Below are 72,089 nucleotides of genomic sequence, written 5' to 3'. Positions count from 1 at the left end.
TTGTTTGTCTCGGTGTGTTATGGTGTCTGCCACATGTTCTATATCAGTTTTCCATTGAGCTTTCTTTGGGATGATTAAGGTTAGTTCCTCACTTCACAACCCAAGGGGTTACCTGTCATCACCTAATAACTTAGGTAAGAGATCCTCATGGTTATGGTCAAAGGACATCATACAATTAACCAAACTAACTGTGGCAGAGGACAGAGTGGACATAAATTTCCTTCCTCCTAATCCAATTGGACAGTGAACCCCCCTGATTACAGCAGGGGTAATAATATCTCTTCCTTAATCCCTCCCCAAGGAATAGATATTTCAGTCTTGTTAATGATAAGGATAATGATACTCTGTGTATTTATCTTAGATTATGTGGTCGTTATAAGATTAATAACCTGAGGCTGGGAGTCTGCGGTTGACTTTCAAAAGAGGCAAGTCCCAACAGGGTCTGTGCAGGCAGAGGTGTCAGAAGTAAGTCTGCTCTTCAAACATACCGTGGCGCATTCCAGCCTCAGAGAGCCGGGTCTGCAGTGTAAAGAGCTGCTGTTGGAATCTGATGAAAGTGCTTGGGCGTGTGTGTTCGTTTAGTCTGATAATGAGAGAGAGGCTCAGGGGCACAGTCATTTGGCAGTCGCTTCACTTCCTGTAAAAAGAAGTCTTGTTTTTTTTCAAAAGTTCACTTTTTTGTCTCTGTCTCTCCCTTCCTCTCTCCCTTTTTTCTTGCCGACTCGTAGCGCCAAAGGGTCTCCAGTAGACAAACTCTTTCAGCAGGACCGGTTGTGGTCGCTCTCCACAAGGATTCGCACAATTAAAGCTCATTTCAGTTCAGAAGCCAGGTTTCTGCGCGGGGAGCCGGGCTGCAATTAACAGGATCAAACCTGAGGCGGACGTGCATGGGGGACATGACCCGTCTCTGTCGGAAATCAGCCCACATACAACGCCTCAATGATTTTCACATCAATTACACTGAGAAGTGATAGGGATAAAAAAAATAACGATCCCGCATACATTTTGTTTTGTTTCCCTGTAAGTTTACTGACTGATTTGAGCCTCCAACCCATAATTTATATAGTTTTGGTCAAAGCAGCCAGATAAATATCTGTTCTTTGTTCATTCTTTGGAACCATTGCTGAGGATGAAGTGATAACATACAATGGGCTTTTTATCTTGCTTACTGAATTCTACTTACTGCACAGGCTTTCTTCCGAAGAGCAAAACAGTGCTTATGCGGGTGTGCCAGCCTCTATTATCCAAAGAGGGTTAAGGTATCTGTGGGACCCGTATGAAATTGAAACAGACATGTTCACTTTTTATGGATCGCTAAACAAAAAATATTCTAATAAATGGAGGTGTTTCATGCTTTAGCAAAGTACCTGCATTCACATCAACTCACAAAGTACTTTAAGCTTTGAATGGGAGTAAATGAGAACCTTTTGAATATATGGTTGAAGCCATACTGAGCCAGTAACTCCGGTGAGCCTGTTGTTTCTTGCATCTGTGGCAATTATCTGTCAAAGAGACTCCATGAGAAATTTACTCAGAAACAATAATTACAGTGGCTCACTGTCTTATAGAGATTCACAGCAACAGTGCAGTTGTTTATCATAGTTACAGTAGAAATCGCATGCACACGTTCGCGCACAGCATTGCACATTTGCACAAGACAAGACTTTGGTCCACAACATAAATTTGATTTAAAAAGCAAAAAGAAATGGCAGAAACATATGCTGCCTATAGTTTCATTTTATTTCCCTTTAACATGGCAAAATATACATACTTGTACATACATTTTGTACAGATATCACATGCCAAGGCTACATAGTATTTTGATTGTATATCTTTAACATGGATTTACATGGACATCAGGACCACACATAGATTATGCGATTCTGCTACATCTAAATAAACAAAAATGTTATCACTCACTCAGACACACATTGTGTATTCATTTGCTTACTTATCCTAGTCACTTAACAAATGCAATACTTAGGAACTCATGTTACATATTCATTTCTTTATGTACATATGTTTGTACTATAACAAAAGGTGTCTGTCTCGGCTCTTCTGTGCACAGTGAGTTAATGAGCCCACCTCAGAGTAATTTCCATTGTGTTGGAGGGTGAGTCACCCCATCATTAGGAGCTATTGTGTGGATCAGTCACCTGCCTGCCTTTAAGCAGCCCATCTTCAGCTCAGATCAGTTTAACCTCCTGTCGCTTTGAAGTTGCACCCTGTGACTATGAGAAGAAAGCTGGAAACACTGCAGTCATTTTTTGCAGCTGCCGGTCAAGAAGCAAAAAAGTCTTTGCTGGCTATGATTGATGCGTGGCCATGAATAGCTCATGGTGTGATGCACATGATGGCCATGGAAAGGAAGGATGCACGCCCAGAAGAAATAAGTGTCAAACTGCTTATAATGCCAGAACGACTCAAGTGTCAACTGTGTGTTTGAACTTGAGAAGGTTCAGCAGGTTGACACAGCAGATTATCAGATGGGTGCCACCCATGGTGTAGTGTCCCACCTTTGTTCAGAGACCTCTCCCATTCCCCACATACAGAGCATTTCCTTCAGGGCTCAGCTTTTCCACTTTACAGAAAGTACAGCCACATCCTCAGATTTAATCTTCAGTGAAACACTAATACCTTTCATATATCATTTCATATTCAGTTGTGTTGAACCTGCTAAATATAACAGCCTCACAAACTCATTGTGATAAGGGCAACAACATAGTCAACAGCATAGTAAACTCAGAACTGTTGAGTGCAGCCTCAATGTGGTCTGTAGGATCTGCCGCCTCTGTGCTATAGGCTGGCACAGACCTACAGGACATGATGCCAGGCGTTTAGAATCTTCTAGACAGGTGGAGTTCCAAAAAGCTAGTACATGACTCTTGGATGCACACTCTTCACCTGGGGGATGCTAAGCCTCAACCAAAGCCATGACCTCATAATGATGACCAATTAATTTGCTGTTTCTATGCCCACTGCCTTCACCTTGTATCACCTGCCTGCAGACACGCTATTTACAGACACTTGTTTATGCCCAGACCAGGGATATTTTATTTGTGTGTTTTTGGCAAAATTACAGACATTCTTTTGTTAGACAAACCACTGCTACACTGCTATTCTATAATGCGTTCCACATTGCCTCTGTCTCCTGGCTGATGTGGTGGATTGCATTAGATTGTGCACCCTCCTTAGTTTTGGAAAGCATAGCTTTTTAACAGGCAATATTGCACTACATTTGCCTACATTTGTCCCTAATGATTACAGATTACAGACAACCTTAAAGGAATTATCCGGAGTAAAATGCACTTTAGATCAATTTACGGATGATTGGGAGTACATACGTTGAGTTGACATCCAAATCATGTCATTCGGATGTGTTTTGAGAAAGTTCGATGTTACCGTTTTTAGTCAAAAACTCTTTAGCGTGGAAGTGAGAAGGGCATATTATTTCACCGCTACAAAACGCCATTTTTATACCTCTTCTACAGTTCCAAACATTACACTTACGTGGTAGTGAGTAGAGGGTCCCTAAAGCCAAACCGAAGTATCCCGAGGTCTTTATGTGGTCGGATAGAGAGTTCAGAATGAATTTCATCAAGCCAGTACCTTTCCGGAAATGTTGCCATCTTTGCTGCCATCTTTAGGGGAAAGTCCGTAGGAGTCGATTGCCAAGTGTGCTCTGGAAATTCACAATTTCGTCGCCGTTTAAAAAAAAAAAAAAAAAACATAGTCCAGTCCATACAACTTCATTTTAATTTCAAAAGAAATACTGGACTATGTTTTTTTTTTTAAGATTTGGATGTCAACTCAACGTATGTACTCCTAATCATCCGTAAATTGATCTAAAGTGCATTTTACTCGGGATAATTCCTTTAAATGCCAACCAAAAACCAGCAAATGGGAAAAAAGGCATTGTTAACGCTCTGGCACCATGAATCCTTGTGCATCCTCCTCAGGCCAGAGATCCTGGCTGTGTGGCCCAACACTTTCAGTGTAGCTGCAGGTTTCACCTATCAGCTGTCAACCACGTAAACACAGCAGCAAAACAAGGCATCTAGGGTCCCGCCGTGACTGCGGGGAGATCCAGCGTAATTTATTGCTTTAGTTACAGCCCGTGCTCGTTGTGTGCCAGTGCCTGCCAACACTACCCAACTCCCAGCCCCCACTATTTATGTGGATTTGTACATAGGGTGGGGGTGCCTCAGCTTGCCCCATGGTCTCCCCATCTCCCAGCACCCCTCTGGGGAAATGTGGGTAATTATGCTCTTGTAAAACTTTGGGCTTACCTACGTCAAACGAATCAGTTACCACCAGCAACAAGTTCCTTCTGAGAACACTTCAATTAGGAGGGTCAGACACATTAGATGGTAGGGGTGTAACGGTTCATGTATTCGTATTGAACCGAAACGGTACGGGCGTCACGGTTCGGTGCATGAATTTACACGGAGAATACACGGTATAAAAATACATAAAACTCGTGTGCGGATTAATTAATGTCATGCGCAATTACTGTTAAGTAGCGAGAGTTACGGGAGTTCTTTAGCGACACCTAACGCTAATCTGTAGCCTCGCCTTAGCTCTGAAGCTCTGATTGGCGCCTATGTTTTTTTTTGTCAGGTCGTCGGTCGAGTCCGTCAGTCATTAGCAGCACTAAGGTTAGACCTACAAGAGTTAGAGGATCCGCTGGTCTCTTTAAGATCGCAAGTTTGAGAACTTCAGTTACAGTAACGTTAGTACAGGCGAAAGAGTGGTGGATAAGATGAAATTGTGTGTCGGCGTTGTTCAGCATTGGGTATGTGAGTGGAAAAAATGCTACACATATTCGAAGCCATCACCCAGATGATGTAGGCTACCAATCACTGAAACGAGGGGAAAGAAACTTCCCGTGCGCTTCAGCAGCCTTTGGATACACATACAAATAGGGCCAAAACCTATGGCTTAAATTAAATGATTTCGTAATGACAGAAAGCTATGTAAATCGCGTGGTAATTACCTTTAAGTTGGGGTAACTTGTAACTTCTCACACGAGGAGCTGGTAGTGTTAAGTGCATAGACAGTAAAATAAAGTGACAACGCTAACCAGGCTAATAAACAAACCATGCTACGGTGAGTTAACGTCAAAGGGCAAAGTCACGTGACTTCTAGTTGTAGTCTGTTTATGAAATGAAAGGAGCAATTTCGTTTTTAAAAAAAAGGCAAAATAGTGTGATATTTTCACAGTTAGTAGGCTAGATTATTACTTTACACACAATGAAAAATATTGAGGCAAATTGTAGACCCTTCCATATACAACTAAACACAGATGTTGAAGGTCTTGCTTAAGTGGATTTTTACAAATCATTTTCTATGTAATTTGCACTTTCAGAAATAAGAGATGCTGTAGGCCTATTTTCAGTTTTATAGCTGATTGTCTTATTTTGTTTACAAGTTACAGATTGAGTCTGGGCACTTATTGTACTGTTTAGCCTACATCTTACACACTTCAGGCTGTTGCAGATAGCTCAGGGAAGAGACTGTATGACACTAGGTGGTACAGCCTGGGACATGTACAAAAAAAAATGCTTTCTGCATTTTTGTTTTGCTTTTCCCTCCATTGTACCGAACTCGTACCGAACCGTGATGTCCGAACCGAGGTATGAACCGAACCGTGACTTCTGTGTACCGTTACACCCCTATTAGATGGCTCAGCTATATTGTGGGTGCACAAACACAAAGGGTAAAACATTCAACTCATCATCATTTGGATTCAGTTTAATGTTTTGTAATGCATTTGGAAATCATACCACCTGTTATCCAGCAGTTTATTTTGCACGTAGGATTGTAGGTTGTTTACGTTTGATGACTAAATCCAGGACGTTTTGAAAAATGGATCTCTGATCATGCTTGACTTGAGAATGAAGAAGTAGTTTTTGCATAAAAAGTGGCGGCCCATTTTCATCCAGCCATCTCTTTTCAATTAAGGTGACGACATTATTTATACTGTAATGAAAGAAATATGAGCAGTGTGTTATTACAGCACTGGGAGCGGGCCAATAAAAGCTAGTCTCATGTAGGTAAGGAGTGCTGAGGGGTGGAGTCAGGAGTTGGACCTGCAGCACACTCCCTCACTGCTGTCATACTGTGTTGCCATCAACATCATTAAATCTATTAACTCCTCCACATTTATTGCATTTCCATAAATATGACAATAGTGCATAAGGGTGTGATAAATCAAATTCCAGAGGGTTAGGATGAAGGAAAGGGTAATGATCAGGTGATTGGATATTTGTTTTTGTCAGTACTGTCTGTTAAAAAAACTTGCAATAAATTCCATCGTTCAGAAAAGCTGTGAAGAAAAGCAAGAAACAAATAACCTTACTGTGTTTTCTTTGCAAGCAAGAAAAAAATAACATTACTGTGTTTTCTTTGCCATATAAATGGCAAACATGCAGAAGCAACAAGATTAATTAACAATGAATAACTATTATGTGATATCTAAAATCACAGTTTTAGATGATCACAACCCTATACCATCATGCACAATGGATTGTCTGCATATATGCTTGCATATGATGTAGTTCTGACTGAGTTAGTCAGTGCAATTTTGCTCTGAACACTGCCACATTGGAAGATGAGGCTTTTTCCTCTTGGCTAAGAAAGCACTTGTAACTGCTGAGAGATGGAATGATATATAGCTCTTCCAAGTGAGAAAAAAACATGGAGACATGTCTACCTTTTGATGCTAAATTGAGCAGGCTGTATGTTGTAGTCCTGGCTGAGGGTCAGAATATTTCTCTGACACTGTGTGTGTGTGTGTGTGAGCCACTGCTACTCTTGGGCATGAGGTGGAGACAGAACGTGTAGACACATGAGCAACTGCCAGTCACAGCAAGGCTAAGCAATCAGCCTTAATCATGCTCTCTCTCTTTCTCTCTCTCTGTCTCTCTTTCACTCACTCATTCTTTCTGTCTTTCTTTCTTTCAAGGAGCAAGACAAGATGGTCCAGAAAGGTGGACAAACAGAGTGGTGTTTGCTGTCCCTGCTCTTGGTGAGTTTTTGAGTAAATCTCTGCTTTCCAGCCTCCATCAGCACTATCAGCCATCTACCTGGGGCAAGAACACTGGCGCGGCTAAATACTACGGACTTTAGGGGGGTTGCCAAAGCCCCCAACAACAAAGACTTTCTTAATGCCGCAATAAGTGAGCTGTTTAATCTGTCTCCTGCGTTCCCCTCACCTTTTATTAAACATGTGAACTTGCACAATCGTTCTTGGCGGCACTCCCAGGTGTTAATTTAGCTTGCACTGTTTTAATTATACCCTTCTAATTCCTTCCCCAAAAGCACAAGGATTACTGGAGGTTAGGTGTATATCAGGCTGCTGTTCATCAGCCAAATTGAATTGGGGTATTATTCAGTCAATCACAAGTCCAGTCCATAGTCCAGTAACTGCCATGCCAGTAAACCTGAAGTCATGCCACACAGGCATTTGGTGATGGTCTATGAGAGTGCCTCATGCATTCAGTTTAACACCTTATTGATGCTGGCAATACACTTCTTTTTTCTCTTTCTTTGATCCACGGTATTTGTTTTGTACAGCTGTTTTGGTGTCCTCGGTTGCTTTTTGTTTATCTTTTACAGAAACGCAAACTCAATTTATTGTCCTTTGTTCTAACAGATATTCTGTGATTTATCTATCTGGATGTAGATTACTGTGTTTATGGAGCAAGCTAACCAAGCGTGAGTTGAGGCGAATTGAGTTTGTTATTTGTGGATTTGGCTATTTCACCATTTCCCTTCAAACACACACACTAGTTGATTCTGTTAGCCATGCTTGGGAGTTGTAAATTACCATGAGACAAAATCTAACTGCTTTTGATCTTGAGATGGCTGCCAAGATATAGGTGAGTCATATGTCCTCCTCTGAAGACTGCACTGCTAACTAGTGTGAACTGACAAACCCTTGAGGGAGTTTAATTGTTTTCCCCTGGCTGCTGGCATGGACATCCCTTACCATCCGGAATATGTCATGCATTTGTGTCTGACTCTGTATGTCTGAGTGTGTGTGTGTGTGTGTGTGTGTGTGTGTTAGGGTGGGGGGTAAAGGCAAGTGAGTGTTTTTTGAAGCTGTGGTGTGTGGCTTCCTGGCGCCCTGTGTGACTTTGTTGTCTGTGCGGCCTCCCCTCTCTGAAGGCCGTGGCCTCCGAGCCCTGTTCCCCTCTGCCGGCTCCAGTGGGCTGGCCAGCTGCTCTGGGTTAGCTCCAGCCTCGCCAGCCTAGGCTCCACACAGACCAACAGGCTCGCCGTAAATCACTAGCAAACTCTTTAAGGCGTTTAATCCACTGTCTGCCTGCATGTACTGGGGATGGCCTTGTTGTGTTTATTAGGACAATTCCATTGCAGCAGTGCTCACAAGAGCGTTATTTTTTTGTAGTCTATGCTCCTGCTGTCTGATGATTGATGGGCCCCCTCATTCTTAATTTGTAATATGTCTGTCAGTTACATGTCTTCTGTTGAGTGTGTGTGTGACTGTGTGTGTGTTTATGTATGTATAGGTGTGTGTGTGTATGTGTGTGTTTGAGAGGGTGAAAAAGCAAATAGCAGAACGTTTCTTTCCTAACTAGTGACAGGGGATGTCTACTTTGCTATGTTAATGGTGATATGTCCCTCTCCAGGTCTCCACATTCCCTGTGCTCAGTGCTGAGTATGCCAACTGTGGGGAGAATGAGTTCTTCAATCAGACTAGCTGCCAGCCCTGCCCTCCATGCCAACCTGGACAGGAGCCCTACATGGTGAGTATGACCACCACCTACTACGTGCTAACTGCATATGCCTTTTCCATTAGTCATAACGACGTGAATAAATGTCAAAAACAGGTCGTTTATACACCTCACTCAAGACCTGCAGTCAAGCGTGACTTAGAAGTGCTAAACGGCATGAAGCGTGCTTGTGTGAATGAGTTTGCATGTGACGAAGTGATGGAAATGATACAGTGAGATTGAGTGAGCTGACCGACACCCACAGCATGCTTTCTCCAGTGGACCACCCAGGCTCAGTTTACCTGCTGTAGCAATGCATTGCAACATGATGGTAAAACCAGTGCAAGTTTACATGTTACAACAGTACATTCCAAGTGGCCGAGCAAATGCAGTGAAAACTATCATCATTATCCCAGTTTTATCTCTGTAATTGCTCAGTCCAGAATAGCTCTGAGCAGCCTCCATTAACTGTGTCTGGTGGTCTTAACAGCATGGTACACCTCGTACTGTGAGGTTCACCACAAATCTTACTATGTGGCCAAAGAAAATACACAAAATCCTCAGCTAACTCGCTATTCCACCCATTATTCCAAACCATTTAGCACCAGTCTGCTGACGTCTATTCATCATAAAATGATTTTAATAAGGAGACACAGGACTGACTGTGTGGCTCTGTGGAAGAGACACATGAAACATAAATCTAAAGAGAAGAATCTATGTGATTCATTTGGAAGACAATTGTCCATAAAAACAGATTCCTCCAGAGAAATTGCAAGTACCGGTATCTTTCTCACTACTTTAAATGCAATATATCCAACCTGTAATTGAAATAATCTGTGATCTCCTCATCTCCTTTTCATTAAAGAGTGGTTTAATTCTAACCTGTCTAAGTGCTCCCTGGTGTAGCATGTACACCACACATCAAATGGCACACTTGATCTGAAAAGTCAACCAACCCCTGCCCATATCGCCAAGTCAAAAGCTGTCTGCCTCAGTTTTGAAGGGAGCAAAAAAATCAAACACAGTAGTAACATCAAAGACTCCCTTGAGATGAAAGATGTTTGATAGTCAGAGTGCATCCACCTAGCGGTGAAGCTTATGGCAGGATGATTGATATCCCATGTGAGGAGCGCTGGAAGGCGCGGAGCTGCACGTCCGTGTGGGACGAGGCCAGTGCCCTCCCCCTGCTGGAGAGGGCAGCACGTATCAGCAGCGACCCTGGCAGCCACACAGGCTCTCTCAGAAAGGAAAGAGAACAGCGAATGATGTAGCTTTATCCTCACCAGTGGAGAAATGACAAAAAGCTTTCATAATAATGTAATTCAGATGGACTCTTATCTGGCAATGTTTTTTTTTATTTATTTTTTTTAGAAAAGACACACATTCAAATGTGACTGAGTATTATCAACAAGTCCACATCCCCCAGTCCTTCAAGACTGTAACTGAATTATACTTTTAAGTTCATGCAGGTTATTTTGTATCGGAAAATCAGAATATTACAAAGAGAGGCAGGGAAAATAAAAGGCAAAAGCAGGCTGAAATCCCTGGCATATTGCATTTTTGTACAATTCAATAATGCTTGTGAGGCAGTGAATCAGAGAGGATAGTCTTGTTTTAATAAAGCCAGATAAAAGCTCTGTCTCCTTCTGAATATGTTTTGTTGTCCTAACTCCCAGCTTGTTGTACATCGCGGGGCTCCCTGCATCCACCGAGTTGGAGGAAATTGATGTTGGGGGTTGGAGTCAAAGGGCTTTCAGACAAAATGAAGAGGAGTTATCTTAAACAGAGCCATATGGAAACTCATACAAGACCCTCCAATGCCTATGCTCAAAAAATGACTGCTGTGACCAATTCATTTCAAAATCCTCAAAAGGAGTACATCAGGTTGATTGCACTCCTGCTTGTTTCAAGGGGGAAACAACAAAATGGGACAACTAAATACTTAAAATACAACAACAAGCACATGATTTTTATTAATGGCAAAAAGAACAAAAAAATCTGTCAGTTGTTTAAAAATACATTGCATTATTATATAATTATTTAGCTCTTAACTCATTTAGAATATACTTCATAGAATGGAGTAGTAGTTTTAGTATGCTTCAGAGGGTTAGGTCATAGAAGTTCTGTGTTAAGTTGCTAAGGTTGTCCTTTAGGAATTGAGAAAAAGGAAAACTGTGTTTCTCTTGCTGGGGACTAATTTATTAAGGGCACAACGAGCCTTGGGAGTAATTATGTTGTGAGTCAGCTGTCTGGATTCAATCGGCAGAGCTGCAGTGCTTGTGTGAGCTGTCAATAAGGAATGGAGGCACCAGTCTGGGGGGCCGGGGGTGCGATGCTTCACTCTGTGGCCATGCCCTGGCTTTTTCTATTCATTATCATCTGGTGAACAGGGAGCTTTCAATTAGTGACGCTACCAGTGACATGGAGTAAAAAAACAGGATTTAGCCGCACTGGTAGTTTATTCCTTGTACTTGCTTTGGCTCATTTAGATATATTATTTACAAAGTTGAATGAAGATGTATTCATTGGATAATGCTTCCATGACGTTTTGTAAGGTACAAGTCGAGCTCATATTTATTTGTTTCTCCTTTTAGAACTGTGGTTATGGCATCAAGGATGAGGACTATGACTGTGTTCCGTGTCCGACGGGGAAGTTCTCAAAGGGCAAATACGAGATCTGCCGGAGACACAAAGACTGTGACGCTCTGTATAGAGCCACGGTGATGATCCCAGGGACGCCCGAAAGCGATGCGGAGTGTGGGCCCTGCCTACCAGGGTGAGCAGCCAAGCCACGTTATGCCCACACCACTACACCACACCACCAGCCAAGCAACACCATATCACACACACCACTACACCACACAACACACTACACCAAGTACATACTGTACACCACCCACTATTGCAGGCTGTGCCCATAATTACTTTTTACTGTTTTTTCAAATGTCAGAATTGATTACTGTACGCATACCGGTGCTATGAAAAATAAGTCACATTTGAAAATTGTTGCCAGATTTGCCAATGGTGGAAATGCCAGGGATCAACAAGTTCTAGAAAATAATAGGATTTTGAACAAAGGCACAGATCCGTACAGAGATGTGCATGGAGAGCTCTGTCACAAAAGCACAAACAGATTGAGAGTTGCTCTGCTGTGAGCACCACTTCACCAGGGTCCAACTCACCAGCCAAGTGACAGAGGTGGCTGTGGAGTGACTGGCCACAACACCATCCAAACTACCCATCTGCCATTTTGTTGTAGGGCTGAATAAAGCCTCTGATCCCCCCCACCCCCACCACCACCACCGCTAGCCTCCATGAGTCTCCTCACCCAGTGGATATGGACCAAGCATGTGAAAGGCCTCTGTAGCTGTACCCACTTAAAATGGGGGTCTGCTTTCAATTCCCTCTCATGTAAATATACAAAACACTGCTTTTTAAAAAGGGACGTTATTGGGTGCATTTAATATACCATTCCAAGGCCTTGTCCAAGTTCTGCACTGATTGAGCCAATATTTGTTTTTGAGTGACAAAATGTTTGTCTTTAGATCAATCTAGTCAGTGCAATTTGGTTGACTACATTCTTGTCAAGTTACTCTGACCCATAATATACAAACACAGATTTTGGATTTCACAGGATATTGAATTAATCTCTTTTCTTTTCAATTTAAAGCCCTAACATGACCTGACTTCAAAAGAATGCTCATGACATGTGTACCCATTCATTTTAGCCCTCTATATAAGCAAACAAATATTTTTTCCTTTTCTCCCCTCATCTAAACACACAATATGTGCCATCTTCAGACATGTTTGTGAAGCGGTACGCCTGTGAGACCTCAGGACAGTAGCCCGGAACTTGAGGCTCTGTTAGTGGTCACACACAGCTCTTTTGGGAATTGAGTTGAGTGGCTGTTGGTCAGTGCGGGTATTTGACTTTTGGCTGTGGTATTACATTCATTCTAGTAAACCTGCACATCAGTGAAAGTAAACATTGTGTGTGTGTATGTGTGTGTGTGTGTGTGTGTGTGTGCACATGTGTATCTGAGCATGTGTATGAAGTAGTGGAAAAATGAATTCCTTCATTCCATACTACTGTACGTGCAATGTTCATTTGAACCCTGTGAGCAATAGCACATTTTCTCATGAGTACCAGTAGATTCTGGCAACTCCAGCTTGTGTTTTCAATAAGACTTTTTCGTGGCGCTTTTGAGCTGTGTCTTCTTAGTGGTGCTTTTGAGCTGTGTCTTTGGATTCTGAACATTTTTCAAATGTCATTGTTTTACGTTTAATCAGTCTGATCTCACTGTGACTGGGAAGGAAAGCATGGCTGGAGAGGAAATCCGAACAGGCCTAGCATATTGGAAGCAGGACAGGAACAAGTTGCTGGCGTGTGATTAATTGCCCGAGCTTTACTTACAGTATGCCTCTGATGGCAGATGGATTTGATGCTATAAATTATTCCTTCCCATTTTTTGAGACCAGGATTAAAGGCATTAACTTTTTGACCCTAACTGTTGGAGAGCCATTTTTTTTCTTCTCTGAAATAAAGAATAGTATATCCTGATTCACATTCTGCTGAAGTACTTCCTCAAAACAAAAAAAAAGAAGACGCTTGGGTAGCATTTAAGGAACACCAGAGATCAACAAGCAAAAAAAACTGATCCTGTTTGATGGAGTTCCTAGGCTCTGACAGTTCAGTCTGGGTGGGTGTGTAGGCCCTGTTACTGCTTCAAAGCTCTCTCCCATACTATCCTCTTGCCAGTGGGAATGGTACTGGTTCGGGCCCACACCACCATCATTATGTCAAGGTCAACAGATAAGTCTTCTTTGAAGATCCCAAAACTATTGCGAAGAGTATATCATTCCACCAACGAGGAATCAAAGAAGAAAAAGTCTTGACTGTTACCTCTTATTGATGGAAGGCCAACATAGCAGATGCTCATCAGAGGACTGCAGCAAGTAACTAACAAAGAATTTTGTGTGGGGACACAGGTAGTATGAACTTGCAGCAGATCAGGAATACTGAGATTACAGAGGTGAACATAGGGAGTGTGAACATAGGGTGTATGAACTTGTGGAAGATCAGGAATACAGGGATTACACCAATAAGCAGAGGTGAAATATAGAAAATTGCATTCAGGTGGGTCTCTGGAAAAGTTAGTCCCCCCCCCCCCCCTCCCCCATTTAGTTCAAAAAGTGGAATCTTTCATATATTCTAGATTCAATAGATATAAAATGAAATATTTCAAGCCATTTTTTATTGTAATCTTGATGATTACGACTTACAGATCACAGAAACCAAAAATGAGTATCTCAAAATATTATAATAAGGAGGTTATAATACAGAAATGTCTACCTTTTGAAAAGAAATGAACTAATCTGACTAATTTGACTAATCTAAAATAGTTCATTTATACACATAATACTTTTAGTCAGATTAACTTTTCCACGATATTCTAATTGTTTGAGACCGACCTGTATATGGGCTATGATAATAGCCATATACGGGCATATGATAATAGAAAATATTTCAAACGTATTCTCATTTCAGTGACACATAAGACAAATACATATATTTTCTGTCAAAAGATCGCTTTTAATGAAGCATTTTTTTTTCTTGCAGGTACTACATTTTGGAGAGCAGACCACGGAATATCTATGGGATGGTGTGTCATTCCTGTCAGAATGCCCCGAAGAACACTAAAGAGTGTAAGAATGAGCCCACACCAAACTCTTGCTAGTCATCAAATGAAGTCACATACTTTTTTAATGACACAGCGTTCCTGTGGTATGTCTCACATTTAGCTTTCAGAAGAGCTTCACCACTCCACATCCATAGCTACATCTATTTTCATGCAAATCTAGTTCAGAAATGATCATATTTCTATCTTCCGCTATTTCTATAACCCCTCAACATATATACCAGTATGCTGGACTGTTCCTCTGAGAAATGTTCTAGATTTGGATGTTTTGTCTTTTTTTCACTTTTCTCTCCACCCTGATAGTTCACTCCCCGTTACCCCTTTATCAGGAACATACACACATACTCTATGCCTCTCTTCTTTTCTGCTGGTGCAGAAATACTCAATTATGGTAAACGGTTCCATTTGCCTGGATGTATGTGCCGAGCTCTCCTTCTCATCCCAGAGAAAGAGAGAGATGGGCTTGGCCACACACAGCCTGCTAGAGCCAGGCTCGTGCCAGAAATCCCTCAGAGCCAGAAGCACTCAACCAACGTCTGAAATCATCACCAGAATAAAAAAAAAGTCTTCTAAGACACCGATAGTAGCTCATCAGTAAAATGTGCAGAAAGGGACTTGGGCCTGCCTGGAGTCCATCAGCAGTGATGTTAGAGGTTGATGAATATTCAGAGATTTATTTTCTTTTTTTTGGCACCGGTTTGGCGTTTGGCACATTATTCATAGCATCGTTGACTTGCTGATTACATTGCATACCTGACGAGCTGAGTCCATGGAACAAACCCGCAGACTGCAGTGCCACAGAGCAGAGGTCTGTTTCCTAGGGGAAGCACTCTTTAAGAGCAGCAAAAGCCCCAGTGGTTCAGAGTCGGCAACGCCAGTAGGAGCAACTTGATCCCAGCAACGTGTGCTACCTTCACAAGATCACAAGAGTTGATGTATTCATATCTCTCTGTGATTTATATTATTCTTACACTCCTCCCTCTGCTGTTTAAGAATACTGTATGTGTCAATGGGGGATGCTGTCTGTTACTTGAAGAACAATCAGTGAAGGAGGTAACGGAAATGGAACTGTGCTCAGCTAGAGAATCATGGGTGTCTCCATCATGTCTCATTTGCGTGCAATTGGAAGTCAGGCAAATAGCAGGCAGGGTCTGTGTGAACGTGTAGGATTAGTAAAGGATGTCAGATGGAGATGAAGAGCTTACAGATGCAGAAAGTTTTACATTGTCGTGGCCTCATCAACCTCCGCAAGAATCTTTTTTTCTTTCTTGGTCTCAAATGACATACTTAAGATCGTTCAGGAAAACTCCATCAATCAAACCCAACCATTTATTGACAAGTTGTTTTGTACAAGGATGTGATTGATACTTGCGGTGTTCTCCCACAAAACCATAGAATACCATTTTTCTTACGAGACAAGGTGATGAGTTCATCTGTGAATATGGAAAAGGAGGATTTTTCAACACATCATTAATTGTTTTTCGGCTTTGAGATGATTGAGTCGATGACGGCAAGTGGAGTTAGATTTTAATTACAGACATTGAGCGGGGGCCTCAAAAATACCAAGGTCAAAACTATGTAGAGCAAAACATGGAGTTACTTGTTATGTGTGAAGACAGGCTAGCACTTGCCAGGCAATCTGCAAATTATACTAGTTCACAGCATAGTTGTTGTCTAATAATTAAAAGTATGGAGGGCATAAAAAGATTATTAACATGCTGCAGCTTGCAATATTACTTTTCTAGTGAGTCGCAGAGTTTCTGTCCAGCACGCTTCTAAATATATTCCAGACCTCCCAGCCTGTGACATGGCCACAGGTGATTTCAATAAGACTGTGCTGCATTGCGGCCATGCCACATTTGTAGTGTTCTCTGTTTTCAGGGCAGTCACTTAGTATCACATTGAAGTGAAATCAAAGGACCGTTTGACTTGCTTTGAACAGTAAAGAAAATGGCAAGGCATTCTTTGTCACAGGACAAATTGAATTAGCTGTAGTGGGATTTGTTAAAACCATAGCTTAATTTACTACCCCGGCCTAGACGGCATCACCAAACATTACATTGTGTAGAGGATCTTTAATCAACCCAAATGCAAAATAGAAACCCAAATGTGCTAGTTAAGTATATTGTTCAATTTTCTAATGCTCTTGAAAACCAAATGTCTTTCAGCGCTTAGTTTAAGTATGGATGTGTACCATTGCAAAATGCTGCATGAATGGCCATATAGGCAAATGCAAAAGCTTGTGACATGATCCAACTGCTTCTTAAAACAAAATGAACACAACTATTAACTAATATTTTTTGTTACCAACAAAACTTTTAACTATTTTTTTTTACCACTGTATCCCTTATCCAAACATCTTTATAGCAGTCTTGGCTAGGTTTGTTGACAGACAGAATTCATAAGGCAGTTTGATGTTGGATGAGTTAATAATTGCTAATAGTGAATGGCCTGTGGATAGAGGAAGCCACAATGACTTCTTCAGATTTGGAATAGCTCAACATCACTCATGTGCCAAATTATCCTTCAGGATGTGCAAAACACGGACTGGTCTCAGAATGTTTTGAATGTGCAACATCGCCATGTTTCTTTTATGAAGTGTTTTCATAACCGTAGATATGCCTTAGCTGACATTGTGCTGTTGTCTAGATCAGCTTTACCTGCCTGCTCAAAGTAGCCACTGCTGTGTCATTCCCTTTCATTTGTCTCACTAACTCACAGCTTTCAGCCTACAATGCCAGCTAGTACAACTAAGAGTTGATGTCCAGGAGATAATTTTAGTGACACACACACACACACACACATAAGTATATATGCACACAAACACATGCATGCACAAATATTCATGTCCAAACAAACTATCTCATACATTTTGTAGTATATACACACAGTGACTAACAATTGTTTTTGGTGGAAAGGCTGCAGAATGTTCTTTTATGCGCAACATTCTTAGCAATGTTAAACAAAAGCTGTCTTTGGTGAATGAATAATTATAACCACTCAGTCTGTCTTTCACCTCAGCATGCATTTCTTCTCCCGTTCCCTTAAATCTGTTATGAAGTGCTAAGTGACGTTTTACAGACTGAAGGTCTGTAAGCAGTCCCTGTTTGTCCTTTTGTTGAGAACCCTATGCATGTACGTTTCTGAAGTCTAAGTGGGACATTGTGTGCTGCATTTCAAGTGTCAACACCTGAACTCAAATTAAAGTTTGCTCAAATAAATGTACCAAGCACCAACAATTTTAAATGGTCAGCACAGATGGCTGGCATGATCCCGGCTGTTACACAAGCTGTTTACTCTAGTGACGTGCTGTGCAATAATGAAGACATAAAATTACTTGGAGCAAAACACAATTTATCAAACAGTACCTATCACATCCCATTGAGCTAAATGAAACAAACACTAAAAGACAGTCATGTTTATTGCAGCAGTGGAGCATGAGGAAGCCAGCAGTCCCACAGGAGATGACTTAATTTATAGTAAAACTAAATGAAATTTAAAATTTATGATCCATAAATGTCCAAATATAAAAATGACAAAAGGCCAGGCAAATTCACTGACATTTCAATATTGTTCCCCGCTAACCATTGAATCAGATTTTATGGACGTGTGTAATATGCTTGGCATTTTGGAGGTCTTTGTGAGCTGGGGGCCTGTAAAGTGCCCCCTTCTCTCTGGCCACAGTGGAGGGAGAGTTCCTAATGATGGGGACAGTTGGTTCATGTGGAGGCCTTCATGGTTTTATGACACTGTGTGTTTTGTGTTGCAGGCATTCGCACAACCAAACAAGCAGGACAAGGTCCCAGCGTGTCTTCAAGTAGTACTACCATTTTTCCACACCCAGAGAAAGGTAACCCTGTGCTGTATAGACTAAGTCATACCAACTAACTGTTCCTTTAAAAAATACCTACATTAATTCAGCATGTATTACAGAAGCCATTGTTTAAAAAAGCCATGTGAATGTCAATCAGCTGCATGAATGTGTGTGTATTTTGTGTCCTCTTGCGATAGGTCCAACTGGGCAGGATCACCTAGCAACAGCCCTCATCATTGCCATGTCAACCATCTTTATCATGGCCATCGCCATAGTGCTGATCATCATGTTCTATATCCTCAAAGCCAAGCCCAGTGGACAAGGTAAGACAGCGATCACAGCATGTCCTGTATATGTACTTCCATATGATACCCCTCCCAAAGTCTTTCCCAGTGTAAACAGAGTGTCTTGAGAAACAGCATAACTACATGGGATCTGTGTTTGTCCGCCTGCAGCCTGCTGCTCTGGCCAGATGGTGAAAACCGTAGAAGCACAGACAAACAAACAGGAGGAAAAGAAGGAAGTCCAAGGTATGAGGCTTTTCTGAAAAAAGGCAAAAGGCTCCAGATGAAATATAGTTCAGACTTAAAAATGTGATAGCCAGTGTGTTGTCGGTTGACTGAGGAAACATTGCAAATGTTCTGCACTTCCATTCTTTGGTGTTTTCTGACAGTTTTGTGGTCTACATACCTCTTGTGAAGTGAGCAAGACCTCTTGGAATGTTTAGTTAAGGTTTTACCTGTAGCTGTAGGCTATAGATGTTCAGACTCAGTGTAATAGACTCAGATTTAGAGTGCCTGGAACCTGACACTGACAGTTGCTGCTAAAGTGCAATTGATCATTAAGTTTGGGTATTTTACGTACAACATCTACCTTTTTGATTATGAAAATGCTGCTGCACAGCAGAGCACACATACTGTATGTGCCACTGTCTAATAGAGCACAGCATAAACTGATAACTACTTTTTTTGATGAGACCTGCTTGGAGTAAAACTTAGGTGATAACTCATTGGCAGGACCATGTTTGCCATCCCTGAGGTCTGAATGGCCGCTTTAGAACCATGTAATAGTTATCAGCTGCCTCCAATGCACTATTCACACATGGCTGGAGGTAGGCAAGTTGGCAAGTGTATTAACATGTACTGCTGCAGAGGAATTCACTTTTCATCAGGACGGAGCACAACATCAATCATTTCTCCCACGCTTGTCAAACTGTATTAGTTATACAGAGTCCCTGTTGTCAGCTTGCAGGTTTAGGTCCAATTATAGACCCTGATGCAAACTTCATGTTGTCAGATCTTCTCTTCCACCTGGCTTGGTTCTTAAGAGAGGTGATTCAGAGGTGTTTGGATAATTCCATCCTGGCTCAGCAGGGAGGAGAATAGACCACAGGGATCCTCCAGCTGCACTATGATACTGAAATGTTTTTGATGTTTCGTTTTCATAAAAGCCCACCCTCAAGTGTGTAATGTCAGTGGCAGCATTAACTGTGAGTTTCAGAGTTTTTTTGCCACTAAAATGCATTGAGAAAGGCTAATAGTTTACTGCCAAAATCTGTGCTTGGAGTCTGTGCATGCACGACCAGCTGTCTTGTTTTTGAAAGCACCTGATTAAGTTCCTACGTCAAGACTCAGTTTGATGGACAGTAGCTCCATAGCTGAGAGCACATTGAACTGATTTCTCCAGTGAATGCACATCACTTCAAACCATTCTACCAGTGTGGGCCAGGCTCCTGTGAGCCAGTCCAACAAAACATCTCATTACTATCTTCATAGGTGGTGGACTTGTTTCTCATCACAGCCTAAGAGGAGGATTAGACCTATGACATTCATTCAGAGAGACATCATAGTTACCATTTCCTGAACTCATTTATTTACCATAACAGAGCAGGGCTAGTGACTGGTGTTGTTTGGTTGGGAGCTCTTCTGTGAGGAGATGGAGAAAGAGTGCACATGAGAACATTTACTGTAAACATTTGCAGTTTACAATTGTTAATGTTAAGCTGGCCTGTTTTGAATTACAATACATTTCATTTTGTTATTTTCTTTGTTCTTTTTTCCCCAGAAAATGTTGTCATATTTTCAGAAAAGGATGAATTTGACAAGCTCAAACCGACTCCTCCTAAGGCAGTGAAAAGGTAAGAACTGCACTGTGATGCATGCATACTGCACTACATGTCTCATTTGAAAAGCCTCTAAATAGATAGTTAATTAAACAACTATTAATGGTTTACTATATATTTACATTTTTCTCCTTACTTCAGGAGTAAGTCTAAATGTGACAACAAAAACAGAACATGCAGACTCTGTTGAAACTTGAACGAAGGCCTCAAAGACATGATTTTTATCTGATTTTCTGCTCAGGATCTGCCGGTAATTAAGTCACCACAGGGCAAGTTCTAGCAGTTGAGTGTAGCTGCTGGCTCTTTTCATGGCGTAGGCAGTTCTGGAATGGTTTTGTATGTGTGTACCCCCTTGAATGAGCATGGCATGGAAAACCAAGTTCACTTCGAGTCTTTTTTTTTACTGGAAACATTATGTGGCTTTGGGAGGGATGAGGTAGTTGAGCACAAACGCGCCCTGAAGCCTGGGTTTCAGGGGGAGATGTTCATTTACACAAACATAATCGAGGGAGTTATAATTATGAGCCGTCTCAGCCAAACCACCAGGTGAATACAGCACTGCTTTGGAGGATGACAGCTCTTTGCCCTAAACCCTTTCTTTCTTTTTTTCACCTGTCTCAGGAGAAGTTGAAACCAGCTTCTCTGCTTGACCCATCTTCAACCAGACAATGAGGGTTTATTCTCTGTTACAGGCTAGGCATGAGAACAGATGAATGCTCATGGGGGCTAGACACACACATCAGTATAGTCTTACATGCTGAGTGCAGGTGTATGCTACGTGTTTTAATCATATTTATAAACTAGTTAAGCCTACTGCACTAACTAGATAAATGCGGGTCTGTTGCCATACTCCTGCTGGGAAACTGTAGCGGGGTAAGAGGAACTCCACTATGATGGTGAATCCCCATCCCCCAGCAGTTAGGGTAAATAGTGTGGCTAAGCAGCGCATGCCAGAGGATGTGCTAATTCAGTGTGGTGGTTGCCAAGTCAGAGCAGGTATTATATGTCTTAGAAACAATGACATTCTGTGAGCATCTCTGTGCACCCTTTGTCAACAAGGTGCTTTTACCTGAAATAGTCAGAGGGGGCAATTGTTCTGCACGCTGTGTAATATGCCTAAGTGAGGTTACTTAAGGTGGTGATGTTAAAAATCAGGAACCATTGGTAAATATCTACCAAACATCACATGATAACATATTACAAATGATCATATTGGTTGTGCTTTTACAGATAAACAAGACGTTGTTCCTAAACAGTAAACATACTGTAGGCCTACCTGTCTAACTCCATGTTCTAAGTCCTGTGCTCTGTGGTCCTCAGTGAGAACGACGCCTCGTCTGAGAATGAGCAGCTGTTGAGCCGCAGCATTGACAGCGACGAGGAGGCGGCTCAGGAGAAGCAGGGCGCCTCTGACCTGTGCCTGCTCTCGCTGGTCCACCTCACCCGAGACAAGACCTGCTCAGCCAGCACCATCTGCAACAACAACAACAACAACAAGGCCACTGGGGTGAGCCTCTCAGGCCATATGCCATTCACATCCAGGTCATAGGTCATGTGGGCGGAATACATGCCCTTTGGTATATCCATGAGTGTTAGAAAGGGGCTGAGTTCAGATGGATTGAGTAATACATTTGACGGCTTAAATTTCCTTTTCTCTGTTCTCAGCTTCTACGTCATTCTTTAAGGTGTAAGCTATCATGTTTTAATATTCATAAGTCAGTGGAGACAGAGAGGTCATATTTCCTGACTCAGGCTGACTTCTTGTTTGTCACTGTACCTGCAGATTCAGAGTCGAAGGAAAAAAATCTTGGATCTCTACACAAAGGCCTGCAGTGTTGCTGAGGGTAAGTGATTTTTCTCACTAACTGCAGCCTAAACAGACAAGTGCTTTGTGCCCCTACAGTCCCCACTGAATGGCGTGCTTGAACAATATCATGCGTACATCGCTAACCTGGTAGCTTAACGTAGAAAATGTTTGCATGAAACTGAGCTCATGTGCAATAAGTCTGTGCTTTCCTGGGTCACTGAGTGAGCATGCCTAGCTGCATCTGGAGCTGTGGAAGAGGCACTTCCACCAAAACTGATCTCAGTACATCTGTCAGACATCTTGTATCTTTCTTGAATACATTAACACTGACCAAATGAGGCAAGCTGTTTGGATATGAGCTTTTCCACTGCCATGGCTTATGTTTGTGTTCCTTTCTACTCTCTGTTATAACAACAAAATTAATTCCTTCTGCACTGGCATAGATCAGAAGTAGCTCTACCCTTTTAAAATCGGAGAAGAAATGAAAACAAATCTTTTACAAATTTTGAAAGGGTCGTATTTATTATGTTAGTATCACACAGCGTGTATTCATATCTCTTACATTTCTATACAATTCCAAACAAGTAAAAGTCACTGTGTTATAATAGACCTAATAATATAATGTGAATGTTGTAATCTTATAATCTTACAATATGTTCATGTTCGATTGTCCTACCTGGGGTCCGGCAATAAAAAGTCGCATAACGAATCTAACACTGAGCTTAACTTATGGCCCCAGTCACCATATGTGAAAGCCTGTTCGAACTCCGACCAGTAGGCACGGCTGAAGTGCCCTTGAGCAAGGCACCTAACCCCTCACTGTTCCCCGAGTGCCGCTGTTGTAGCAGGCAGCTCACTGCGCCGGGATTAGTGTGTGCTTTACCTCACTGTGTGTTCACTGTGCGCTGAGTGTGTTTCACTAATTCACGGATTGGGATAAATGTAGAGACCAAATTTCCCTCACGGGATCAAAAGAGTATATTATACTTATACACACCGTGACCAGAGCCTCTCCCTCCTGCCCTGCCAGGTCAGAGTCCCACGGAGCTGCCCTTTGACTGCCTGGAGAAGACCAGCCGCATGCTTAGCTCCACCTACAACACAGACAAGGCGGTGGTGAAGACGTGGCGTCACCTGGCCGAGAGCTTCGGCCTGAAGCGCGACGAGATCGGGGGCATGACGGACGGCATGCAGCTGTTTGACCGCATCAGCACAGCTGGCTACAGCATCCCCGACCTGCTCACCAAGCTGGTGCAGATCGAGCGCTTGGACGCGGTGGAGTCGCTGTGCATAGACCTGCTTGGCGGTCTGGAGGGGGTGCCCCACATTCCCGTGGGCCCCGCTCTGACGTCCCGCTGTGCCAGTGTTTAAGCACCTCCTCTCCCCCCACCAAACCCCCCCCCCCCCACCTCTTTAACAGCTCCGCTTCACATGAAGAATAGCAGCAGGCCCCCCTGGCAGAGACACTGAGGGACAGGCGTGCATACGGAGCCTCGTCCCTCACACGTTGCCTGCCTGTTGTTTTCCCTCTCTGACTCACACTGCACAGCAGGCTGGAACCAACAGTTACTGAACTCATTAGGGACTACGAACAGCCTGGGCCTGAGATAAATCATGAAGTCCGGTTCGGATTTTTAATTTTTTTTTATTTCGTATTTTTCTTTTTACTTTTTAAAGTTGTCAGTTGTTTCTTTTTCTCTTGTTTTGGTTGTTTTATGTCTCCCACAAGCCACAAGTTGGTTTCTATTATCCTCATGATTGGGTGAAAGAACAGGCAAACAACAGAATGCCCTGCAAACTCTGCAAACGCAGGATGCTCCAGTGAAGTGGTTGAGTTTCAAACAGGCAGTGTTGCATGTCTTTTTGATCATTTCACAGGGTTCAGAGGAAAGAAGGCTCTAAAAACAGCTTCTATATATAATGGAAGTGCCACACGTTACGTGTTACACTCACATAGTGCCAAGACCACCACAGCCTTTCTCATAAGCTTTACCGTTAGAGGTCTGTTAGCTTTACATGAAGGTGTATCAGCTTCACATGAAGTCTTGGTCTCACTCACACTCTCTCTCTCCCAAAGCTAGACAGTTATAAGTCTACCAGATGTCTATGCACATAGAACTCTTATATTACATTTATGTGGCCAAGCATGCCGTTGTCTCACTATCCTGTTATTCATGGGTTTAGGGCCTCGTCATAAAGAGCTTGACTGATGGAGGGGAGGCGAGATGGAGAAGCCGTATCCCTCGTAAGCCTGAGCCTTCACCTCCTGCGGTTTGTTGCCGCTGCTGGTTATAATTGGCCGAAATTGGTGGTTTACAAAGTGCCTGTGATTTCCAGCACCCAATTAACTAATAAGACCAAATGGAAAAGCCATAAAAGTGGCCAATATAACAGAGAGGCAGCCGCTGAAGCACTTAACTCTGCCTGAGGTGGGAGTGAAACGGGCAAGACCGCAACGTGCCTGTTGACCAGTGTACAGTAGGCCCTACTAGCTCACTTTTATACATTCGAGGCAGTGAATTCTAAATAAGCTGTAAATGACAAGTGCTCTTAACTTAATGCAATGTTGGAACATGGTTGTGCCCTGTTTGAGAACTGTTTTCATTTTTGTGCTTATTGGTTTATTGTTTGCTCCAAGCATCATAGAGAAGTCCCATTGTAATGCATATTCTTCATAATCAGACAATCCATTGAATTTTACAAATTCAGTTGAATTTGTTGTAATTCTTACTTTGTATCTATTATGAAAATGTTAATTATATGAATATAATTCCGATACACAATTTAGTAACTGGTCTGATAAGTACAGTTATACATAACTGTTAGCTAGTGTGTGTTACAAACAGAAACGGTTTGTCTTTTGTCTTTCGTCTAGAACAAATATGTGAAAGTGTGGCCATAGTCTTTGCAGTACTGTGTTTACACTAAGACCCAGTTTTCAGGTGTTACCAAAACGTTCATTTCAAGAGGAGCAGGACTCCGGTGGTGTTAAGGAACTGATCTGCATGTACAATCTTTAGCTTTTAATATGTATTCACTGCCAAACATTTCTTGTTTCACCATGTAAAAGAGGAGTGGACAGCTATCAGTGAATGACAGAAATTTTGTTGTGCTTGGTTAATGTGTACATAACAGGTTCACTTACCTCAACATATTTTTCCTACAGAGTAGATTTTAAGACATACAGAAGCAAAACAATACCAGATGTACAATACAAGATGTAAGTGTATATATAACTTATTACTGTACATATGCATCGCAATAAAGAAGTATTAGAAATGAAAACTTTTTTCAGTTATTTAACTTAACTTCTTATCGCAATTGTGATATTTGTTTTCCATGTTCTAAAAAGCTGAATTAATCCCCCCCATTTGTTTGTTTGAAACGTCATGACTGCAGCCGAACTGATCTGCCCAACCAAGTTCTCTCCCTCTATTGCCTAGTTACCCCAACCGGCTCGGCTGAGGGGTTTGATGACAACATGGCGTAGGTACTGCAGGGTGACCACAGGGCATGATTAATATGGCCCATATTGAGTTCAATCTGTTTGCATGTGTGTGGTGCAGAGTGAACTGAACACTCTCATTCCCTTCACACACAGCAGAGGCACAGGAGAAGGAATCCCACCGGGCCGTGCGCAGCCCTGATACTGTTTGAACCCCGTCATCTCACATGCCCATTAGGCATCAGGCAGCTTCTTCAGCATCTGCCCGTCAGCGCTCAGGCATTTGAGCTTTGTTTTACTGTTTTACTTGATCAGTTTCAGATGACAGGATCTTCGAGAGTGAAGGAATGGAGTCCTAAAACAAAGCGGGCTCTGTGGTTGGGTGGCTCTCATTGAAAATCACGGGAGGTCTTGAGCCCTTTTGACTGAAAGCACTGTGTACTGCAGGGAAAGTTATTTATTGATTTCTGATGACAGGTTGGGTACTAGGCAGCATGGGACATGCAATCTCCCACCACAGCGCGCATTCACTCAAAATCCACGCACACACACAGAGTAAATCGAACATTTATTATATTTGTCATTAATGTATTCAAGAGAGGAGAAATATTCTGACAGGACTTTTTGAAGAAAAAAGTGATTTGAGAGGTTCCAATGTTAAAATGCGCTTCAAAGAGCCACAAGCTGCACTCAAGCAGCTCTGAGCACGGAGGGCCAGTCCTCACGAGGAGAGGCTCATTAAAAACAGACCCGCAGCAGAGAACAAGCAGCGCAGGACGGCCAGTCAACTCCACAGACAACCCTGGGCTCATGGGCTACTGTGCCTAGAAGCCTCCACAATCCGAGTCCCAATTTGAGCTTCATGATGGGTCTCTCTCACTGCATATCATTTACAGACGTCACATGCGGCACTGCATCAGATCTCAGCCTTTGTACTCTCCCTCCACACCCCTGAAGGTCACGCATGTCAAGAGGAGGGTTGTAAATAAAGAATGAAACACATCACTAAAGCCCAGCCTGTGATCTTCCCCGGCATTCAAGAAAAGAGAGTCAAATCTGATAGCACTGGGCACTGTTGGCTTTCTTCAAATTTCAAACGCTGCAGGATTTTTGTCTCTTTTTTTTGAAGATAATCCCGAGCTTTAAAGGCACCGAGAGTTGACAGGTACCTGAGGCCTCATTGTGGGAGCTTGTCATTAGGGCTTGGCATTTGCACTGAGCACACAGTTGGACACCCCAGGGCTGGGAGCTCCTATCTCACTCTGTCAGTGTGTGTGTGTGTGTATATGTGTGTGGTGTGTGTGTGTGTGTGTGAAAAGATGGCAGCAGTGCAGTTTCTCCCATGCCCTTATGCCAGGCACCTTCACCATGTCCAGCTCCAGACGCAGAGTCTATCACACAGCAGTGGAGCTGACCCTCAGGTGTGTTGGGTACTAGATGATGGCGCCAGGAAAACTCATCTTTCTGTATTGTTGGAAAGTCGAACTTGCATCTGAAGCGAAGCTTGTCCAGTCATATGCTGCCATTGCGCCAATGCTGCATTGAGAAACCTAATGTCTAAGATACTGTTTTGACAGATTCTGCTCTGCATAATGCACACTTACTGTAATTCTTCACAAAGCAAAACAATTATTTTTGGCGTTGAGTGTCTAATATGCAGAAACAGTTTAAGGTGCAACTGCAACCTCATGTGCTGCTGAGGAGTGGATCAAAGTAATAGAAATGTAATAGAAAAGTAATAGAAATATAAAAAATACTAACAGATAAAACATGAAAACATGCTCAAACAAGTTTCCTACCGTGGAGCTCATCAATCATTTTCAAATATGGGAAACAGTTTACATATCCTCAGCCAAGGTATGTAGTATCATTTAAGCAATAAATAAAAACAATGGCTGAAGGAGCTTGTTAGTGATAGAATTAAATATGCCATGAAGTCACGGGTACCTACTTCCCCATTACACCCGCGTAGTGCAGGCATCGTGGTGTGAGATCAGCCAGATGAGTCAGTCTGCTTTACTATCTTAACAGAGATCCACAGGAGGCAGAGATGAAAGGCTGGGTTGGAGTGGGTCACCTCCTTCAATAGACAACGTCCTCTACGACATGCAACAAAATCTAAGTAAAGCATCGTAGTCAAGGGAAAGGGATTCCCATTCTGAACACGACATTCAGAAAACAAACTATTTCCTTTCAGTCCTGATTTCACCTGAACTAAAACAGCCCACAAATAAAAAAAAAATTGTGCAGTTTTTTGCTTTAAACACCATAAAAGACTTATGAATACAAACATTCATACATATATACATTTAGTGGTTTCCAACATTTGACATGATTGCTTCATTTTATATCTGTTAAAGCATAACCGAAATGTAAACAAAATGTTAATGACCACTAGCCAAAAAAACAGAACCAGGGGGGATGATAAATTGTTTCCACTGCGATTAAGGTCAACTGAAATATAAATTATCAAAACCACAGCCCATTTCTGATGTCTTACAGTATATAAATGTGCAAGAAACAGACCAGATATAAATTTCCAAACCTTTAAGTATGTCAAGTAATGAAAATAAATAAATCAACCGCTGGCAGTTTACTGGAAAATTCACGGGCACTTGGAACCTTGGGGTGGGCAATGGGCATAGTCAAATAAATGCCTGTGCCACGATGAGTGAGACAGATGAACTACAGAGTGTAGGTGAGGAGGGGGAGGCCTGCAGCTCCACAGCCACCACACACACCCGGCTCACACACACACCCAGCTCACACACACACCCAGCTCACACACACAACCACCACACACACCCGGCTCACACACACACCCAGCTCACACACACACACCCGGCTCACACACACAACCACCACACACACCCGGCTCACACACACACCCAGCTCACACACACACCCAGCTCACACACACAACCACCACACACACCCGGCTCACACACACACCCAGCTCACACACACACACCCGGCTCACACACACAACCACCACACACACCCGGCTCACACACACACCCAGCTCACACACACACACCCGGCTCACACACACAACCACCACACACACCCAGCTCACACACACACCCAGCTCACACACACAACCACCACACACACCCGGCTCACACACACACCCAGCTCACACACACACACCCGGCTCACACACACAACCACCACACACACCCGGCTCACACACACACCCAGCTCACACACACACACCCGGCTCACACACACAACCACCACACACACCCGGCTCACACACACAACCACCACACACACCCGGCTCACACACACACCCAGCTCACACACACACACCCGGCTCACACACACAACCACCACACACACCCGGCTCACACACACACCCAGCTCACACACACACCCAGCTCACACACACAACCACCACACACACCCGGCTCACACACACACCCAGCTCACACACACACACCCGGCTCACACACACACCCAGCTCACACACCCAGCTCACACACACACCCAGCTCACACACACACCCAGCTCACACACACAACCACCACACACACCCAGCTCACACACACACCCAGCTCACACACACAACCACCACACACACCCGGCTCACACACACACCCAGCTCACACACACACACCCGGCTCACACACACAACCACCACACACACCCGGCTCACACACACACCCAGCTCACACACACACACCCGGCTCACACACACAACCACCACACACACCCGGCTCACACACACAACCACCACACACACCCGGCTCACACACACACCCAGCTCACACACACACACCCGGCTCACACACACCCCCAGAGGAGGTGGACGCTGCAGGAGCTCCAGTAGTTTCTCTCCACGCTGAGGGAAGGACTGGCTGCACTAAAACAACAAAAACAGCAAAAAGATGATCCTCAGGCAAGACTTATCAAAACAACCTTCTACAAACCTAGTGTGTGGAAAATGAGTTTTTCACTGAAATATTTTCATTCACTTTAGTAAATGCTTAAGGGAACAGGTATTGTGTTTGGCCAATATAGCTGTCAATACTTCATTTCTAGGCACCAGTCTCTCTTGGAGAAGAACATTTTTTTTACGTTGTTAAATCCTTCACATCACGTCCTGACTGACACCCAATTACAATCTCTTCAATCATGGCAGGTTCAAAAATTAAAATGAAGGCTCACTGAATATACTGTAGGACTTCATTACCCTAGTCATTACACTACTGAAACCTTTCTATTTCTAAAACATGGCCTGTCAAACAGCTTCAGTCAAACAAGGCACCATGGTACATCAGGAATAATTAACATGCTTTAAGACATTTCCACTTCTTTCGTCAGCACAATGCTTTTGTAATGAATGTAGATGTGCAGATAAACCTGCATGTTCTTACTCCACAGTCCTTACATAGTATGTTGATTTCCCCCTGGTTTCTGTAGGAGATGGTCTACTACAACATAAAGGGATACAATGGGACTTAAAGCAGGTGCACACATGCTGAGGTCTAAGTATGGAACTCCACTCCATCTGCCAGCTCCACATCTGTGTGTATGTGTGTGTGTGTGTGTGTGTGTGTGTGTACCGTCCGCGCGTGTGAGTATCTCACAGTGAGATATGCTATAATGAGAATTATTCAACAAAAGTGAAGGGCTCAACACCTGTAATCTATTCAACCTCCCCTGGCATTCATCATTTTGTTAAATGAGGGGAAGGCTGAATTGACAAAGCTGTGAAGGCAGTGAAAGATGAACACGAGCAGTAATCCATCTTCTGTGCTGACTTCAGTATGCCTATGGTCAGTGTGCCTGTGCACTCTCACCAAAGATTTCCTTAGATGGTTACACACAAACTGAAAGCAAAGGACGTATTGCTGACAGACGTTGCTTTCCAGTAAATAGGAGATTCCAGGAGAGATAGGGGCAATTGTCTGCATCTCATTTAAAGTCAAAAATAAATTAAAACCAAAGTAGTTTGAACTGGATTACGGTTTAACATTCGAAGCTGAAAATAAATCTGTTGCCTGTGATGTTTGGCACTCTTTCGGTCTGTGTCCAAACACTCAAGATTTATGGAAATATAAACTTGACGTGGAAAGAGAGGCAAGTTTCTCTTGAAGGCTTTAATTAGCACAGGGCCTATGAAAAATAAATACAAAACACACACACGTAAACACATGATTGGGATAAGACAAGGCCACAGGACCTACAGCAAATTGTAGCGACAGCAGTTGTGGAAAATTGTCAATGCCTCAAAGAAATTTCAGTTAATATTGTTACAACAAAGTTTTAAAAAACATTTACAAACATAACTTAATGTCATACGTCTTCATAATGTTAAGATGCAAAGACTGGGCCATGTGACTGAAAGGAAAATAAATCTCCCAAGATCAGTGCCAGAACAAGCTGGGGAAAAGGCTGCAAGTCTACGGCCGTGTCAACATGCCCAGATTGAAGAGGATGGAGCTGAGATTGATGCGCAGAAAGGTGTGCAATGGGTCAACAGTTCTGTACTTCTCCTGCAGCACGAGGTGGAGTGAGAATGCCTCAAACAGCCGCTTGTTTTTCCTGCAAAATGACACAGAGGAGTTTTACTCTCTTGTGCTGTGTTGCTGCGCAAGTGCACGATTACATACCACTTAAAAAAGAAAATAAATAAACAAGAGAAACAATTGGTCACATTCCTCAGAGCTGATCGCATGCATTATGGTCCACTGGCGCATGACTTTTAGTTTATCCCTCGGATGAAACACAAGACAGCGCTGGAGCAGAACAACCCACCAGATGGACTGAGAGGAAGCAAACTGGAGTTTTTTTTTTCTTTTTCTCTCTCACTTTAGTCATTGCAGATCCAAAAACTCTGCTGTGATCTTTGCTAATGATGGCTAACAAAGGGTCTGAGAACAACACAGCTAATAGATCAGCGCATTTCCTTTTTTACCAAACCTACTATGACTACAGTAAATCAATTGGCATTGGTCTAATTGGCAGTTTAAGGAAAACATTAGGCACATAATGAATGCAGTGTGCCATTTGCTGGTGGTATTGCGAGGCCTGCGTGCAGCGCGGCCCAGGAGGCCGCTGTGTGAGGGGAGCAGCGCTCACCTGTTGGCCGAGAGTCTCTGCAGCAGCATGGTGACCTTCTCCAGCAGTGGCAGCTCCAGCCGAGGGTTGCGCAGCAGCAGCGATGCTGTGCGGAAGAAATCCTCAGTGCTGCAGGCCTCCAGGAACCGAGTCTGCATCCCTGACCGGAGCAAGAGGGAGGTGGTGAGGGCCCTGCAGAACTATTCCAGCAGGATTACAGCTACGAGAGATTTACCATAGGCACTTTCAGGTGCCAATATGGTTATCTCCACATACGAGGTTTAAGATAATGGATGTTTTTTTTTGTTGCTTAGAAATATAAATTGATTTAGGCCTACAGTAAAGGAACTGTTAAGGCAATGTCAGAATTCAGTCATGCCTCCTCTGCGTTCCATACAGTGTGTTCTTTATGTCAGGCATTTCTGAGTGCATTTGCTTAGTTTCAGTGAGCAGAAAATGAAAGCAAAACTATAAAGGTGACCATGCCTTCAGTGTCCATGCACCACGCCTCTGGAATAGTTTACCACATGACTTCAAATCAGCATCATCTGACAGCATCGTGACTGTTTTTAAATCCTTAAGTAAAAAACCCATCTCTACCGACTTGCATTTTTGTTTAGTTTTTTTTTTCCCTGGAGGTAGCAGTCATGAGCAATTTTGCAACAGTTGGAAACAATAGTGTTAGCCTAAATAGTATTAGTGAGGGAATGTCATCCACCTCTTGTTTATACTTCCATATTTTCATATTCTCAATAGTCAATTTTCTATATACTCAGTCTCTCTCTATATAAAATTAAATATGATTTAATGTGTCATCGTACATTACGTAAAGTAAAAAACAAAAACAAAACAAGAAACATCCACAAGCTTTTCAGACATGAACAACGTAACCGATAGCAACCAGAAAATGTATCTCAGCTAGGAAAAAAACATTGATTGATTCATCATTGAACAAAGGCGTATTAGAAATGAGGTTTAAGATACTTTCCTTCTCGTTGTCAGAGAAAATGTTAGATTAATTTTCAATAGCTGTAAGGAATGACAAAACAAATACCTTTTCATCCGTTAGTGCCTTTTTATACAAACTAATTTGTATCCACGAAAAAATTAATTAATTACAACCACCAAGAAGTGCCACAAAAAAAGACTTTGTACTGCAACGTTGTACTTAGTCATTCATTTAATCTGTAATCAATGCTGATAATAAATAATACAATATAAAACAATAAATGAATCTCCTGAAGGCTTGTGAATATGAGCATCCAGTAAATGCCTGGTTTCCATATTCACCAAACGATACCAAACCCTGCTTTTAATTTGGATAGATAGGCAGCTTTAATCTCAGGGTAGCTGACTGAAACATGAAAACAGATGTTGATCAGATCCTTTCAGAGGACAAAAATAACTATACAATGACAGAATTCAAACAAGATTTCATCCTGACACAGTTAGGCTTGGCCTCCTCTCAGCGGGGCTCCATTTTGTCTGACTCTACCAATTCAATGAAAGGCCAAGAGGTCGAGGCAGTTCAGTACTGTGATGTTAAAGGTAGCCTCAGCGATTCAAAGCGATTTCTAACCCGTAACACTTTTTGTCACATCTCATCACAATCCAGTAGTTCTCCATTCTGTGAGTACACTGTAAAAAAACACTCATTGGCTCCATGAACGGGAAAGAAACAAAGTGGAGCAAGCCTGTCCCCCGAACAGAACAGCTGCAAGCAAGTTCCAGCCAATCACCGAAAGGAGGGGACGGGAGTGTAGGGAAATGGAAGGGGAGTTTGGGGATGGGTGAATTGGTGAGTTCACTCTCTGGTGTTTTGTTGATGTTTGGTTCAAATTTCAACAAATGCAGTGTTTCCCATACATTGACTTATTTGTGGCGGCCCACCACAATATCAGCACTGACCACCACACAATGATGCACAGCCCCTCCTTGTCTCTCTGTCTCTCAACAAACCTACCTGCATGTTTAAAGAAAACATTAACAATTGTTAATGCACTGATCAGATAGTTATTCTACCTTGTCTTTTATTGCTTTTTTACTACTTTACTACTATTTCTTTTTTTGCTCATTAATTATTATGTAAGGGATAATGTATAGAACGCCGGTCATTATGAGGAAAATAAGTCCCGACAGGGCGAACCGGACTTGTTTCGCCCTGAAGGGACTTATTTACCCATAATGACCGGCGTTCTATACATTATCCCGCTTATTATACGGCTACTTGCCAAAACGAAAAAAATAAACTCCACGATATGTCTCTTTACACTTATTTGTTACCGTTTCGTCGTGGCTTTTGCTGAGAAACAAATAGTTCGCAACACACGCTGAACTTGAATCAAACATTCTTTAGAACACAGCTGATCAACCGTCTGCTTTCACTTTTGAATGACGTTCCAATGCAAGAAGTGACCGGAATACTTGCGGAGTGATATGATCAGAAACAAAACCCGTTGCCACTGACAGCGGTAATTATATGTTTGCAGCGGTAATTACATGAATTTATTTTACCGTAGAACGTTGGGAAATCCCATTCAAGTCAATGGAGCATTCTACTAGCATTGTGAAGAGCCGTATAATAATTATTTTTAAATGATTTTACCTTGTGTGTTTTATTTTTTATATTTATATTTATATTATATTTATTTTTATTATGATCTTTACCTTTTGAACTATTCTTTGACTATGCCCTTCTATGCTTTTATTTGTTATTATTTTATGGTTTTGTTTATGTAAAGCACATTGAATGACCTCGAATGAAATGCGCTATATAAATAAACTTGACTTAACTTGACTTGAGGAGAGAGGACACATGCAAATAGCGTAATGACCTGAACACTGTGGAGTCCCTGTGCTCAATATCTGTGTGCACACTGATTTCCCCCACCTGCCAACCTCAATGACTGGATGTGCCAACCAACTATGGAAGCACAAACCAATTCAATAAATTAGAACTTAATCGAGCATGCTAGTGAAACTCCACAAGAAACTCCACCAGGACAACTCCAAAAATGCTTCAACGGTGGGGCTCTTGGAGGCTCCCTGTCTCCCTGGCCCACAGCCCACTGCTGTACAGATGCCAGTGACACACCACAGCCACCGCAGCCTGCAATCTCCGGTGTTGTGGTCTGGAGGCTGAAGTGTAAGCGTGTTCTCTGAACATGTGCTCCCCTCAGACACGCATGTGGTCCTCACACATGTGGCTCCCTCACATCTTCACAGGTGAGTCTCAGAGGAGGGGGTGGGGGGGGTCTGAGAACTTCAAACGCTGTCCATCCGTTGCTGAATGCACTTTGTCCGTGTTGATTTAAGGGCCTCGTTCTTTTTGAGTGGCTCCTCTCAGTGGGCCCCTGTGCCGAGGCAAGACACATGGAGTGGATTAAGTGCAGCGTGAGAGTCACTGAGGGCGCCCCAGTGCCGCAGACACGAGACGCTGTGCAGGGCCCACGTCGGACAGCCCCGCCGAGATGACCTTCAGGTGTGAACTCCCCCCCCCACCGCCAGAAGTCACCGCCGCTCTGCTTCAGCTGCCTTTTCCCCCAGAGAGCCCTAATCACTCCATCCACAAAGCGCTTTAATTGCCCAGCCTCGTCTCCTGCATTCTCCCCCCCTCATCCATAAATCACTAGTAGGTGCCTGAGCCTCCTGCTCCCCTGAGCAGTCAGGGTCTCTGCGTCTCCGGGCTCTGCACACCGTCAGCGCCCAGCAGCGGTTCTGCCCGCTGTGCTAATTAGCAGCTTTTAATGACTATTAAGTGCGCTACTGCCAGTGTTTAAAAGCCAATCGTTACAAGCTGCACCTCAGGAAAGGAACACGTTTCCTCCATCTCCCCCTCACTCCCACTGACACCAACCGGACATGTCTTAGACATCTGATAGAGTGCAGTGAGCAAAGAGCTTTTATCTTAACTTACAGAAGGGAACAGAGCAGGGCAAATAATCAAGAATCAAAAAGGCCCTGAAAAATTAAATTACCAAGGCCAGACTGGTACTGGTACTGTGGCCAGTTTGAGCCTGAGTGCGGTTTCCCCTCCAAATCTTTGGTGAATTTACGCTCTGTTGGGAGGCAGCAAGCATGTGTGGATGGAGACGCTTGGCCGAGACACACTTCTGTGCACAGCATTCCAGCAGACCCCGTGGCTCTCCCCTGCCATCATCATCCGCACACTACAACTCTTTAATCATAGATTCATACGAGGGTGCCCTGCAGATCTGAGTGTGTGTGGGCACAGAGTCCATTACTGATGTGCATCTCTTGAGGGTTGGAAGCTTTGAAAAAACACTCTCTGGCTAGAGAAATGTGATCCTCTGACAGTGTTCAATGTAAGCAGGGAGCAGCAGATGACTTCCTGCAATGGAAGAAGAGTGGCAGCCCCATGGCTTTACCTTTCAGTCAGATGCATCTAATGCTGCCAACCACAAATGACAGCTAAACCAAACAACACGCCATCCAAACTGAACTTGGCCCATTAATGTCAAATCTACAATATAAATACTTGTGCCTTTTACTGTAGAGGCCATTACTGGGTGTACACAAATCTACTGACACTCCTAAACAAGACGGTAATGGAAAGAGAAGAGAGATGACCGGACATTTACCATGACACGGAATTAGGGTATAAGGAGATATGAGGCATGGCCAAGGAGTTTGTGGGAGGTTTAATGTTCATTATCTCCAATTGTTTAGTCTCTTTTCAGTCTTCTCTGTTCACAGGGCGTGTTTCAGTATGAAGTAAAAGGATAAACAAGGACATAAAATTGAAAGGAGATGTGTCTGCATGTGGAAAAGTAACTACCAGTGAATTAATCTGAATGGAAATGCCACAGCACTCAGTGGTTACACTACCACAAACCAAAGCAGAGACACAAATGTAAACATACACAACCGAGACCGGCGCTGCAGAGCCCTGGGTGAATGCCTATTCATTATTGCCCATTTCCACTTAACATCTAATCAAAACAAGATAAGACAAATGTGTTAGTCCTTCTACTGTATTTTCTTGAATGGCAGTAAGCACTCACCGCCTATAACTAGACAGCTATTATCATATTGAAATGAACAACAAAATGTTTCATGTTCAGTAGAAGGAGTTGAAAGACTTTTATAAGAATTCATGGTTATTTAACTGTTCATCACATCTTTCGTGTCACATCAAATTTGTGTGTGGATATGTGCACATTTGTGTTGGTGCAACTGCAAGACACTTACAGGACTCTCCACACATGAGCATGAGAACGTCCAGCGCAGAGGCCAGCAGGCCGGGGCTGCCCCCCCTGAGGAGCGCCGAGACCACGGGCAGGGCCTGGTAGTGCAGGAACAGAGCCTGGCCCTCCTCAGTCCTCAGCTCCACCAGCAGAGCCTCCAGAGCCTGCGCCAGCGTGTCCACTGACACACCAAACGCAAAGCCAAGGGGTCATGTGGGAGAGAAAGAGAGAGAGAGAGAGAGAGAGAGATTAAGTGAGAGGTCTGGCAATAAGCCATGGGTCCAGGTCAAGCACGGACTGAACTTTGTGTATGTGTGAATGATAGAGAGAGAGAGAGAGAGAGAGAGAGAGAGAGAGTGTGTGTGTGTGTGAGTGATTGAGTGAGTGACAGAGAAAGAAAGAAAGAAAGAAAGAAAGAAAGAGAGAGAGAGAAAGATAGAGAGAGCACAGCATGTTTCATATGACAAGATGTTTCCTGCTTTCTAGCACTAGAATGTGTGCACACTGGCAGCACCCCACAAACCACATCTTCAGGTATGGCTTACCAGAGCATTTAAAGTCACGCTGGTTTTCTTTTGTGCCACAAAACAAAAGTGTTTACAATTGCTTGACACTCAATAAGTGCAAAACTGAGTGAGTTAAAAATATATTCTGTTCTACCATGCCTCTAGCACCCTACAGACAAAAAAAGACTATGAATTCTGAGGGTCCTGATGCTTCCCACATGGGACCCAAATGTCTGTGAGCTCAATGATTTATCTAATGTTTAAATGATTTATCTAATCAATGATTTATCTAAGATTCTGCTCATGATTCACCTAACCCAGCCAGCACCATAAGATCCTGCTCATGATTTTAGGAACAGCAATTTTCCCTGTATAAAATGGTGGCCATTAAATGTGATATAGAAGATTAAAGAGAACATTATATTAAATAGGGCGGGACTCCATCCACTACTGTTGCAACTTTTGTGTATGTAAATGAGTATGTATGTGTGCGTTTGCTTTTATGTGTGCTTCTGTGTGTGTGTGTGTGTGTGGGGGGGGGGGGTTCTGCTTGCCTGCATACGTGTGTGTTTTATGTGTCTGTGCATGTGTGTGTATTTGCTTTTGAGTGGGTGTGTGGGGGTAATGGGGTGTGTGTGTGTGTTTATGTGTGTGTGCACGTGTGCCTGCATGTGTGTTTTTATGTGTGTGTGTGCGCGTGTTTATGTGTGTGTGTGTGTGTGTCTGTGCTTGTGTGTACAGTATGTGTGTGTGCGCTTATGTGTGTGTCTGTGTGTGTATGTATGTATCTGTGTTTGCGTGTGTTCATGAGTGCGTGTGTGTGTGTATTTGCTTTTAAGTGGGTGTGTGGGGGTAATGGGGTGTGTGTGTGTGTTTATGTGTGTGTGCACGTGTGCCTGCATGTGTGTGTTTTTATGTGTGTGTGTGTGTGTGTGTGTGTGTGTGTGTGTGTGTGTGTGTCTGTGCTTGTGTGTGTGCGCTTATGTGTGTGTCTGTGTGTGTATGTATCTGTGTTTGCGCGTGTTCATGAGTGTGTGTGTGTGTGAATGCGTAGTTTAAAGTCACTAAATGTACACATATAGTAATTTATTGTATGGTCCCCCATGAACGGAATTCCACGAAACGTCCCATGTCAGAAGGTGTAATAATGATCCTACACTTCAAATGCTGTGCAGTTTTGAACCTGTCAGCCAAAGATACCAGCAATTACAATGCCTCGTTTCTGCTTTTTCATTTTGAACTAGGTGGCGCTACAGTACATGAAATGAGTGGATATGGGATGGGTTGACATGGCCCCTGGATGAAAAAAATGGTCATCCTAGGCCCTAAGGTTCTCGAGATATTTGCAGAAAACTGTGTCCGGCCATCTACAGGCCAGTTGGTGTACAGTCACTAAATTTACACGTAGATTTATTTATTGTATTGTATTCCCCATGAATGGAATTCCACGAAACTTGGCATGCATTCAGAGGGTGTCAGAATGATCCTATACCTCCAATTGTTACATGTGATTACACCTGATTTTTGCTTTTTTATTTTTAACTAGGTGGCACTATATATCAAATAAGTAATGAGATGGGTTGACATGGCCCCTTGAGACCAACATACTAAAAAAAATGTGGTCTTCTTAGGCCCTACAGTTCTCAAGATATTCACAGAAAACTGTGTTCACCCTACCCTCCTTTCGGGGGGTCCAGTCCGTCAATAGTTCCTTGTCATCCTTCTGGGGCTACATGCCCAAGAAGTTTCGTAAATCCCGGTCTTTCAGTGTCCCGGGAATCGTTGACACAAAATTACTAAAAAAAAAAAAAAAATCTGGAAGAAAAAAAATTCTGACTAAACCTATATGACCACTGCTTCGCTGCACGGCGGTCATAATTATCCACAATAGGATTTTCTGTCAATCTAAAGTATGGGTGAGCCAGAAAGGCAAGTGAAATCCATTAGAAAGTTATGTACTTGAGTGGCAGGACTGGACTTCAGATCAAAGGTTTTGTGGATAAAACTGTATTGCAGCATGGTTTGCCATTGTTGACAAGAATGTTCTGAAATTATAGGGAAAAAAAATTAGGCTGGAGGCTGACAAAAGTTTCGGCAAATTCAGAGCTCTTCGACTCTAGGCTGCAACTCTCTTGAAATGACTGGAAAACCACAACATTGCCATCTGCTGTAGATGTCTGCATAGCACATCTGGTCTTGGGGGTCAAGACGGTGAAACATACCTTTACTGATCTGTTTACATAACTACTCCAAAATATAGCAGTCAAGTGAGCATTGAGACATAATTACATGAAAATGCATGCCATGAATATATTTAACCTATACTTTTAATGTACAGAGATATGTTTTAATACAACCCCAAATTAGAAAAAGTTGGGACGATTGTAATAATCTGCAAACTTCTTAAACTCATATTTAGTTGCAAAAAGGACACAGACAACAAATCAAATGTTAAGAATGACAAATTTAACTATTTCATGAAAAATATATGTTAATTTTGAATTTGATACCAGCAACATGTTTTTAAAAAAATGGGACGGGGTAACAAAATGCTGGAAAAGTTGTGTAATGATAAAGAAAACAAAAGGAGGAATGTTTCACAACTAATTTGGGTAACTGGCAACACGATTGGGTATGAAAAAGAGCATCCCAGAAAGAGCAGGGTCCTCTTAGAAGTAAAGAAGCAAGGACGGGTATTCATCATCACTCTGTGTACACAAATGATGTCATTGTAATGTTTCTTAACATGAAATTGTGAAGCATTTGGGGAGTTCATCATCTACAGGACATAATTATATCATTAAAACATTCAGAGAATCCAGAGAAATCTTTGCAAGGGAGAGAGCTGAAAGATAAATTGGATGGCGGTGGTCTTTTGTACCTCCAGACCCGTTTCCAGACCTCTCATTGTATGTAATGAGACAACATTTCATTCTCCTCAGTTCTTAAACATTAATAGATTTTTGTTAAATAAAGAGGTGACTTTTTTTGAAACAGGTTGCTGACATGAAATTCAAAATCAACATATATTTTCCATGAAATAGTCCAAATGATCATTTTCAACATTTGATATGTTGTCTATGTGCCTTTTGCTGCTAAATATGGGTTTATGAGATTTTTATATTGTCACATTCTGTTTTTATTTGCATTTTACACAACATCCCAACTTTTTCTGATTTTGGTCTTTCCAATTTATTTGTGTTTTGATACAACCTTTCAACTTTTTTTAACAAAATGTTTCAAACGCATGCCCTTGTTATGAGACAACTTTTATTTTACTTTTGACTTACTATTCCTCGACAAATATAAATTATCCTGATAATAAACAAGCAAAAATATTTGATGGCAATGACAAAAGCCTGGATTTGTAGTTATTTTAATTATCTGACTAGTTAATTACCGGTATTTAATACTTTGAATTAGTCAGTTACTGCAGAAAAAGATTAGCGAAAATGCTCTTTTTTATATACGCATTTTATATTTAAGTAATAAAAAATATAAATAAAATTCATCATTATACTTTTAAGATATGAATGTCCAAACATGGCCTCCAAGATAAGGCCTTTGAGAGAGTGTAAACAATCAAGGGCAAAAAGACTATGAAAACAATCGAATTGATCAAAAATATTTGACAGGTTTTAGTTATGGAACCTAAACATTGTGTAGACTTTGAGGAGTCGGTGCTGCAACCATTTTCTTGGATTTTGTGTGATTTGACACGGAATGACTCATTTAGAAAAAATAGTCCATGCCTTCATATCTTGCAGGGTTGATTATTGCAATGCTCTCCTCACCCTCCTCCCCTTAAAACAAAAGTTGAAAGAGTAGGGGATGGAGTAGGAGATGGAGATAAATTGACAAGCGTGATTTATTTTTGCGGAGAGAATGTGCAGGACTGAGCGGTGGTCATATTTCGTACCACTTTGCGGTATATCTAGTTTATTACATTTCTGTGAAAGTTATTTCATGGAAGTCATTCAATGACATACACATATGAGCCAACTAACTAGTTAGCTAGATGCAATTTATCCCGAGGGAATGAAGGAAGACCCATGCATACAGTGCATACAGAAAGTTTTCAGACCATTTCAAGTTTTCCACATTTTGTTATGTTTCAGACTCATCTTAAAATGGAATGAAAATATATTACAAATTAAAGACTGACATTTTCAGTTTTCATTTATATAAGTATTCAGACCCTTTGGTATGGCACTTGCAGTTGAGCTCTGGTGCATCCTACTTCAATCAAGTTGTAGAAGCATCTCAAGGACTATTGAGAGTCCACCTGTGGCTAAATGAATTAATTGGACATTATTAGGAAAGGCACACACCTGTCTATATAAGGTCTCACAGTTGATGATGTATGTCAGAGTAAAAACCAAGCCACAAGGTTGAGAAAATTGTCTGTAGACCTCCGAGAGAGGACTATGTCAAGACACAGATCTAGGGAAGGATACAAGAACATTTCTGCAGCATTGAAAGGGCCCAAAAGCACAGTACCCTCCATCAGACTTCCTAGATCTGGCCGCCCAGCCAAACCTAAAGGTCACTATGAAATCCAGAGTTCCTTTCTGAAGATGGAAGAACCTTACAGAAGGACAACCATCAGTGCAGCACACCACCGATCAGGCCTTTATGATAAGAGTGGCCCGTCGGAAACCATTCCTCACTAAAAGGCACATGACTGCCCACTAGAAGTTTGCAAAAAAGTACCTGGACTCTCAGACCATGAGAAGCAAAATCCTGGTGTGGACTAACTAAGATTGGACTATTTGGCCACAATTCCCTATGGCGTGTGTGGAGGAAAGCTGCACTGATGGTTGTCCTTTTGTAAGGTTCTTATATAGACCTTATAGACATGTGTGCCTTTCCTAATAATGTCAAATGAATTAATTTAGGCACAGGTGGACTCGAATCAAGTTGTAGAAGCATCTCAAGGACCACTGATAGAAGTAGGATTAGGGTTCCTACACATTTTCCATTTCAAAATTTCATACTTTTTCCATACTTAAATTTTCAAACTTCTCGGTACATTTTTCTGTCCATATTCTAGACATTGTCAATGGAGCGTTCTACTAGCATTGTGAAGAGCTGTATAATAATGTTTATTATTAACTTGGTAGTTAATACCTACCAACTTTTTTTTTTTTTACTTTTTGTTGGGGGAAGTGCTGTGTTGGAAGGTGCACTCACATTTTTAGTTCTCTGTAGATACAAGCATAGTCTACATATGTTGGAGACTAGTGGACTGCTGGCAGAGGCCTCAGAAATCACCGTAAACAATATTATTTGTTTGCAATAACAGTTTATCAGATAATGCAGTATCCATGTCTTGGTATCTTTTACAAAATCAAAAAAGTCTACCAGTGTACCCGAAAATAGCAGAGCTACGCAAACAAACCAGTGCACAATGGTGTAGGGCACTTGGTTAGAACAGGGGTTCTCGATTTGGTTTTGGTACCAGGGTCCCCTTGTGGGAGAGTTTTTTTCTGAGGACCCCCATTCAATTGTATCTTGATGATGTGGACTGACAGTTAAGCTACACAACAGTAGGAATGGTTCATTATAACCTGAGTGAAGTGATTAGTACTGTAGATGCAATAGTCTGGAAACACAAATATTTCTCCATACCCTTGTTTCTTTTTTCCATACTTATCCAGACCTGGAAATTACTTAAATCAAATTCCATACTTTTTCCATACTGTGTAGGAACCCTGTAGGGTGCATCAGAGCCCATCCGGGAACTTTGAATTTGCCACACGTCCCCGCCCCCTTTTCAGGGATAGCAGACCACTTGGATTGAATCAAAATCTATGGAGCTGCATGGACGTGGGGAGTGAAAAGGGCTTACACTTATTAAATATTTGAGCAAAAGTAAATAAAAAGCACAAAATAACATTGCTGTGAGAGTTATTTGTGTGTCTGTGGGATTTAGGCGACCATTACATTCCTATTTTTTGCTCTTTCCAGTTTATTAACAGGAGTGTCACAAATGAGCTGCCGTCGAGTAAATGTTAAACTAGATTTGGCAAGCTTAACTTTACGTGTCATAATGTCAATTAAACATAAGTCACACCTTAATTTTATGAAATACGTATGTATTTCCTACAACAAGGTGAGATAATTTGCTGTTATACTCAAGTTCTACAAGTTAGCTAGTTAGCAAGCTAATGGTTTTAAGTGTTAGCTACGAGCTAAATTCATCCTCAACACTGGGGTTTTGGAAGCAAATTATGTTGTTAATGTACATAGTTCGGCATGAGTCAGTTACATATTTCTTCATAACCGTTGTGTTAGTAAAAGGGTTGAATGTCCTGTGAATTAATGACTAGATGTCATGTGGGACTGCTAGCTGTCTCTCTCATTGGAATCAATGATATGATGCTAGCTCGCTTTCCCCAAAAAAGGGGCGTGGTGCAGATCAATTTCTCTGTATGACAATACGCCAGTTATGCATATTGCAATTGTCACAACTAGGGCTGTCAAGCTATTAAAAAAAATAATCGAATTAGTTATATACTCTGAATAATTAATCTAAATTAATCACATGCATCCATTTTTGCTATGAACATATGTTTAAAAAAAAAGAATTGGCAGATGAATCAATGAAGAGCCAAACCAACATTATAGACTTTAAAGTTCAACATCTCTCTCTTTTATTATAATTTTTACTTTGACGCAAGCATCAACGTAGTGCCTGGTGTCAGATTTTTAGCATGATGAATGCAAATGACTGAAGTTTCCACTCACTGTCAATGACATGTGCAGTGCCCAACACCAAGGTAATGTGTGGTATACCGCTGATTATTTGTCCTTTTTTTGGCCATTCAAAAATGTTACATTTTTATTCACATAATTACTAAGTTGTTGCCTTTTCTATTCAGTAGGTAGCAGTCTAAGATAAGAAATAGCAGTTAAAATAGTTGAGTAGAAAAAGATGAAACTAAACAGTAGGAAAAAACGAGACAAAGAGCGGAAATGTAATGTAAAGTTATTAGAATGAAAATAGATGTAACCACCTTCAATATGCTTGTGAATACATTTTGTTTCAAGTGTGCAACAAATGTAGTCGGTTTAGCAGGGGGAGTTTGTCAGTTAGTTAGTTAGTCGGTCATAGGGTAGGCTAAGTAAACAATACTTTTGTAAAGTTAACTTTGACAAGGCTGGTGGCTAGCATTATTATCATCAAGAGGTGTTCTAACTTGTACCTATGGATGGCTTTGCATTGAAGTGATACTTCAGACTTGACAAACTCCTTTGGTAGGCAACGGAAATTCCTTACTTCTTAAATTCTAAAATGTGGAAAACTTGAAAAGGTCTGAAAACTTTCTGTATGCACAGTATACCCCACTCTGATATCCAGCCATTCTGACAGGCTTATTCAATATGGTTCAGCTGCTCAAGATCCAACAGCAATCAAGAGGTGTCTACAGTTTCTATACGACATACAGCTTTTATATACCCTGGAAATTCAGAATTCTCGCGATAGTTTGAATTTGCTCAGCGAGCGACTCTGGCGATGAGTGATAATGCTCATTACCTATGCCCATGGAGCCGAGCTGCACCAATCACATCAGTATCTGATGGCCAGAGGCGAGCTAAACAGATAACGTCAGCGATGTGACGTCGAAATCCGGAAACATTGGTCGTAGTGTTATCCAATTGCGTCGATTTCCGGAATCGGTCAGTAAATATTGGTCGTAGTGTTATCCAATTCCATGCAGTGATATTTTTAAATCCATGTTTGGTGCCGCCCCTTGAGTTGGGTCATTTTCAGTACTCGTAGCCAGACCCTTAATCTTTGGGATTTGGGTCTGGATTTCCAGGCTAGCTTTTATATGGTGCATATGCATTACAAATCATTCATTCTTCTTACCCTGAGAGATGGTTTTGAGGATGATCAGCGTTGACAGGAACCTTGTGTGAAGGCATGGGGTTTTGAACAGAGGACAGGGCCTGCTCTTGCTGGGAACACTTGGGTCCAGAGAGCCTTTGGTCATTTCCTCTCCTAATCTCCGCAAGGTGGAGGTCAATGGGGTCTGGTGGGAAAATGTGCAATACGTCGTATACCTGATACTATGGACTACGGCCTTTTTGTAGTGCACAGCATGTGGCTTTACTAGTGAAAAGCCATTATGCTCTGAAACTTAAACACCATGCCATTATTAGAAGGCTTCTTCAGAGTTGTTAGGATACATGTAAGCTTTTCACAGCTAATAGTAACAAGAGACCATGTAACGTTAATGTAATTCAATGATTAAAGCAACACACTTAAAATAATTTCAACTTTTAAAGCGACAGATGACAAGCAAATCGTGTGAACAAATATATGTGAACTATGTGAACGGGGCTTTAGTCTCAGCACAGTGACAGCACCTGGGAACTCTGATCCAACTGCCTCAAAGACCAGTAGCTGACTTTAAGTAGGAGTAGCTGTAAGGGTGAGTGGGTCTCTGTAGCCTGTTGAAGTTGTTCGGTAAGCACTGGCAAAGTCTGTGAGGAAGAACAAATGAGAGGTTTAAAAGGATGGCAACCTGTATGCTTATCCACCAGACCAGGAAATTAAATAAAATCCACCATCACAATCCAGGAAAACACTGTTCCATGCATATGGATGGGCAGAATAAAGCTAATGATATACTGTCTCAGGCTGAAAACAAAGGCCATCTATGACTGCAGCATGCCATGACATGAAGAGCCTCTGCACTCATTGTATCAGGTAAGATAGATGCTGGCAATCTTATCTCCACCATGTAGGGGAATATAATCCAGCAGACAAACCTTTGCACACCTCTCGTGGAGGGAAGTGGCCGAGGGAGGCATATCAAGTAGGAAAGGACTGCTCTTGCCATCCCCCTCAACAGTCTGGACCAGCTGGCTGTCCAAAACCCAGTCCAGAAGGAGGGCCAGAAGCTTCCCAGAGGTGCTGCTGCCCGGTATCTGCAGGAAGTGCAATTCAGAACAGCTCAGAACTGTTGTTGTCATTGGTGGTCAGTTAATTAGCAGATATTTCTACATGTGGTTGCTGCCATGCCATGCCATGCCTTTCTCTGGCTTGATGGGGTGTGGTGTTCCTCAGAGGGAAAACAATTTGACTGACTGATGCAATAGATCATAATTACAGAAAACACTGCTGATTGCAATAATTATCCTCACATGGACTCAGTTATCACGACCTCCTATTGAATTTCAGGCTAATTATTTGTAATCAAATTATAAAATCTTACGCAAAAAGAATATAGGATTGCTTTGTTAATCTATTGTACTGATAAAAAAGAAAATTATTACTATGGGTCTGCAAAAAGAGCCACTTACCTTTGCCAGTTTCACAGCAGGCACAGTTTTATCAGTCTTATCAGGTCTGGAGGGTTTCAGTTCAATTTTTGGACAAACATTTCCCTGTCCTTTATGTGCCACAGCATAGTCATACTTTCTCTATTGAAAACAACAGAGATTTGAGTGTGTCTGCCTCCCTCTTTGTATACTAACACACACACACACAAAGAAATCACCTTTACATCTCACCTGAAGGTTCTGTAGACGGGCTTGTACTTTCTTCAACTGGTCCTCTAATTTCTTTTTCTGTTCACCAAGATCTGTTAGCTACACACATACACATTGGTGTTTCACAACAAGCAGAGAGGGGAAAATAAAGGTTTTGGTGTGCACAAACACTTGATTAGAATGTATCAAAAGTATACATAATGAGTATTAACAATGAAGAGGTCACAAACAAACTGAACTCTGAAAGTTACCTGTTTTTTCATGGATTCATTTAAATCTTTGATGGTGACGAAGCTTGATTTGAGCCTCTTACTCTCTTTTGTCTTCTCTTTAAGAGCAAAGTTCAATTGCTCAAACTCTATTTGATGTTGCTGATGAAAATAAGTTATGGTAATTCAATGTTTACAACAAGCAGAAGAGAGGAGTAAATGAATGTACGACATATATTTCAGCCAGTGAATAAAGGAAACCCCCTGATCACAATAGGGGAAACAGAATTAAATTGTAGTAACAAAGGACATATTAAAGTAAAGTGCACATTTATTCTTGTCTTTGGTATGCGACCAAATTTATGAGAAAAGACAACCACAAATGGTGAAAACACAAATTGGCTATTTGGTGTGTGGAAAACATTCACATTGTCCACAGGCACAGGCATGTATTCAGCCACAAGCAATTACAACGGATCTACTGTTCACAGAATTCATAGCTTTCAAAAACTTAGCTTAGGCTCTAAATTATTCCTTCTTAACATTATCAGTCTCCACAGTCACCAAGGGTCTATTCAGCATGTGCATGTAAAAATTTTTTAAGGCACAACCTCTTCTACACTAATCTCTCCCAGACATTATAGCACCCCTGAATTGCTAAACAAGATTTATCAAATAGGTCTGTTAATATTTCAAACATGTATTTAATCATAAATAGACTCACATAATTCAACATTCAAAATGTACCTGTGCCATTACATAAATGTACTGCCAATCATGACAATTACTAATTATTCTGTCAATTTATGTCAAATTACAAACAGTGCGTGAGAAGTAATGGGGAAGAATCCAAAACACGATTTCTATACTTGGCCTCTCAATGCACATCACTACACTTTCATGACCTTTATAAATGATAGACCCATTTGGTAATTTACACAATACAGACCCTGGGCCTCCCCACCTGCTGTAGTGCACGGATGCGGCCATGCACCTCCCCCTGCACCCCGCACACATTGTGCAGGGTTTCTTGATGCTGCAGCAGCAGGTTCTCCCTCTGCTCCAGTTTCTGCTCTTGTTTCAGGAGCTTGGCAGCCCATTGCTGCTGATTGAGCCGCTCCACCTAAACAAAAACACACAATTCTATTGCTTGCTATATACAAGGATACAAGGAAGTTTATTGTCACATGCATATAGTTACTGGAAGTAAGAAATGCAGTGAAATTATGTCTGGTGTCAGCCTATTTGTGCATTTATGGGGGGGGGGGGTAAAAAGTGCAGTAGAAGAGGGGTTTAGTAGATTAAGTGGCAAGGGCTGCATAAGAAATGTGGGGGAGGATTGGGATTGGGATTGGGGGGGGCACCAACAAGGAGCACCCAAGAGCAATACACATACACTCTTGAAAACAACTGTGTTCAGCTACCGTGTGTCAACAGCGGCTCGTGGCTAGAAAGAGAATGTACAATAAGTGACCATTTTATGTAAACAGTAGGGAAGTACTTTACTTGTAACTTTTCATAAATCTCCAATAGCTCTTGGTAGACATGTCCCAGACCTGATGCAGATGAGGGACTATATGGGGAGGGCTGTCTTTGACTTTTAGGTCTTTCGTCCAAATGCTCTGTCTCAGAGGGACTTGAAAATGCCCTAAAGTTGGAGGGTAGGGTCACATCTGAAGAAAACAACAGTTGAATTCTTAAATCGGAGTACATATTATTGTATCTTAACAATATCATTCTGATAAATACAATCACTAAAGAAGCTGCATACCGGTCTCTGTACACTGGATGTTGGGCTCTGACATGGAGTGAGCGCATTCAATACTCAAGACATCGCTTTCATCCAAACCGCGTTCACTGTCGAGCCTGAGAATGGAGGTGTGTGGTTGTTATGCTACACAATGCGATTTTGGCACAGCATAGACTATGGTTAGCTACATACTGACCGCAGTGGAAAATGTGTGACAGCTTTCAAGAGCTCTTGCAAATTTTTATTGTGGGATTTGATCTCGCGGTAGTAGCAACGACTGGTTGGAGACTTCCACGCTTTCAGGAAAACGTGAAACAGAAATGGTTAACGTAACGTAAAAAGCAGTTTAATTTCGTAGGCCACAGACAACAAATCCAAACTATAACACCTTATGCTATAATGCTTATCCCCCATTGCAGTGTTGCATTGTTTGCAATGCTTTGGAACAAAACGTTACATCAACTCACCCGTGTTCATAACTTTTTCGGCAACGTTATGTGTTGATTTGTGGTCTGTGGTCTCAGCGTCAGTCTAAACAATAATAACATCATTAAGTCGCTATTCTCCGTTCTGTTAATTTACTAAATATCTAATTTCAAATTTAATATTCCAGGCTGTTGACAATTGCTTTCATTAGGCTGCCTAACTTTTGATAGCCAAATAGGGAGTAAGCTTGCTAACGTTAGCCACCAACATCAACAGAAAATGCGTGTCAACAAGATTGTAACAAGTTAGTTAATACCAGTGGTGTCTTTTCAAGATACTTCTTCTTCAGTCTTTCCACTTTGGCATCAATGTCGGATGACTGGTTCATATTGAAATGATTAACCGCGACGCAGCAGCTCCGCCAATCTTTGGCATTAGGTAGTGGTTGTTTTTAAACCGACCGCTTCAGTTGACTTTCACCCGGAAGCATGTTTATTAAACTTCCAGGTCACGAACGATCATATTTAGAAGCTACCAGACATTCTCTGAAGCCACCAACAAAAACTACATACAAAAATCGTTGCTTGTATCATCTCCTATATACCATTTTGACCATTCAGCTCATATTCAGACAAGAATGGAACAGTTATAAACATTTAATTATGTTGTATGCAACATTGTGACTGAAAACACCACAACTTGAGTCAACCACTCATTCTTTAATAAATGAAAAGAACATAATTATACAAAACATGATGACAGATTTACTGCCAGTGTTTAACTTTATTAGGACATGCTATTTATTTAAAAAAAAAAGGGTTAACAACATGTATATTATACACACATATGCAGATCAGGAATTAGAGAAGGAAAGCCCTCAAGGAAATTTAGAAGAAAGAGCAAGTGCAACATTCCTTAAAAGGAACATACTACAGTTGTCCACAATCAGTAATGACAATTGTTTTGCTGGGCCTCCCAGTCTTTGTGCCAAGTTCTCCCATCTGTTTCACAATGTCCATGCCATCTTTTACGAAGCCAAATGCAACATGTTTGAAATCCAAGTGCTCTGCTTTCTTCAGGGTGATGAAAAACTGGGAATTGTTGGTGTCCCTCCCTCGATTTGCCATGGATAACAAGCCTGGTCCTGTGTGCCTGACATCAAAGTTCTCATCCTCAAACTTGCCTCCATAAATGGATCGTCCTCCAGTGCCATCCTGATTGGTAATATCGCCGCCCTGATATGAAAATAATGCATGCAAATCACACTCACAATAAACGATTAACATATTTCCCCCCCACAAAAGGCTTAGCTTACAAGTTAAGATCATTTAATACTGCAGTGCTACTCACCTGACACATAAAGTCTGGGATGACTCTATGGAAAATAGAGTTGCGGAATCCAAAGCCTTTTTCGCCAGTACACAGGGCCCTGAAGTTTTCTGCTGTTTTCGGTACAATGTGAGAGAACAGCTCCATGGTAATCTTTCCAATAGGCTGGTCGTCAACAGCAACGGTGAAGTACACCAGCGGATTGCTCTCTTTTGAATGCTCTTGGGCTTTGGACAACTGGGAGGAGTCATCTACCTGGGACATGCGAGCCTGACAGTCTGTGAATGTTTTCCTGAAGGATTCAGCTAGCTCTGGAGTCTTAAACTTGGCAGCAAGTTGCTCAACTTTACCGTCTCCCTCTGTTAAAAAAGATCGGGGAAAGAAACTTTGGATTTAACTCAATCACACACAATTGAAATATTAATACAGGAGCATTGTGCATATCACAAACCTGCATAGTCTGTGGCTGTCCAAACCAAGGCATTGGCAGAGGTGTTCATAGGCTTCAGCTCAATAAATTCTGTGATTGTGTGGTTGGCACACACCTTCAGCACCTGCTCTCGTCTCATGATCACGCGGTAGTACTTTTTGACAGGGTGAAACAGAATTTTGATGTCACCCACCCCTCGTTCTTTCCACTGGTTCAAGTCGCGATCCCAGCGATACAACTTGGTGCGCTCCTTAAACAAGATCTCTTCATCTTCTTCACCAGACTTGACTTCAACCTGAGGGAGACCAATGATATTTATTGTATTTCCAGGCTGTTGACTAAGAAACAAACAATAACCAATTTTGTGAAGTTGATAAAGGCAAAAAAAAAAAAAAAAAAAACAATTGTAGAAAAAGGTAAGGGAGAAAAGATACCTCTGGCAATGACACGATTGGCTCAAAGTGGATTTCTACATTGTTTGAGGTATCATCATCATCACTTCCCTCCCCTTCTCCATCATTTTTGGACTCTGGTTTTACAACTGTGCCAAACACTGAGGCCCCAGCATTTGCCCAGGAGAATTCAGAATCTGTTTTAAAAAGACAAAACACTCATGACAAAATGAACTCTTGCAAGGGGATAACTGTCAGAAAGTACCCAAAGAGTCATAAAAGTTCCATCTTTCCAAACCTTTTGACCCAAAAGCAAAATCGTCAGAGCTCTTAGCCAAATCGGCAAATGAGAATCCTCCCATTGAGTCAAAACCAAATGCATTTGGAGGATCTGTATTGGAATAAAATAGAATCCATATATCAAGAATATGCAAACTGGGCTCCACTATGACATTCCTATATGAAGCATCAATAGGAAAGACCACCTTTTCAAATTACCTTGACTTGCACTGGAATAACATTCTGTGCTCTTTCTCGTAGAAAGGTCAATGGGACAGCTGCCACTGCTAGCACCATCAGCTGGTTCTTCAGATGAGGGTTCTGGCATAGATGAAGGTTCTGGCATGGATGAAGGTTCTGGCATGGATGAAGGTTCTGACACCGTCTTGACCTCACTTGTGCCTGACCCTGTAGCCTCAAAGGACTCTGCATCTTCAATTTTCTGCTCATCCTGGGTAAAATGTGGCTTATTAGTAAAAATACAACACAAACAAAAAGAAGAAATCCGAGGGGAAAGCTGATTTAAGTCTACTGAATTTTTAAGCAGTCATATATAACTGGGCATTTTCACATCTTAAATGGCCCAGCACACACCTGATTTCAGGCACAGTGGTTGAAAACTAAGCCCTGTGATTTGCCCAGCTACCTTGATTCTTTGTTGCCATACATAACCTTGATCAATAGATGGTGCTGCACCCATATATCTGGACTCATTATATGAACACTCAGGGCCCTATTTTGACCGAGCGCAAAGCGTATTCTTATCACGACCAGTGTATTCTTATCTTACACTCAAATTTTCGCCATGCACATCTCTTTTATTGAACAATGCGCTCAGGGGTGTGCCAATTAACAACCTAAGGTGTGGTCTGGCGCGTTATCTAAAAATCTCTATTTTACACCATCTAAAAGTCATTACGCCACTGACCAAGAAAAACCTGGTTTAAAGCGAAAGGCGCATATGAAGCACAGCTGAAGACGCTTTGTCACGAGATGTTAGCAGCAACTCCTCTGCAGAATAAATGTCCTTAGTTTTTTTATTCAGTCATTCGAACATTATTGGGGTAAGTGTTGCTTTTTTCAGGATTATGTTTTTGATGGTAACCCATTGTCAGTCAATAGTGAAAATAATTAACTGTGTATAACTGTTTTGTCGTTGACTATGACACCACGGTGAAGTTAGTTTCACTTTGCCTAGGAGTTCAAATAATAGACGAGTGCAGATATATGTAGACTATAATCTACTAGGTTTTAGTAAAGCATGGAATACCTGTTCCATACGGTCTCGCATATGTGTGACAGAAACAGAATATTCCCGTTTACATGTTACTCAGCATATTGTTTGGGTTATGGCAGCGGGAATAAGGTGTTTACATGACTCGTGCGCAATCGGAATACTACCATTATTTTTCTGAATAAAACCGGAATATGGTGTGCTTGGAAACGCAGGTCGTTGATCAATTGTGTGGGGTTGTGCATACTGCACTTGTTAGACCCACCAGAGCTTCTTGCACTTTCCGGACCTCTGTTTCATAGTCTTCAGCCTTATCCCTCTCAGTGTCCGAGTCACTGCCCACTCCACAGAAAAAGGTTGAGGGAAGCTGTAGGCTCTTGGCTTTCCTCTCTTCCTCTGGGGTTGGTTTTTTCTCCCAGATTATCGTGCACTCAGGATCTTTGACATCATGGGATGTACCATCTGACAAAATAGCACACCATTAGTCAAGGACTATCACCGACTCAAACAAACAGCCTGCATGAACTACAGAAGACGTAATGGTAACAGAGTTTAATTCAACAGTTTAACAGTTCAACAGTTTCAGTTTAATTCAGAGCATTCAACCTACCACTGCTTGCTGCTCCAGATGTTTCTTCCAGTTTATCAGGATACAACTTTCCTTTGAGGTTTCTCACAGCAGTCTCAAAATCTTCATCTGCACAATGGATGGAGTGAAAGTAGTATACATTTTGCCTACCGAAGTGAATAGTGCAATCAAAACACATTTGATGTATGAAAATCTGACGTACCACACTCATCGTCGTCACTGATGTACCCTGGCTCATTCTTATAACAGAAGAATGTGAGGGGAAGCATCAACTGTCGGGCAAGCTCTGCCTGCTCCCTTGTGGGCTCACGCACATACACAATTTCAACTTCCTCAGAGTCTGCCCGGTCATCCGCCACACCGGTACTAGCACTTGAGATGGCTTCATCTTTCTTTGTTTGTGCGCCAGCTTCAGTAAATAAAAATGAATTAAGAAAAAAGGATTATAATGTAGTTCAAGCTAAAAGCTAACAGTCTGTTGTAACAAATGTGATTGAACAAAATTAGGTAAGTACAACCAAGATAAGTGAAAATTACATAATCAAATGCATAAATAATAAAATTAAATGTGTGAGGGAATGCAGTATTGTTTTAAAAAGAATTTCAGAACAGGCCACACAGTGAGGATGAAAGAAACAAGGATACTTCTGTCTAAAACTGGAATACTGCAATTTCATAGTGGTATTGTCCTTTTTTATTTGTGCACTTTTTTGCATGTGACTACATGTCCACAAATAATTAGTTCTGACAGGACTTTTAAACAATAGTTAACTAGTTAGTATTACAGGAGTAATAAAGGATCAAATATTGTGTGAATTACACAGAGAATAATAATTGATAAGACGGACGCTGCAGGGGCACCAATCGGTCATATATAATTATCTAAATGGAAACTTTTCACGTAAGAAAGAGGTTACAGAGATCTTCTGGTATGACTTATGGGGAGTTGGGACATTTATTCTGTATTTCAGAAACATTTTAAATTTCACATAGTTTCAAAACAATATTCTTGATAGCGCAATTCTTTATTCCTCACTCTCAAAAATGTAGTATTCTGAAATTCTGAAAAATGGATGCCAAAGACTGCTTGCTCTAAGCTTTGATCCAGGGGTCAAATCACAAAAGGTTAGCTCCACACAAATATTGAGGCATGCAAATGCTTTGAAACAAATGACATGCATTTAACTTCAAAGAGCAGTAAGGTTTTCCCTTGTACAAACAACAATTACATTTTGTAATCTACAACTGCTGAGAAGAAAAATATTCCAAACTGACTATCAATGAGCTTTGCTCTTTAAAAAAACAAACATTTTACTTGAGGACATTTGCACTAAGCCTGGGACAATTCCATATGTTGTGGTTTAGAGTCATGCAAGAAGTTGTTTCACAAATGTGGTTCCATACCCAGTTCACATGTGCAGTACGTCACAAATGTGGTTCCATACCCAGTTCACATGTGCAGTACGTCACAAATGTGGTTCCATACCCAGTTCACATGTGCAGTATGTCAGAAATGTAGTTTCATACCCAGTTCACATGTGCAGTACGTCACACTGCTGTTGCTAGCCATCCTGTACTAAATATGTGCCTGACCTTATGGTTCTGTGCACAGCAGATTCCACTGCAATGGAAACTGTGGGTGTCCCATTTCAACAGCGCGAAAATTGCTTGGCATGAACAACATCTAGACCCTACTTCCAGGGCATAGTATTTTTCTGAATAACTATCTAGTGCCTGACACAACACCAATTATTACAGCCATAATAACAACTAAATAAAACCTTATGGTGCATGCCTAGTAGTCTGCCAGGTTTGAAACAATGGACATGCAACAGGTTAGATTCAATCCTTGCAAAAATGCATGTTTCCACACCATACAACCAGGTTAACTGGCAGCAGTGGCCAGAGGGTGACTGCTCGTTGGGTGATGAGTCACAGCACACGCAACAGTGCAGTGACAGAATACCTTGGGGTTCAAACTGGGTGGATGATGTGCTGGTCCAAAAAGCCATAGGGTTATCTTTGAAAAGCCTAAAATCCAATCCTAGAAAATAATGGTGGTTGGGTGAAAAAAACTAGGCCTAGAGTGACTATTAGATTAAATGAAGCGTTAGTTGTTTTGGGACATGATTGTTGACCACATTACATGTTTGTGTGAGCATTCAGTATCATGCTCTATATTTAATTTTTTTGCTTATCACCATGTAGTTTCCCCCAAGAGAAGCACTATGTGTATACAGGATTTTTGAATTTCAAATCCCATTCAAGTGCAATGTTCTGAACTGCTTAGAAGAATGGAAAAAGCAAACCCTCTGCAATGTATGTGTGAAAAATGTAGACAATCTCAAAGGCCTATGTTAATACTGACAGATTTCAAAACAGCTCAAAGGTAAAATACGATGGTAGTGTTTTTGCAAGACATTTTAAAACATTCACTAGTCATGTTAATCCAGAGGTGCTTACCTCCTTCAGGAACCTTGAATGCAGGTATGGCTGGCTGACTGGAGGCTGATGTGCTTGGAGCTTTTTCTTTGGGTTCCGTGGGTATGCCAGATGATACATCTTTTGCAGGGGGGCTCCCAAATATTTTCTGGACTGAATCTGTACCAAAGACAAATTTAGGTGGAGAAACCACAGTTTTGGAGACAGCCATAGGACTGGGTGAAGTGGCAGTTTTGTTTTCTGGTGTATAGAATGTCTCAGAAGACAAGTCAGTGCGTTCACGTGTGGTCTCTTCAAGAACAGCTATAGCAGCTTTACCACATATAGTCTCTTGTGATGGACCTTCCCTTGAGGACACTGGTGTGACAAGGATCTCTTTATCCTGAGCAACCTTTGCTTCATCAAATATTTCTTTGAAAGCTTTGGCAGTGTCTTGTAGCTTGAACCGGACTGCCAACTGCTCCACTTTGCCTTCTCCTTCAGTAAAATCGAAAGCACTCCAGATCCAAGCCTTTTCATCAGCACCCTTCATTGGCTCAAGGTTCATTATGCTGGTTATCCAATGGTTTGCACACAGTTTAAGAACTTGATCCCGTCTCATGATAAGCCTCACTCGTTTGGTGTCATAACTCTGTAGAATTTTAAGGTCTCCAATACCACGCTCCTTCCACTGGCTCAGGTCTTTGTCATACCGGTACAATTTGGCCCTGTGGCTGAAAACCACTTGCTCATTTTCTTCCCCAGTTGATATCTCCACAAGGTCAGGTAATGGCACAACAGGCTCAAAGTACTGACCATCCCGCTCTTCCTCTTGAGTTGTGTCTTGCTCATCATCTGTCCCAACAGATACTCTGCTCTGATTTACTTTGGCTGGTGACTTTGCAGGACTAAGAACAGGTTGGAAGCTGAAATTAAACCCATCAGTGGATTCCCCAAAGCGGAACAAATTCTTACGAATAGGACTGCTAGCTAATGGGGAGGCATAAACAGATGTGTCTGCACTGTCATCAAGAGCTTCCTCTCGTAAATCATAATTGTCCCATTCCAAAGTGGGACCAGTAGTCTCAGCATGAGGTTTGATGAACAGCCCAGACGCATTACTAGTTGATGTAATGTCTTTACACTCATCATCTTTGATCTTTTTGTCATCAGTCAAGAAAGATTTAAGGTCTTTAAGACCAGATTTCATTTCTTCTGCTTTCTGAATCAGATGTGCTGTTCTACCGGTATCAACCAGTTTATGGGGTGTCTGAAGAGGAATGTTCAACAGAAGCTTTTGACACTCATCAAACTTTAATTTGAAATCTTCTGCTAACTCTGGTGTTTTGAATTTGGCAGCAAGTTGCTCCAACTTTGCATCTCCATCAGCAAAGTCATTCGCAAGCCACATCCAAGCACGGTCTGATCCAGCAAGAGGCTTTAGATTCATTGTCGTAGTGATCCAGTGATTTGCACAAACCTTCAAGACTTGCTCTCTCCTCATAAGGACCCTCAACCTTCCATTCACAGAGTTCTTCAGAAGCTTAAGGTTGCCAACTCCTCTCTCTTTCCATTGACTTATTTCAGGGTCAAATCTGAACAGTTTCACACGATGACAGTAAAGAACCTCCTCATCCTCTTCACCGGTGACAAGTTCTACTCTTTCAGGCATCTGCACCACTGGCTCAAACTGAATGTCATCATTCTCATCAGTCTTATACATATCCTCATCATCTTTATCTGCAGAGGCGTCTTCTTTCTGGTTTGACTGAGGGACAGAGAAAAGTTGTTCACCTGCTCCCGCAAACCCTTTGAAACTGGGATCTTCTTGGCCAAACTGGAAGCCTTCTTTAGATTTTGCCAGGTCTGCAAAGCTGAATGAGTTGGGCTTGGGGTGGAAGAGGGGATTTTCATCTTGTTCAGATTTCTCATCAGAAGATGTCAATGTGGATATCTCTTCTTTTTCTCTATGCTGTTCTGCAATGTTTTTTAGGAACATTGATGCAGAACAAACAGAAGCAGTTTCACTCTCAGTGGCTTTTGTTTCCTTAGCAGGCTCCTGGCTGCCAAACTTAAAGCCACCAGTTGGGATTGAAAAGGAGAAACCTGTGCTGCTGGGGGCGCTTGGCTCTTTACTCGGACCAAATTGGAAGGGACCACTGCTTGTAAATCCTGTACCAGTGGGTTGGCTGATTTTGGTTGGAGCTCTAGGGTTAAAGCTGAGGGAGGAGCTTGAAAATCCCGAAGTAGTTGAGCTTTTTGCGCTGGGATTGGGTGTCTGGCAAGAGACACACTGACTGGCGTAGCCCTCATTTCTTACCAAACAGGCATCACAATCCCACTGTCCATCTTTCTTTCCAAACATAGCTGCTAATCCACCTTGAGATGGCTTAACAGGACCAGGGGCTTCGCAGGAGATGCACTTTGAAGACGTTGGCTCATTTCTGACAAGACACTGGTCACAGTCCCACTGTCCATCCTGCTTGGCAAATTGGGAGCCAAAACCTGAAACACTGGAGGAGGCTTCTGGTGCTCCTTTATCACCTTTGCTTGATGGGTTCTGAGTTTGACATGAAGCACAACTACGTGAAGAGGCTGGATTTCTTACACAACAAGTAGGACAGTCCCATTCCCCTTCCTTCTTAGCAAATTGAGCACCAAATCCAGTTCCAAATGCAAATGAGGAGGCTTTCGGTGCTCCTTCATCACCTTTGCTTGATGGGTTCGGAGTTTGACATGAAGCACAGCTACTTGAAGAGGCCGGATTTCTTACACAACAAGTAGGACAGTCCCACTCTCCTTCCTTCTTGGCGAACTGAGCACCAAATCCAGATCCAAATGCAAATGAGGAGGCTTTCGGTGCTCCTTCATCACCTTTGCTTGATGGGTTCGGAGTTTGACATGAAGCACAGCTACTTGAAGAGGCCGGATTTCTTACACAACAAGTAGGACAGTCCCATTCTCCTTCCTTCTTGGCAAACTGAGCACCAAATCCAGTTCCAAATGCAAATGAGGAGGCTTTCGGTGCTCCTTCATTACCTTTGCTTGATGGGTTCTGAGTTTGACATGAAGCACAGCTACTTGAAGAGGCCGGATTTCTTACACAACAAGTAGGACAGTCCCACTCTCCTTCCTTCTTGGCGAACTGAGCACCAAATCCAGTTCCAAATGCAAATGAGGAGGCTTTCGGTGCTCCTTCATCACCTTTGCTTGATGGGTTCTGAGTTTGACATGAAGCACAGCTACTTGAAGAGGCCGGATTTCTTACACAACAAGTAGGACAGTCCCATTCTCCTTCCTTCTTGGCGAACTGAGCACCAAATCCAGTTCCAAATGAAAATGAAGACTTTGTTGAGGCATCTGCTGTAGTTTTGTTTGTTGTGTTAGCCCCAAAATCAGCCCCAAATGAAGTAGTAGACGTAGCCCCAGAAGGATCACTTATGGATGCTGATGTCGACGAGGAGCTGGTTCCAAACTTAAATGAAACTGGTATCTGTGACCCAAAGGAAGAAAATCCTTTAGATAAAGTGCTAGTGTCTTTTGCAGCCTCTCCGGTAATGCCAAAGGTAAACCCTCCTGCTGATGTGGTAACTGGAGGAAATCCTTTCAGTTCTTCAGATGGTTCTTCAGTTTTTGCACAGTTAGGGTTAGGAGTCTGACAAGCAGCACAATGCTTAGCTGAAGAGGCATTCCGAACACAGCACACATCACAGTCCCATTCACCATCTTTTTTAGCAAACTGGGCTTTGAGATCCAACCCTTTTGCTGGTGCCATTTCAGTTTCTTTGCTTCCGTCCAGCTTATCTTGTTTTTGTGGCGATTTTGGTAAGACTTTTTGTGCCTCCTCAAATTTTGCCTTGAAGAGGGCAGCCTCATCTGATGTTTTGAAACGAATTGCGAGTTGTTCAGTCTTTGGCATTTCATCTGCATAGTCCATAGCATACCAAACCCAGGACTTATCAGATCCAGCATTTGGTTTTAAAACCATGTCAGCAGTGATGTAATGGTTGGCGCAGATCTTAAGGACCTGCTCCCTCCTCATTAGCAAACGTACTTTGCCTGATGTCTTGTGCTTCAAAATTTTGATGCTCCCAATTCCTCTCTCTTTCCATTCCTTTGCCTCTGTGTCAAATCGGAATAGCTTAGCCCTGTTGCAGAACATCTCCTCTTCCTCCTCTTCGCCAGTTTTAACATCTACTTTATCAGGTAAAGGTACAATGGGCTCAAAATGTGGTCCATCTTCATCCTCTTCAACATGTGTGCTATCATTATCACTCTCTCCGGCTTTCTCCTCTTGCTCCACAGTCACTGACTTGCCAAGCTCCGAGAAGCTAAATGTTTGTTCAGGTTTGTCAAATAAACCGGTCTTGTTTTGTGCAGCATCAGCAAAAGAAAACCCAGATACATTTTGACTGCCAAATGTAAACACCCCACTTTGACTCTGTGTCTGGTCTTGAGTTGTGGGTTTTGATTCTGATTGTCCATCATTCCTAGGCATGTCTGATGTCAAAAGTCCCAAGAGACTTTCGCTGTTTTTCACCTGACTGGATGAGAATGTGAAGTCACCATCATTAGATTTAAAATTAGAATTGAATTTGAAGGCAGCAGATGGCATTGTAGATGTTGACTGGGTGCCAAAGGCTGGCACTTTGGAGGGTTCAGAAGGCTGACCAAAGCTTATCTTTCCAAAGTCCAAAGTTTTTCCTTCACTGGTCTTTGGAGGCTGGGAAGCAGAGACAACAGATGGTTTGGTGAAGTATCCAGGCTCTGGCAGAGGTGGATTGGTTGTAGGAGGAGGAACACTGTGGCTGTAGTATTCTTCACTGTATGGGGAGAGTAAACTTGTTGCTGGTGACTCAAAGCGAAGTGGTGCCCCAAAGTCTTGAGGATAAACACATGCTGGTGTTGTCTGCAGCGGTGGAGTATGTGTGGGCTGCTGATAGGCATACATATGTTGCTGAGGTGGCAGACGGTTGATTCCATACACTGGTGCCTAGGGAAAAACACACACAGATATATAATTATAATCATTAAAATGTACATTACCAGGGAAAAAAAATTGTTTTCACCATCCATAAACCATGGACACATACCTTTGTTGGTGTAACGTTTGCAGCAGGACGTAGAAGAAACTGCGTGTTGTAAGCAGGAGATTGATTGTAGTACACATTGGGAGCTGTGGTGGCTACTGCAAATGAAAAATGCATTTAGTAGACATTTCTGTGTAGAATATGATTTCAAAAGATAAATATTGTTCACATTTGGTGGTACAATAATTTTACTTTGTACATAATAACAAGTTAGTTAACAAGTTTTACTAATCAAGACATTTTATATAGGTATGAGAGTCAACTGTTACTGTGTTACTGTATGCTTGTTAAGTATGTGTGCACATGTATTTTGAAGACAAATGGGTGATGACTGCAGTATCATCAACCTATAGGTAAATTATGACAGGTAAACAGAGTTGGTATTCAGGCCAGCAGCCTTTCCTCTCTAAGTTCTTGTAATATGGTAAAATGGTGTCTTAAGGATGATGTTTTTACAGTGTTTTAAATTTCAGTCACACAAACTCTAAAAATGTATATGAAATTAGGGTGACCAGATGAGAATATAAGATAGGCCTACATGAAATTCAAAACTCTACACCAAAATCTTTTTTATTCAGAAATTCAACCGTGTCATTAGGTAGCCTAAACCAGAAAAATAGCCTACTCACAGTGCTTTAACAGTGCGTGTAAATCAGGCCTCCTAGCCTACTTTATGCCAAAACTTTTTTATTTATAAACTAAACTGTTTGTCATTAAGAAAACACAATGATTGTGGTGTTGTAGCTTTGTGTAACCCAGACATCAGCAACGTTAAGTCATTTTATGCATGCGACAAATCACTCCTTCTCGTGACTGCACTTTTCTTTTCCTCACAGCTGCAACTTGCGCACTCGTTTGTACTTTTTAGCGGTGTGTTCATCACGTCCTGGGACACCAGCCTGAGCCTCCATGTCAACAATGAATGAAAACTAGTGTATTATCAATGCGGGTTATCAATTTGCGCCAGTATGCTACACATAAATTGTTTTTTCTTTTTTAAGATACAGGACTGCTGCAGGCAATGAGCAGCCAACCACCATGAACAGTTGTTAATGTTCTATCAGACAATAACTACTTGAGACTCTGCTCTAGTATAATTTTCGGGACAATTAGGGCAGGACTCTTGGATTTTGGGACTGTCCCAAATTGTTTGGTTATACTGTCTTGTTTGATTATCGGCAAGTTTCTTATTTCCTTTTTTCCATTATTCATACTACTATTGACCTTTGACATTCTGAATCGACCTAATATCAGAGATGCATCAATCAGGCATTGATCAAAATGAGCAAACTACAAACTGCATACAATCATGGGATAAAGGACACTGGTATGTCATGGTTACTCCATTCCTACCAACACAAAAATGATTCAAAATCTCAATTTCAACCTACAAAAATACAACAATATTTACCTGTAAGAGGGGCACCATGGAATGTTTGTGCAGCTGGAAAAGACTCTTGTAGGGTTTCAGCACTATATCCTTCACCATAAACCCTGTGATGTGGGGAGGCGGCTGTATCAGAGGAGTTGAGTCTCAGGTCATGAACTTCATTCTGTGATGGGGAGGAAAAACATCTAGTCATGAGCTGACAATGTAAAGACCTGGAGCCTCATTTATAAGTGTTGCATATAAACCATCCTTCATTTGATCTTAGATAATTTCTCAAATGATCGCACATATGACTGAGAAGGCGAACGTATGCAAAAATAAATGTGCTATGCCACTCTTCCAGATGTGCCATTTATAAATCACAAATTCTCGAAATTGTGCGCAATCAAATGGTTTTGGGTCTCCGCCTTATAAACACTCCTTCATCAATATCATTAGCATATAAATGTCTATGAACGAAATCAATGGCCCCACTAAACTGTATCTAAAATAAAAGATTAAAATATATTTTAAATATTTCTTATAGACCTAGGCCATTTGATTTTACATACGTAGCATCAAACCAGACTTTATCAATGGTTACAATAACGGTACAATCAGATAGTGCGGTGTTTATTTCGTGCTAGATTTTGACAAATGTAAGCAACTCATTTCAAACAAATCACATTTCAGCAGCAATCAGCAGCCGTTACAAGTATCATCCACCATCTTTTGTTACTTTTTACAGCTGTTTCAAAGAGTTGCCATTAGGGCTGGGACAGTGTGGATGTTTTCTTATCGCGGTCAGAAAGCAAGAAATAACAGCGGTTTCGCGGTATACCCCTGGTATATATAAAAGCACCCTTAACATTTTTTTGACCTTAACATAACGTTTCCAAAATCATTTTGATGGCACATAACCTCATAATATGGCAAATGGCATTCCTGCCATTGACTGAGCGGCCCTCTATAGGCGATTACTGACCTAGCAACTTTCTAGTTACGCTGTGAGTCATGGAGATTTTTACCTCCACCTCATTCCGAATAACGGGACACCTGGGCGGCCGTTATCCCTTAGTTGTTTGCTAGGGCTTAAAGATCAACTTGCTGGTTAATTTCAAAACTGAATTTATACTTCATCTTATATGAAAATGTTAGACAGTTTTTTTTACAAATGTATATGTACAAATTAATATGTTACAAAACCTATGGACAATATTTCAGAAGAAAGTGTACCCATTTTAAGCAGGGTCCTAAATATGCCTCTCCCGCCCACAAACGCGCCATATTACGTAGGAGAAGGTTATCTTAAATTCTCCTACGTAAGCTCTGCTGCCATTGTGGGTGTAGATACTAGCCCATTTGTGCCTGATGCTGCGCGCCGAAACATTACATCTACCGCTGGTTACTGCGTTGCGCTACTGTGAACCTCCTGCTGGCTGCAGCATGGCGCAGTATTTGTATTCGTCATCCATTTCACGTTGTCTTCAAGGTGGCACTGCCTGGAAGGCACTAGGGTTAGGCATGGGTTACGGTTAGGGTTAGGTTTAGGTGCCTTTAAGTCAGCGGTGGCAACGCTGCCTGGAAGACAACGTTGGGGGCATAAAACACCATTAAGCATGACAATCGATCGTCTCTTCACTGATAGTCACGTCTGTGAATGAAGGTGCGTCTTTATGTACGACATTGTCCACTAAGCATACAATGTTTATTTCGACCCTTTGTCCAACATAGCTGGAGGTGGCAGTGGTAAACGTGATGTACAGACAGCAGGAGTAGTAAAAATAGGGCTCTAAAGAATTACAAAGTTACCCGAGATAGGATCAGATTTGACTCCCTAGGCTTTTATGGTATAGGCTAGTATATAGGCTTTGTGGTTATAGTAATAGTTTACTAATGTTGGTTTACTGTTTTCTTTTTCATTTGTTATGGGAGTGAAATTAGTATGTTCAACAGCCAGTATTTACTGAGAGGTGCATAATTTATGGTGGTTGCCATCCAGTGACATCATGATATGCAAATTAGATATGATGAGTGCGGTATGAACGCAAATGCGAGTAATTTAATTTTAATTAGGCTTGTGGTTATGCTATGCCTTTCAGAGTTCGCTAGTGTAGGCTACTGTTTTGGACAATACATTATCCAACCCTTACTTAACTTACTTTTAGTGCTTCAACTGTCTGACACAGCATTTGAAGAAGAGATTTCTGGTCCTCTGCCCAATGAGGTGGCGTCTTCGGAGAGAACTTAGTTAAACAAAAACAAAAAATAAACATAATTTTAAAATATTTAAATCTGTGTAATGTACTGATTTTAATATCTACCCACAGAATAGTTAATCCGAGAACATACCATGTGTCTCCTGGAAGGAGAAGATATATTCTTTGATGGTGATGGAGAGAATTTTATCTGTGAACTTGCAGCGGCTGGTTCTGAGAGTTGGTGTGGGCTAGAGTGGAGGGGACGGCTTTCGTCCTCATCCATGACATCACCATTTTCACCCAGCTGTTGATTTACTTCTTCTAGCAAGTCCATAACTTCCTCCATTGATACTGGAAGCTTCAGAAAAATATACACATTCACAAATACTGAAATAGTCTAGTATGTTTGTTCCAGTTTGTTTCTGGCCCAAACTATCAAAAGAGGGGGGAAAATGCTTTCAGATGATACCGTGATTGCGTATGTAATTGGAAATGAAGGGTAAATATTGCCTAATATAATAAGATGTGCTAAAAACCCAGTGGTCACTGTTTAGTCCATATCCTGGTGGCTGAAGGAAAACGCTTCATTGAGAGTAGACATACTTTAGTAACTCTAAGTTACTGTAAGTGAAATTAAATGAGCTGAGATAGTCTACAGGTGGGACAGAGCCAAGCTAGTAGTATGCCACTTGACTTGAAACAAATGAGTGAATATGACCAATCATGGGTGCGTTCACAAATTGCCACTCTGAGCGCTCCAAGCACACACACTCTGAAACTTTTTAACTGTCTCTTCAGAACATTATTCTATTTTCAGAGTGTCAGATTGAATTTACGAACGCAACCCATATATCTGTGCAGCAGTATGGTAATTCAAGATACAATAATAATTCTGAGGGTGCTGTGGTGCAACCAGATTATTTCCCGATCCCAACCCATCTCACTATCCCACGCTTCAATCAATAAATCAATAAAGGCAACAAAAAAGCAATAAAGCCAACCTTCACAACAGTCCAAACCTTGTCAACTTCAGTTGCATTGGCATTGTAAATTTTCATCAGATGCTTCCGGAACTTCTTCAGGAATGTCATACAACGATCTTGTGTTTCCTCAACACCATTACCAGCCTCCTCTGAAAGTCTCTGAAATATCTGTTTTGGCAAATGAAATACGAACCCATATGCCAAAATAAATACCATTAGAGTTCAGCAAAATAGCAGGCTACAGGTGAACAATAATCTTAAACAATGAATAATAAAAAATAAAAAAAACATACCCTTGCAAGTTGCCAATTAGATGAGATGCTATTAATACCCTCAAGAGTGGCAATTGCCTCTTCGGTTTTGCCCTCAATATCTAGAAGTGTAGCAAAGGCAATCATGGCTGCTTCTTCGTAGCCTTTAACCTCCAAAACCTACAATTGCAAGTTGATAAGACATTTATATTTCATTTTATGATGGAACATTTATGTTATGTTTATAATATAATGCAGTACAATAAAGCAGTGTTTTGTGGTTATTTATTACAGAAAAACATCTTTCATCAAGACAATTATTTTTATGAAAAGTAAAAAAGTTTCAAAAGCCTTAACAATGAACACAACAATGCATCCCAAAAAATATGTTTTTATGTTTTCTTAGGATAATCTGTACCATCTGTACCAACAATGTCCCTTCAGTCCTTTCAACACTGACATTTACAGCAGGAGCATGTCAACAATTCAATTACCTGTATGTCTTTACTGGGAAAATGCAGGAACAGTGGATCAAGAGGTTCAGGGATGCCTCTTCGCTTTTTAACCTTTTCCAGGAGAGTGAGCACCACTTTCCAATAGTGCACACTACGGCTAGTGTAGTCTTTCTGGTCATAATAAGAGTTTACACCAACACCCTGAAAAATGACATTACATCATAATAGCATGACTCATTAGACAGATGTCTAATAATCGTTAAGTAGTACACCACCACAACAGAGTAGTAAAGTAAATATGTAAATAGACTGAATCAAAGCCTGCATAAAATTACTTAAGTGGTCATTGTATGCAGGTTTTCTAAGATCAGGCAAACACCTTCACAGGAACAGTTCATGTTGTAAATGAGAGATGTCCTTTATTTATTTACAAATCAGACTAGATCGGATACAGTAAGATAGGTTAAACTAAAATATCAGAAGTACCCTGGATTATTTTTGCCCATCTGCAATAACTACAAACATGTAGAGTAACAGAGTAACAATAGCGAACAAGAGGACTTTGGCCCACAGGGCTTTGGCCTGCATGTGTGGTAATTACTTTACCATCTGTACAATTTGAGGCTTTGAGTAACTGAAGACTTCTAAGTCTATATAGAAAAGTAACAAATGGCAGTGCGGATCAAGTTGTGTGACAGCACACGTTAGTGTTCTACAGACAGGCAGCAGCAGGTGTACCGTTTCGCTGAGGTGTTGGGCCCAGTGTATGAGCAGTGCTGGCTGCAAACCATGTTTCTCCCCAGCTCGAAGAGTGCTTAATCCGTGTTGAACAACCATTCGCAGTTTTGCTGATGTTCCAGGTCTACAAGGACAAGCACAATAATAAGACTTTGAGGGTAGTGAATACAATGTGAAATAAACTCATGATGCCAATATGTGTGTTTGTTTGATTCTTCTCTGAACATTCTTTAATTCAATCTCATCTACTTGAAGACTAGGTGACTCACAGGGCCTTTTTATGGATGAGTGTGTACACGGCGTCCCACCACTGTCTTTGTCTGTCTGTGGACAAAAGCTTCATGACCTGCAAGGGCAAGCATCTGGGCTCATGTAGCTGTGAGCTGGCAGAGATCTTGGCCGTCTCTTGAAGTTGAGTGTGACTCGTAAACACCACTCCAGACAGAAAGACCTGCAACATCAGATTGAATACAACAAAATTATCATGCACTCATTTTCATTGCCTAGGTTATTTACCGTTACAACCACACAGAGTGGGATTGTTAAAAGTACTGTGGCCAGTTTCCCGCACATGGATTAATTCTTCTTGTGGAATAATTGCTTTTTTCTCCAAAAGAGATTTCAAAGCTTGCATTTATCCTATGACTAGGCTTAACCCGTGTGCAGGAAACTGTCCTGTGATCATATATTAAGACAATTCACCTCCAAGTCAAGCAGACAGATGGACTCTGGTGTGTTTGTATCCAGCTTGGAGGTTTCAAGGGTGAGGCGAGGAAAAAGCTGCTTTAGCCATTCTCGAAGAGCCGGTCTTTGAGCCATAAAATACCACTGCAATCCCAGCCAGGTAAGACGCTGCAAGTCTCCGCCGCATAGCAGAATTGCACCTGTTCACATGAGTTCAAGGACAATGTTTCCCAGGCTACACTGCACACAATCAGCGCTCAAATACACAAATAATTTATGCTCTATAACCACAATAGAGAAAAAATGTGTTGTAACTCTATATAGTTCATTTCACATGCTTGTCAAATGCATGTCTAATGTGGGTATGAAACATTATTACACAGCTCTTGATAATGCTGCAGAATGCTCCATTCACTTGAATGGGCCTTCCCAACCTTTGGAGGTCTGATATTTCTCGATAACAGACCGTTGCTAAGAATAACAGACCACTGTCAAGGAAAATGGGTTTTGTGCTTTTTATTCATGTCTTTCATATCACTATGCAAGTAGTCCGGTCACTTCTTACAATGGAACTTCATTCAAAAGTGAAAGCAGGCGGTTAATCCTTCCTTGAATTTCCCCTGGGGATCAATAAAGTATCTATCTATTTATCTATCTATCTATCTATCTATCTATCTATCTATCTATCTATCTATCTATCTATCTATCTATCTATCTATCTAATCAGCTATGTTCTAAAGAATGTTGGATTCAAGTTCAGCATGTGTTGCAAACTATTTGTGTCTCAGCAAAAGCCACAATGAAACGGTAACAAAGAAATGTAAAGAGTCATATCATGCAGAGTTTTTTCGTTTTGGCAAGTAGCCGTGTAATAAGCGGGATTGTATAGAACACCGGTAGTTATCTGAAAATAAGTCCCTTCAGGACGAAGCAAGTCCTGTTCGCCCTGTCGGGATTTATTTTCTGATATTGACCGGTGTTCTGTACATTATCCATTACTTAACATATAAAAATCAGTATGTGAATAACTCACCATTATCAGCTTTGATGAGATCTGCAATCTCAGGAGCTTGGGCACTGATGGAACGGATGTCGTCATTGCCAATGAAGGACAGAGAAGCTGGGGCTTCGGCACCAAACAGCATGTCAAAAAGGGTCCCCTGGCCACTTCTGTTTCCAAATGCTTCAACAACATCCTTCACAAGCTGGTCAACATCCTGACTCAGATTCAGCAGCATGTGGCCAGCCTGGCTCTGTCGGTCACAAGTTAGAAGTTCCAGTGGGTGCTGAGGGGGGTGGTCACCTTTAGAACTTTTTATCTTTGGTCTAGGAACCTGAAGAAACACAGTGTGTAGAATTTACAATACTGTCAGTTAATGTATGTAAAAAAGCTGTTATTTTAATATAACCAAGAACCCTGCAGGTCTCACCTGATATGCCAAGAGGTAACAAAGGGCAGCCAAGTCCACCACAGCTCTCCATTGTTGTTCACGGTCTAGGGCCATCTTCAGTAACAACGTTCCAGCATAAAGGTACAAGTGACCCTTTAGCTCAGTGAACATCTCTGCAAGCTCATCTGTAGTGTTGGTGGCAGTGTTCTTCAGAGACTGCATTGCATGATCAAAACTGAAAATAAGGGAAGACCAATTAGACATCATGCTACTTATGGAGAAATGTTTTCTACGATTTTATATATTTCTGCAGTAAAATTAAATCCACATACTTCTGCAAGGCTTCTGCGCACAGTGCAACTCCCTTCTCAGAAAGTGTACATCTCAACAGATTACAGTGGGCCAGGAGAAGCTCCTTTTGAAACTTGCGGCAAGACTTGTCATTTATGGACACACTTGGTTGGCTTAGGTAGTCCTGCAGGACAATTCCAAAAGAAAAATAAAAGGCTTCCATCTCAGCCTGACAGTGTATACAATTAAATGCAAAATGGTTCAACACACATCAGAGACGCAACCTCAAAAGAGGACAGAAATCTACACTAATGAACTGATACACACTTAAATTACATTAATTACAATAAATGAAGAGGAACTGCAACAAACCTGCAATGTACACACAACAGTGGTGTACCAGTCCAAGCTGTTACAAAGGACTCCTGCCTTCTCAACAGACAAGCAATGCTTGACGGCTTCCTCCAACCTTCCGTCGGAGCAGTACAACTCAACAAGTTTTATATTGACATGAGCATCTCCTGGACGCAACTGTAGCTCCGACTGCAAGAGATCAAACAGCTGGTTCCAGCCCTGCTGTCCTTGTCTGCTCAGCAGCTTCTCCTGTTCACGGGCAGAATTAAGCATGACTTGTATAAAGAATCACTTGTTGCATCATAGCACTTTCATGTCAATGTGTGATTCAGCCTTCAAGACCTAAATCACAATATGAGCCATCAATATTATACTCTTATGAGAAATGACTGACCTTTAGCTTAAAAACAGCAGGGCTGCCAGGCATAAGCTTGGATGCCTTTTCAACCCAAAATTCTGCTCGGCTGTCTCGTTCATCTTTACTGCACAACAGCTCCGCCACTTTAAGTACAAGATCTCGCTGAGCTGGGTTAAGATCGACTGAGCGCTGTAAACAAAGGATCAGCATTGGATTCTTAAAACAGAATTGTTTCTTAGTGCCATCTACCCAAAAATTGTTCCATATTGAAAATAGTTATTGCACTACATGAAGCAAGACAAATGGTTGACAAAGAATGATGGGATGTAGCCTGCTGCTTGCAGCAGCATTCATATAGAATGCAAACCTTATAGCAGCCCACTGCTTTGTTGACATCACCGTCACGTTCATAGAGCTGACCAAGGAATTTGTGCGCTTTGGGATCCCTCTCCTGGACTGATAAATAGGCTGATACATGTCTTTGGGGAAAAACAAAATCAGGATATCAGATTTGAAACAACCAAAACGTGACAGCCAACATGTACCAACATTCAGAGACTATTTAAAAACAAGTTAGCTAGCCATGGGTTGTTCCGCATGTTACGTTATTCTCCTTACCTCTTTGCAAGCTCATATTCTTTTGCTTCGAAGTACAATTTTGCGAACAAGAAGCCTTTCAAGGGTTTCTGCAAACAGATGTAAGAATTTTAAAGAAAAAAAAAGGAGATGCTCCCTTGTCATTGCAAACACTGACTTGATAGAAGTTGATCCAATCTTAGTGACGTTAAGTAATCTTTTACAACATTACTTAACTAGGCTAACTAAGTAGTATTGTAGGACGTTATTACATTGTTAGCTTGTGTCAAAGAGCTGTAAAGTTAAGTCACGGATAAAGAGGCAGTATTCTGTAGTTATGCATTTAACACAGGTAAGTTAGGAATCAACAAGTGAGTCACACGTGCCACTGTCCACGACTGAATGTTGCTGATAAACTTGACAACTTTGCAATCACGGTAACAGCTAACCTTAGGTAGCTAACGGTAATGTTGCGGGTGCAGTTATCGATATCAAACGAAGTAGACCGTAACTTATAGACTTGCTGTTATATATTCGTAGTGATAATCAATTAAAGTCTATAGACAAACAAGCAAAACAATGTGCATAACATCACTGACACAATCCTAACACGATGTTCAAAATAGAAACCGGTTTGCCGCGTTTTCCATAAGGAAGTGGAGGAGAATTTTGGCCAAAACCAGACCGAATGAATATCAGGAGACACTTACAGTGCTGCTAGTGATTTAACGTTACCTCTCTATGCCTGCATGCGAGTTTAAGTTACATACGTTTTCTTCCACCATCAAACAAGAACAAAAATGAAAGGCCTGGGTGCAAATTACTAGCTAGTTAATATTAGCTAGCTAGCCACGTTATTGTAACTGTTAGCTAAGTTAGCTTCCTACCACGCAGACTCGAACCGGCTAACTTACCTCTTTCACTGAAGGAGAAGCGCTTTGTACTGAAGAAATGTAGCGATCCACATCGGCCTTACTACGCCGCATGGTTACCAGGGGAAATCAATATCAATTCCAAAAACGGGACAACGTGTGTTGTCGAACTTCATCCATTAAGTCCAGTCGCATGTAACCTTGCTGTGGGTAACGTTAGTGTGTCAACCCGTGACGCAAGTTCAAAAGATGGCAGCTGTGACGTTCTTGTCATTTTGATTGGCTGTGGTTCTTAAAGCTGCATGGTTGCAGGAGGACGTTATTTGGTTAGCCTGACGAGGGGCGCGTCTAGATTTCTAGGACCTAGGCTATTATTTGGTATGAGTTGTTTTACATTATTTATTTTATCATCAAGTTAGCATGCAATAAGACCATTGTCGTATTTAAATATCTAGATAATTATCTAGCTATGTCCTTTCATCGCTGGTGTAACGACTTCGATGCTAGAG

The 72,089-nt window shown here is 41.7% G+C and overlaps 3 protein-coding genes across 5 annotated transcripts in view; 1 reads left to right on the top strand and 2 right to left on the bottom strand.

Annotated features, from left to right (window-relative positions):
• Positions 1–25,436, top strand: part of edar (ectodysplasin A receptor) — a 29,372-nt gene extending 3,936 nt beyond the window's left edge. The window contains exons 2-12 of the mRNA XM_076263623.1: positions 6,968–7,030; positions 8,655–8,771; positions 11,333–11,514; positions 14,359–14,444; positions 18,207–18,287; positions 18,449–18,574; positions 18,707–18,781; positions 20,316–20,388; positions 21,694–21,880; positions 22,157–22,217; positions 23,211–25,436. Of these exons, the coding sequence (XP_076119738.1) occupies positions 6,980–7,030; positions 8,655–8,771; positions 11,333–11,514; positions 14,359–14,444; positions 18,207–18,287; positions 18,449–18,574; positions 18,707–18,781; positions 20,316–20,388; positions 21,694–21,880; positions 22,157–22,217; positions 23,211–23,551 (1,380 nt within the window). The 5' untranslated portion in view covers positions 6,968–6,979 and the 3' untranslated portion in view covers positions 23,552–25,436. The remainder of the gene's footprint in view (positions 1–6,967; positions 7,031–8,654; positions 8,772–11,332; positions 11,515–14,358; positions 14,445–18,206; positions 18,288–18,448; positions 18,575–18,706; positions 18,782–20,315; positions 20,389–21,693; positions 21,881–22,156; positions 22,218–23,210) is intronic.
• Positions 25,437–30,741: 5,305 nt separating this feature from the next.
• On the bottom strand, positions 30,742–49,746 carry ccdc138 (coiled-coil domain containing 138). The gene is made up of 15 exons (XM_076263622.1): positions 49,610–49,746; positions 49,335–49,398; positions 49,064–49,163; positions 48,889–48,983; positions 48,624–48,790; positions 48,082–48,240; positions 47,160–47,279; positions 46,930–47,007; positions 46,720–46,839; positions 46,186–46,344; positions 45,781–45,897; positions 45,281–45,443; positions 36,903–37,079; positions 31,713–31,851; positions 30,742–31,175 (listed from the first exon to the last, which is right to left on the bottom strand). Exons 1-15 carry the CDS (start codon positions 49,679–49,681, stop codon positions 31,034–31,036), a joined length of 1,872 nt encoding a protein of 623 aa, XP_076119737.1. The 5' UTR covers positions 49,682–49,746; the 3' UTR covers positions 30,742–31,033.
• Positions 49,747–49,997: 251 nt separating this feature from the next.
• ranbp2 (RAN binding protein 2) lies at positions 49,998–71,796 on the bottom strand. 3 transcript variants are annotated; one of them, XM_076263619.1, is made up of 28 exons: positions 71,623–71,796; positions 70,751–70,818; positions 70,500–70,611; positions 70,169–70,321; positions 69,793–70,023; positions 69,462–69,604; positions 69,169–69,364; positions 68,772–69,072; positions 67,757–67,938; positions 67,324–67,505; positions 67,055–67,178; positions 66,356–66,517; positions 65,904–66,041; positions 65,629–65,778; positions 64,779–64,985; positions 64,589–64,672; positions 62,469–62,610; positions 61,061–61,155; positions 56,010–60,960; positions 53,749–53,955; positions 53,568–53,654; positions 53,223–53,419; positions 51,943–52,174; positions 51,743–51,835; positions 51,487–51,641; positions 51,074–51,347; positions 50,644–50,981; positions 49,998–50,528 (listed from the first exon to the last, which is right to left on the bottom strand). In XM_076263619.1, exons 1-28 carry the CDS (start codon positions 71,692–71,694, stop codon positions 50,223–50,225), a joined length of 9,582 nt encoding a protein of 3,193 aa, XP_076119734.1. In that variant the 5' UTR covers positions 71,695–71,796; the 3' UTR covers positions 49,998–50,222. The 3 variants fall into 3 exon arrangements, with proteins under 3 accessions (XP_076119734.1, XP_076119735.1, XP_076119736.1); XM_076263620.1 differs by having other exon boundaries at positions 61,061–61,152; XM_076263621.1 differs by having other exon boundaries at positions 65,647–65,778.
• Between the last annotated feature and the right edge of the window lie 293 nt (positions 71,797–72,089).

The sequence above is a fragment of the Alosa pseudoharengus genome, unplaced genomic scaffold, assembly GCF_046254945.1.
Source record: "Alosa pseudoharengus isolate Yale_2024_CS ecotype anadromous, Long Island Sound unplaced genomic scaffold, YU_APseudo_1.1 YU_APseudo_1.1_scf_3, whole genome shotgun sequence".
NCBI lineage: Eukaryota > Metazoa > Chordata > Actinopteri > Clupeiformes > Clupeidae > Alosa > Alosa pseudoharengus.
This window is presented reverse-complemented; position numbering and strand designations above follow the sequence as displayed.

Coding starts and splice junctions, on each gene's coding strand:
- ccdc138 (XM_076263622.1), bottom strand. CDS start 49,681: ATGAACCAGTCATCCGACATTGATGCCAAAGTGGAAAGACTGAAGAAG. Junction 48,791..48,888: donor CATCCAGTGTACAGAGACCG/GTATGCAGCTTC, acceptor TGTTTTCTTCAG/ATGTGACCCTACCCTCCAAC. Junction 46,345..46,719: donor CTGCTGTGAAACTGGCAAAG/GTAAGTGGCTCT, acceptor CACTTCCTGCAG/ATACCGGGCAGCAGCACCTC.
- ranbp2 (XM_076263619.1), bottom strand. CDS start 71,694: ATGCGGCGTAGTAAGGCCGATGTGGATCGCTACATTTCTTCAGTACAA. Junction 67,939..68,771: donor TCTCATCAAAGCTGATAATG/GTGAGTTATTCA, acceptor TCATGTGAACAG/GTGCAATTCTGCTATGCGGC. Junction 51,836..51,942: donor TTATTCCAGTGCAAGTCAAG/GTAATTTGAAAA, acceptor ATTCCAATACAG/ATCCTCCAAATGCATTTGGT.